Source organism: Cornus florida, unplaced genomic scaffold (assembly GCF_030987335.1).
Source record: "Cornus florida cultivar Cherokee Brave unplaced genomic scaffold, ASM3098733v1 CherokeeBrave_3.0.0_Hap2_Chr06, whole genome shotgun sequence".
Taxonomy (NCBI): domain Eukaryota; kingdom Viridiplantae; phylum Streptophyta; class Magnoliopsida; order Cornales; family Cornaceae; genus Cornus; species Cornus florida.
The window spans coordinates 56,591,985-56,664,073 of NW_026775576.1; the positions used below are offsets into that span (position 1 = coordinate 56,591,985).

Sequence of the window (72,089 nt, forward strand, 5' to 3'; positions counted from 1 at the left end):
TACATAATTATGCTTATACATATGACTAATAAAGTCAGAATCTTATAAGAATTAAATTTTACACACACGTCTTTACTAAATTTTGAACCCCTAATCTCTTAAATTAGGTTATCAAACAAACTTAATCGAATAAATTCATAATTCATCTTATTGTCCTACTTCCTCTTTTTTGAATGTCTCAAAATAATTATCTATTTTCGCTCTAAATGATCCATGCTACAACTTTCCCAAGTTGTCCTTCTAAGTTTTCAAAATTAAAACTGTTGTTCCATAGTTGGGCATTTTGCAGTCTGAAAAACTATATTTTAGTTAAACATATTCTTAAGTATAATTTGGTGTTTCACATCAACAATCGCACCAAATTCATAACGGGTGGGAAAGTGAGACTTGAGTTCAAATGACTGATAATTGCATATATCCAGATTTTGAAGATTATTCTTAGAGTTGAAAGTGAGTTAATTACTTGGCTATTAAAAAAGAAAAAGAAAACAATTGTAAGGAAGGAACTGAAGAAGTATGGACATAGACACGCAACAGCGACATCATACAATACGAATACTATAACTTGTCAAATTCTTAAAAAAGAAAGAAAAGAAAAGTGAAACACGAGCACAACGTGAACACGACAAATATAAATTTGCATGATACTCACATATAACTTTAATTAATTTATATTTCTATACTAAACATATATAATTATAAGATAATGAATTTGAATATAAAAAAGAAAATTTTATATGATATATAATTTCTAAACTATCTTATTATTATAGTTATGTTTTTATTCGGTATATATTATAAGTTTGTAACATGTGCTTAATGACAGTTTTGTCAACAACTTTTGATATATATTCATAATATTGTTTTGAGGATTATATTTGTTTTATATAAGAAGAAGAGTGGAAGAAGTATTCGTCAAGTGTCCGATGTAGTGCGGTATGTATTGCAAAGTGTCTAAAATAATAAAAAATATTTTTAAATTATGAACACGATGTCAAAATGGACCTAAGCACCAATGCATTTTAAGAAGGGATTATTCTTTAGATTGATTCTTGTTACCATTAATAATAATAATAAAAGACTAAACTCAGACCAAGTGTGGTGGTGTCGAGTGGTAAAGAATCAGGCATTAAGTGCCCTACCCTAGGCTCCTAGCTTTGAATCTCTTCTCTTATTCCATTAACTGCGGGCTTGTTTGGCTGGACTTCATGTAGTCTCAAAACGGGCTTTTAAGCACAGAAAGTCCTTTTCCAATATGCTTCCTAATCGACTTCCCGCATGCTACACTTTTTTAAGTAATAAGTGGGTGTTTGGGAGTGCTTCTCTATTACTGAAAAGCACTTCTATTTTAAAAAATTGCGGTGCAAAGTGTTTGGTGAAAAAAAAGCTCTTAAAGATGGTAAAGGTTAGGTCTAAAAAGTGTGTTTAATTAAAGTTAAGAATCGTAGCTTTTAAAACTGCGTTACAGGTAGAGGTACGTATTTTTAGGTAACTAATTTTGTTTTTTTATGCCTTTATATTTTTTATTAATACAATTTTATCCCTTTTAGGCTTCTACAAACAAATAGCATTGCCTTTTAGGCTTCTACAGACAAATAGCAAGTAATGCGTGGGACTCTGTAACAAACAAAGATCCTAGTTTATTTTGGACTCTTCAGCCGCCTTTCAATCTCAATAGTGCCGATCTGCATCACCATAACTTGTATCGTATCAGATATGATCCCTCCCTATGTGTACATATATATATATATATATATGCATGAAATCAACAACTCAAACTATGAAGTTAGTTTGGATGTGTTCTTTACATGACTAGCCTTTTTTTTTTTTTCTTCTGAATTTTACATGACTTTCATTGTTGAGTTGTATATGTAATATAATTTATATAGTGTCATTTTCTTGGCCAGATTACACTACCTTCTTCAGGTAATTCCCATGCCTATTTTTATTTATTTATGTATTTTTTCTTCTTAAACAACGCAGCTGGTATTCTGATTAATCTTTGGAAAGTTATAATTGCATTGAGTTAGGAGTTTTAATTTACAAAGTGCTCTTTTTTTAAGATTTATTTTTTAATTTGGTTAACTTAGGTAAAATAATTACGTCACTCGACCCCTCTACGAAAACAGATAAATTCATAAATATATGTTAGAACTTGTTTCCACACATAGATAAATTCATCAATATAAATTCATCAATTCGATGGGAGAATTCGTCATGTTATTTTAGTTTGGTACGTTTTGTGTAATGGTTATATTGTAGAGGGTGTTTGTGAAATTGTCACTAATAAAATATTATTCTTTATTTGCTTATTGAAACATTGGACAATTAAATGTTCTTAAGCTCTTCATTCACGCGCTACTTTTTGGACTACGTTATCCAATGAACTTGCGTTACACCTCCTTGTTTGTCTCAAACCTAATTTGAGAAGTGACATCGGGCAAGTTATTCAACCAACCCAGGTGTAGATATAAAAAGGAGCTATTACTTGGTGTAATGGTAAAAGATTAGTCTATCAAATGCAAGAATGTGAGTTATAGTCTAAAGGCAGTAGTCTGCAGTAGTAACTTTCCTCACTTAAAAGGATAGTAGGTGGAGTTCTAAGAGAATCTCTCTAAACATTTCCCACATCAAGTTTCAACTTTCACCAAGTACAAAACATGGATATGGCAATGGGATGGTAAGCTGGAGAACTCGTGCAGCCCCACCTCAATTGGGACAGAGATTTCAAAATCCAATTAATTAGTTCATAGCTATACAGTTTCTCTCATTGAGATATTAAAAGTAATTGAACGCAATGGGGATTCTACATGACGTAACATGTCCTGCTCTGCAATTATCAGGCTGGGTATGTGTATCATAAATGAAATCTACTTCAAAGCTTAGAAGTTCTAGTTCCATAAGATCTCGATGATTGAGTCCTATGTATTTACAACTACAAAATTTTGTATACGACGGCCATCTCCCTGTTCCAGTCCAACAACGAACAGTTCTAGGGGGGAAGGTTAAGTACCCTTCATAAACTTATAAAGAAGTTAATAAAAAACTGAAGGTGGAAAAAATTAGTTATAGAAGTCATACAAAAAAACGCGAGATTAATTATTCTTTACAATTTTCATATTTTACATTAAAGTTTGTCAGATTTTTCGCAAGATTTTTCGTAAGATTCATCTAATATTTTGAGATAATAATGTATATATTTTACATTAAAATTTGTCAATGAGATATTTTAAGATAATAATTTTCATATTTTACATTAAAGTTTGTCAATGAGAAATTTTGTGAATGAGATACTTGAAAAGTATGATTATATGACAGTGAGATATTTTGAGATAATAATTTGAAATTTTTGGTCAAGACACGAGGCCGTTGTGATTACAGTTTTATTTTACTATAATTTTATTTATTTATTTATTTTCTACCTTTTCCACTTCCAGAAAAATATATATATATATATAATTACCAACACACACACATAGACAGAGTTATATAAAAGTGCAATTGTATCTTTTGCCTCCGAGGACTTCTTTGCTTCTTTTATGCTATCTCTAGTCTTATTTACTTGGATTTGGTTAATTTGGAAAACTTGCAACGTTTTAGGCTCACTACGTTTTTTATAAGCTTTGGTCTTCTTCAAGCTAATTCACACACCTATTCTTCTAGAACAACACGACTATATTTTCAAGTATTTGATAAATTTTATATGAATGTTAGATGGAGAGTGACGGAAATTCAAACCAAGTTACCTCAAATGGAAAGTTCTCGAAGGCAATTAGGAATTCTATGGCATATGAGGATTTCATAGATATTTGTGTAGAGGAAATTTGAGTTGGTAATAGGCCAAATAAACATTTTAATAAGGTTGGTTGGAAAAATGTGATAGAAAATGTTTCCAAAAAAATTGGAAGAAGATATGACCAAAAACAACTAAAAAATAAGTGGGATGTTATGAGAAAAGAGTGGCAAATTTGGAACAAGTTGATGAGCCATGAAATGACAAGTAATAAGAATATTAATTGTGGTTAAAGTGTTTAGTTTTATTTTATGAAATGTTATCTATATTACAAAATATTATATTATTAAATTTCATTATTAGATAGCATATGAGCAAATTTGTTTATTTTATTACTAAAGGATCCAAAATCAAATACAAAATAATCATCATTAAAATATGTTTAACTCATTTATATTTTAGTATTCAAAACAAATTCGATATCATAAACAAAATATGTGATATTTAAAAAAATATACAAGTTCATCTTTATAAATCATTGAACTCAATGGAATTTTATAATATTTAATATTAGAGAATTATCATATGTTTAATGTAAGGGTAATATAATAAAATTAGTAATAAAAGTGATTTGAGCAATATTATTACCAAACAATTTTTAAAGTGCTTCAAATATAAAAAGTGCTCTATACAATGTGTACCAAACGCTTAACTGCGTTTTACTGATAGCATTTCTATAACAGCTCTACTATTAAAAGCGCTTTTAACATTCTAACAGCAGTCCCAAATTAGCTCTAAATATAAAATTCCTATATTGTCCATTATTTAATCTATTTCCATTTATGAATTTCATTGCAAACTTTTACCTTTCTATTTCTGTATCATTTTCTTCCTTCTCTATACCCAAAAAAATAAAAAAATAATGCTGAGCAAAATTTCACAGAACTTTACTGAAAAAAATATTGTTAGAAAAACAATTCAACAAAGGAAGAATAAAAGGATTGAAGAGTTGCAGGAAAAAAATACTATTGACTCCTATTTGACTTCAAAGTATGAAGAGTTCCAAGATTTATGAACTCTCATTCAAAATTCAATTCTATGTAGAATTCTAAATAATTTTCTTTCTCTCTCAAATATATATATATATATATATACATACACAATATATATGTATATATAATTTTTTTTTCTTTTTTGAAGGCTACCCGTTTGGCTGTTAAAGTGATTTATAGTTATCAATAAGAATAAAAATGGGATAGTTTTGCTGCCATCTTTTTCAACTTCTATCGTGTAGTCAAGGAAAAAAAATTATATCATGTAGATTGGGTTAAATTTGCATACCCGGATCTTCACTATGTCAATTAATCGTTGTTGCATCATTAGCAATTTCACTCCGTCACTTTAATTATGATTTTTTTTCTTCCCTTATTTGTACATTCCAAATCAACTATTTACTATTATTCATCATTATTCATATTTAAATTATGGTAATAGTTAAAAGAGCTTCAAAAAAATTTACCCACCAAATAACTTTTTTGTGTTAAATTCCTTTCACCAAAATGCAATATTGAAAGCCGATTCAGTAGAAGAATTTTGAAAACTGAAAGTTCCTAAAGAGGGCTAAGTATTAATTCTTACTTTCCTTGCCAGATAAAAAATAAATAAATAAAATTGGACTCGGACGGCGGTTTGAATGTGAGCGATCAACACCCTAGAAAAATCTCCAAAGGGAGACGTGCTCGTGCGCTCGTTTGAATCGCTCTTGGTGCAAGCAAAGTCGAATAAAGAGAGCTACAAAGAACATCTTCGCGCCTTCTCTCTCGCACAGTGTTTGAAATCAGGTCAGACCTCTGAATCCAATTTGTTCCCTGTTCATTATTTGAGATCTATTTCAATGTCCAGGCTTCTATGCTTTCATTTTGATCTATATTTCTTATTTTTTCTCTCTCTATATACACACACGTATGGATGCTTTTTTTTTTTTTTTTTTTTTTTTTTTTTTTTTTGTAACATTGTTTGTGCTAGTCAATTATTGTAATATTGTCCATGTATGATTTGTTAATTTTGATATTTTGTTTCTTTTAGGTGTGTTTGGATAGTATTAGTAATGAGAGAAAAGAAAAGAAAAGAAAGGATAGTATTAGTGAGAAAAGAAAAGAAAAGAAAAGAAATGATAGTAATAATTTCTATTTGTGTTTGGATAGATATGAGAGAAAAGAAAAGAAGTGATAGTTATTTTTATTTGGATAAGATAGAGGAGAGAAAAGAAAAGAAAGGATAATAGACAAATTACTTTTTTACCCTTTCATAACCATGGGACTTGAATGGAATAATAAATCTGTCTATTGATTTGTGGAGGCTAATTTTGGTATTATCAAAATACCACTAAAATCACTATCCTTTCTCTCACTATCTCTCCCTATCTTCTCAATTTTGAGGAGAAAGCAAATAAGAGATAGGGAGGGATAGCTATCCCTCCCTATCTCTCCTTATTCCTCCCTATCCCTCCACTTAAGTTACCCAAACACAAAGTTACACTATCCTCTCTTTTCTTTTCTCTCCCTATCCCTCCAAATCAACCTTACCAAACACACCTTTAATCTTGAAAACAGCCTTAGACTTACCCGATGATGTTGGGCGGAGTCGCTATGTGTCGTTTGTCGATTTAGACGTGTTTTTATGTATAAATATGTACACATTAATTTAAATAGTGGTTTTTGATGACCCAATTACATTCTATTGAAGAAGACCTTTGTGTTTTTTCCCAGGTTTTAGGGCAGTCAGTTCGGCGGCGGCCTGTAGCGTCTACGCCTAGTGTTTGCTCAAATGCTGTAGAAGAGGTACGGATTGATTTAGTTTGTTTCTTGGGAGAATATGATGGAGAGCGTTGTAATAATGTGAATGAGAGAGGTGATGAAACATTACACTAATCCGCTTATCTCAAAGTAATCATCTAGAATTGAAAGTTCAGTAGCAAAATTTGAATCTGATTTATATTCAGTTGATGTTCGAATGAGTTTATGATTATAATAAACTACTATTCAATAACTACAAAAAGAAGAAATCTGGATTGGTAAAGTTGGGCATCTAGTTATATGCTTTGATCTCTTCAGTTTTTCGGGTTTATTAAACTGATAAGAAGAGATATTACCCTTGATCTTAGCCCAAAGGCAGAGAAAGATATCTTTTTACTTTTTCCTGTTTAATTGCTGAGAAAACTGAGGAATAAAATTGTAAATGAAATTTTAAGTCATATGCTTTCTGCTATGTTTGTTTCCAACAAATAAGGAAGTTGTTTGGACCAAGCAAATGGTTAAATTATGGAATGCTGAACAGAAAATTATTATTTTATTTTGTCCGGGAAAATGAAAAATTTAAGACCAAATATTACAGTTTGTTGTGATTTCCAACCTCTTATTGCCAAGCAATTAAGGAATTATTGTATATATATATTTCGAATCTATGATTTCGCAAAGTCAGTTATAGTAATCCCTAATTTTAGTTTATAGTTCTGAATTTCTGTACCATCCTTATTGGAAAAATGTTCTTTACCAATCATAGACATATGCTATGGTAAATGGTAACTTCTAATTGGTTATTATCATTTTCAGAGTCCAATTATCCTATTATTATTATTATTATTATTATTTTTTATTATTTATTTTTTATAAGTAAAATTCATTAAAGGTGCTCAAAAGGGGAGCACTCCCAAAGAACAAAAGGCGCCCAAGGCAACACTACAATTTCAAGCTGTCTACAAAATCCAAAAGAATATCCAAAGATATACAATTTTGCCCATTGACCCAAAAAAAGAGAGAAGACAAGGTTTATTGAATTTTTTATTTTTTTTTCATAATTGGTGTTGTATAAACAGAAAACAAAAAGGAATTACAGGCGCATAGAGGGCATACCCTCAGTCAAAAAGAAAAGAAATAAGCAAACAAAGAGAATGCCCATTTCCAATACACACAAATGGAAAGCAGGAGGATGTTACAAAGGTAAATCAGAAAGCTTTAATTTGTGTACATCAAGGACCTCCAAGAATAATCATCTAGCAACTGCATCAGGAGATCTAGCCTCAACCCCATGCAACATTGCATTCCTTTCTTGCCATATGCCCCACAAAGCAGCCATAAAAATGCTGCTACACAGCCTTGAATTGTGAGGGTTCTGCCTACACCAAGTAAACCAATCCCAAAATTGAATATCATCATCTATTGGAGAATCAGTCCACCACAACACCTCCTAAAACCACTTCCATATACCCCTTGCAAATGGACACGCGAGGAATAAATGATCCCTGGTATCCAAGGTATATTGAATTTTAGAGACCAAATAGGGGACTCCTCGCCCTCAAAGGATCTCCTGTTCCTTTCATGCCACAAACCCCACCATAAACAAAGGGGAGTGACCCTCCAAGCGTCTCTGACTTGGTTCTCCACTGCACACCCTTTCCAAGCGTCAAACATATCCACTGTGGACTCTGAAACAACCCAATCCACAAAAAAAATGACCAAGAACATAGACCAAACATCCCTTGCCACCTGGCAGTGCAACAAAAGATGATTCACAGATTCTCCTGACTTCTTGCACATGCAATACCTATTCAACATGACTTGACGTCTTCTTCTGAGGTTATCGAGAGTGAGAATGCTTCCAAGGGCAACGGCCCAAGCGAAGAAAACCATCTTCAATGGGCCTTTAGTCTTCCAAATAGTTTTCCAAGGGAAGGTGGGGCTTGAAGACTGCATGAGGCTTTGGTAAAAGGACCTAACCTTAAACACCCCTCTCGGGATTTCCTTCCACACCATAATGTGCATACCTACTCCCTCCAGCACCTGCCTATAGATCAAACTCAGGAAATTTGAGTCCTCCAAAAGCTCCCAATCATTAAAATCTCTACAAAACTGCACATCCTAGGCCACCCTCCCATTATCAAGCTGATAATGCTCAGTAACTACAACATGCTTATTCATAGAGATCTTGAAAAGACAAGGAAACCTACGAGCCAAAGCAAAGTCCCACACCAATTGTCCTCCCTAAAGCTGACATTTCTTCCACTTCGAACTCTGAACTGTATCCGTTTAGAGAACTCATCCCATCCTTTTCGGATAAATTTCCATGAACCCACACCCGCTGGCGACCTCACCTCCTTAGAAGACCACCCTTCATAATCTTCCCCATACTGGCATGCATAGTGTTATTAAAGGCTCAAGGTGCTAGAGGTCCTTTGGAGCCTAGGCGCGAGGTGCACGACGTGCGCCTAAGTGAAGTGAGGCGCACAATTGAAATTTAAACTACCATAATAACATTCATATCTCACAAGTCATATCAATAGTCTAAAAATTAATATTAAATATAAAAAGTAAATCCATCAACTATATAAGCATTCAAGAACCATAACACACAACACAAATTTGTTTTTCTTGAAAGGCAAAACAGAGTACAAAAAGAAATAAATCTATTAAAAAAAAACTGTTAACAAGAAAAGAAAAAAAAAATAGAGCAAAAAAAAAAGGACGCAGAGACAAAAGAAGTAGATGAGGACAGAGAAGTAGATGAGAGGAGAGAGAAAGTGTTAAAGAAGAAAAAGGAGAAAAAAATAGAGCCAAAAAAAAAAAAGAAAAAGAAAGAGAGAAGAGAACTACACTGAGAGAAAGAAGTAAACAAAGATGAGAAGAGAGGAGTAGAGGAGAAGTAGAGGAGGAGAGAGAAGAAGAAGAAAGAACTGACGTGGTTTCGTCATTCGTCTCTGCCACTAGGGCTTCATCATTCCTCTCACAGTCTTGCTCCTTCTATGTTCGGTCTTAGACTTTCTTATTTTTTTATTCTTTCGAACAAAAGATCCTTCTCTGATATGCTTAGGCTTTCTTATTTGTTTATTAAGTTGCAAAAGTACCCTTTTTTGCTTAAGAGATAGAACAATCATTAAAACAAAAAAACAAAAAATAGCGAGGCACGCCTCAATAAATAGGGCGCGCACAGGTGTGGAGTTAGTTCTTTTCTTATCTCTTTCCTGGGTTTGCCTTTGGGGGTTTCTTCGAGGATTGTAAGTGCTTGGGATCCGGTGGTGGAGAGGGTGGAGAGGAGGCTTGCGGGGTGGAAGAAGTAATATTTATCAAAAGGGGGGAGGGTTACCTTGTTGAAAAGCACTTTGTCGAGCATTCCCAGACTCCAGAGGAACTTTTTATGGGGAGGTTTGGGGTATGAATTTAAGTATCATCTGGTTTCGTTGGGAGCAGGTTTGTAAGCTTGTTAAGTTAGGAGGAATTAGGATTAGGCAACTGTTGTCTTTTAACAGGGCCTTGTTAGATAAGTGGTTGTGGAGGTTTGGTGTGGAGCGAGATAGATTGTGGAGGAGGGTGATATTGCGTTGCTTTGGGGAGGAGGGGGGGTTGGTGTTCGGCTGTGTTGTCTGTGCTTGGAGGTGTCGGTGTTTGGAAAGACATTTGGAAGGGATTGAATGAGTTTTCTAAGCATATCAGATTCAGAGTTCATGATGGTAGGGAGATTCGGTTTTAGGAGGAAGTGTGGTGTGGAGACCGCACGTTAGCATGTTCTTTCCCTAAACTGTTTAGGATTGCTGTGGATAGGTATGCCTTGGTGGCTGACTGATATCGTCTTGATAGCGGGAGACCGGTTTGGGATGTGCTATTTCAGCGATCTTTTCAGGATTGGGAGATGGATGATGTGTTTGGTTTTTTAGAGTTGTTGTATAGCCGGGTGATCCGGGGAGGAGGTAGGGATTCTCTATAGTTTGGATTTCTTCTGTTAGGGGAATGTTTAGAGTGAGACCTTTTTTCGGATGCATTGTGGACTCGGATGGGGTGGTATTCTCGTGGAAGGCTGTGTGGTGCACTAAGGTGCCATTGAAAATGGCCTTTTTTGGCTTGGACGGTTGTGTGGGGTAAAATTTTGGCGTTAGATAATTTGAGAAGGAGAAACCTTATCATGGTGAATTGGTGTTGCATGTGTAAGTGCAATGGCGAGTCGGTTAATCATCTTCTCTTGTATTGTCCAATGGCGGTTGATTGTTGGAATCTTTTGCTAGGTTTATTTGGAGTTTGTTGGGTCATCCCTAAATCTACGAGAGGCCTAATGGACACCTGGAGAGGGGTTGGGTGGGAGCACAGGCTCGAGGGTTCTGGAGAATGGTGCCTTTGTGTCCTTGGTGGTGTTTGTGGAGGTTGCGGAATAGAAAATCCTTTAAAGGAGAGAAATCTTCCATCACTGTTCTGAAATTTTCTGTTATTAGATCTCTTTGTTTTTGTGGTTCGAGTACACTCTGCTCTTCTGCTGAGGAGACTGTTGAGTTTTTTGCTTCCTTGGGGCCTAAGGGTACCCAAGTTTTTGTGGTTTTGTTAGGGACGCGTTCCCCTTTTGAACGCTTTTTTAATGAATTATTTATTTATCAAAAAAAAAAAAAGTACTATTCATACCCTGGGGCATTGAGCACTTAGTAAAGAAGTAAAGAACAACAAAGATTAATTCATCTTTGATAGCATACCAATACCTTTGATAAAACCTATTTTGAAGACTATCAGGTCCTGGAGCTTTATCAGGAGCAGTTGACAACACCATTGCCTTGATTTCCTCCTCAGTCACCATTGCCAATATCTTGGCATCATCCTCAATAGAACCGGAGATCTAGTAGTACACCCAGGAGCAGATGAGACTGTCCAAGAGTAGTATTCCACCACTCTCTGATAATAGTCAGCTTGGTGAACATGCAATACAAATCCTTGTTGAAAAGAATGCAACTACTTGGGGATAAAGTAAAACCTTCCTAAACTAATACAACTCTACCCAACCCTACAAGAAATTAAGACATAATAAAAAATAATCTCCACCTTGGCTCAAATTCTCCACCTCGATGGAACACTCGCTTGATCATCTTTTTCCTTCTTTGTCGTCCTGTTCTTCACCAGCATCGTCTACTAAGCCCATTTTCTTTTCTTTTCTTTTCTTTTTTTTTTTTTTTTTTTTTTTTTTTTTTTTTTTTTTTTTTTTTTTAATTGTGTTTGCTAGATCTCTATCATCTATGTATTGAACTCCATAGGACGAACAAACCGACGACAAACCTTCAGCTTTGATAAACTCTCCACGACGAACTTTTGTCTCTAACAAACTTTGCTGGACAAACCTTCGACTTTGATTCCACTTATTGGGGCAGCGGAAAGCATAACAGCAAAGAATAACAGAACAAACACTATATTAAACGCGGTTCACCTAAAATTTGGGCTACTTCCACGGAGAGAAGAAATTCCACTATCATTAATGAAGAGAATATTACAAGTGTAAAGAATGTCCAGTCACACACTACCTCATGGCATTTTTCGCTTCAATGATCATTAGATATTTTCTTTTTAACTTTTAGCGAGCACTTTTTTTGAACTTCTGAGTGATGTCTAGTTGAATTGATTGACAACAATTTCCCCTTTAAATAATTCATTCTTACCTGATAAATGCCATATACATCAAGTATGTTTGCACTCTAAATAGAAAGAGATTTCGGCTGGAAATGCAAATGGGCTCATATGTTGGTAGTTTCTGATATAAGATGCCAGAAACGAAACCAGACCCATAACTGATTACTTGATCTCTTGCCAACTACATCCACTTTTATGAAATTGAGATGTTTTCAAAGTCAACAAAAGTGAAGGCTCCATAGGTGATGTAGGACACAAACAGCCTCAAATAGTTGAAAACAAATAAGAGTTATGGCTGAAATTTGAAATGAACAGGATTGGGGTTCAAGTTGTGTTAGTAGAAACTAGAAAGAAAGGATTTGAAAATAACAAAGGAGCCTATTGGAATCACACCAATAGGTCTTGGCATCGCACCTGGGGAAGTCCTCACACCCTCCTATCTCGTGAGTAGTGAATCACTCGCAAAGAAAGTTCAAGACAATTTTATTCACTCATGGACTTTGACTTTTGGATTACCCCATTATTGGATTGCCCTACAATTGAGGTAATCTATACTTACCTAATAGCACAATTGGAATAAATAAAAGTTGACCAAAGCTCCGAATCATTTAAAACATGGGGCCCATATTATCTAGCCTATGTCAGCTCAAGTCTTAGAATCTTCCGTTTTGCGATTCTGCCATTGATCTACATCAATTCTCCCAGGCTTAGAAAAACTCGACCCCAACGAGTTAAAGGGATGAAATTGCTCATAAATGTTGGGAGGTAGGTATTAGAAGTCATTATCAACAACCCTAGTACAATAAAAAAGTGGACAGCTATGCTTGGAAAGATGAAGGCCCTTGAGAAAAATCGTACTTGGGATATTGTTTCATTACATAGGGGTAAGAAACTAGTAGGCTGAAAATGGGTCTACACAATAAAGTATTATGTAGACGGAACAATTGAGAGATACAAAGCCCGGTTAGCTGTAAAGTGCTTCACTCCGACCTATGAAATTGGTTATCTGGAAACATTTGCTCCAGTTGCCAAGATGAACTCTATATGTGTCATTTTTTCTTTGGCAGCTAATTTGAATTGGCCTTTACATCAGTTGGATGTAAAGAATGCTTTCCTTCATGGTGACTTGGAGGAAGAGGTGTATATGACTATGCCACCAGGTTTAAGCTTGCCAATGGTTAAAATTTAGTGTGTGAGCTAAATAAAACCTTACATGGATTAAAATAGTCGCCACGTGCTTGGTTTGAGAGGTTCAACACTACTGTGAGAAGAGTAGGGTACAGATAGAGTCAGACAGATCATACTTTATTGTATATGTGGATGATATTGTTATCACTAGAAATGATCTAGAAAAGATTCACCGAATGAAGTCATTCTTGGTGATAGAGTTCGTGGTTAAAAACCTCGGATCATTGAGATACTTTCTTGGCGTTGAGATGTGTAGATCGAAGAAAGGGATGTTCATTTCGCAACGGAAGTATGTGTTAGATTTGTTGGCTGAAACAGATAGGCTTGGAGCTAGACCTATTGATATTCCCATTGAGCAGAACTAGAGGCTTAATGATGTGGGAAGATTTCAGTGATTGGTTAGGAAACTGATTTACCTATCTCTCATACACCCGGATATTGCCTACGCTGTTAGTGTGTTTAGTCAATTTTTGCATGCCCCACATACACCTCACCTTGAGGTAGCTCATCATGTTCTTTGCTACCTCTAGGTTCACCTGGTAAGGGGATATTGTTTGGCCGTCATGGCCACTTACGTGTTGAAGCCTATACTGATGCTGATTGGGCAGGATATGTGACAGATCGACGATCTACTTTAGGATATTGCACATTTGTTGGAGGTAATCTTGTTTCATGGTGAAGCAAGAAACAATCTGTAGTAGCTAGATCTAGTCCAGAGGTTGATTTTAGATCCATGGCATATGGAGTTTGTGAGTTGTTATGGCTACGAACTATGTTGGGTGAGTTGGGTTATCTTGTTCGCGAGTCAGTGAAATTGTATTGTGACAACAAGGCTACTATTAGCATTGCCCACAATCCAGCTCAACATGACAGGACAAAGCACATTGAAGTTGATCGATACTTCATCAAGGAAAATCTTCGCCTTGAGCTGATTTGTACTCCAAACATCAACACATTAGGTTGCTGATGTTTTGAGTAAGGGTGTTAATCACACCAATAGGTTTAGGCATCACACATAGGGAAGGCCTCACACCCTCATATCTTGTGAATCACTCATAAAGAAAGTTAAAGACAATTTTATTCACTCATGGACTTGGTAATCAAAGTTACACACTATCCTTTTTTATAACAACTGATGGCCCTTGGATTATCCCATAATTTAGGTAATCAATATTTGACTCTAAGATTATCCCATAATTAAGGCAATCAATATTTGACTTTCGGATTGCCCTATAATTGAGGCAATAAATACTTATCTAATAGCATAATAAGGGTAAATAAAAATTCACCAAAGCTCCCAATTATTCAAAACTCCTTGAGGACCCATATTTATTTAGCCTATGGCAGCTCGAGTCTTAGAATGCTTAGTTTTGCGCCTTTTATACACCTTTAAAGAATCCTACGATTGATCTCCATCCATAGGTTTACCAATGTTATTTGTTCAACTGCATCCAAAGGATGTTTTATGTGTAGGAAACTTTTAGGTTTCTTTTCTTTCCATGCATCTTAAGAGTAAGATGACTACAAAATGTATGCTCTTCTCGCCTATGTTTCACAATACCTGAAGTTCCACACATCGTTAATACGTGTTGCAAGTTTACATGGTTGTTAGAACTCTCCAAATGTTTTAAGAGATTTATTTGCATTAAGGTGCCAGTTGAGTCAAAGGGCCCTTTGGGTAATGGCTAATGGATTGGGTGGAGCATTCAAAATTCTTGGGCAATGTTGAAGTTTGGTCAAGTCTTAACATTTTTTTTTTTAACTATTTTTATCTAGGTCATTGAACAAATGGATTCTTCATTCTTGTCACTGGGGTCGAATACAATACCAAATTTTCGCCACTGTGATGGCACCAAGCCACCAAGCCAGCCCCCAACCACCCTGAATTGGTCTCAGCCACAATGCCCTTGGTGCCTATGATGCATCACCAAGTCACACTCCAATAGGTTAAGCAAGAATGAAAGAACCCACACACAACAATTTACAGAAGCCTTACAACTTGTAACGTTTACTATATTCTCAAAATGGTACAAGGAACTGGCTTATATCTGCAGCACACTTACAATTCACACACTGCTAAGTCAGCCAACACCCTTGGTGCCTAGGATGCACACCAAGTCTCATTCGAACAGCAACACAGGTGAAACATGAATGAAAGAACCAATACACAACAATTTACAATATCCTTGCAACTTCCAACCTTTACTATATTCTCAAAATAGTACAAGGAAATGGTCTATATCTCCAGCACGCTTACAATACACACACTGCACCCACTCACATCCTCTAATGCAGGTCCTCAACCTTCTAGTGGGTTGACACGAATATCCTCGTCTGTACTAGAACCTTCTCCCTGATATTCTTCCGCGATCATGGCACTAAGCTTTTGGGCCAGTGAGCAAGTGCCTGACCTATTATAGTGGTATCATAGACAGACCCAGTCCAACAATCCTTAATCCGTCAAGCACCTGGTTAGAAGGAGTCTGGGCCCAGGTCAATCAGACCGCAATGAGGGTGTTTCGAGTTCGGGTGGGAAAAAATGTTAGAGGTCCTCAGATCTGGATGGGAAAGTTAACAAGTGTATATAGTTGGTATGCAACCTTACCCACCAACTCAAGGTTTTTGGTTCCAACCCGTTACGAGTACTTAATAGCTTAAGCTTTTTGGTCAGTAGGCTAGCGCCAGCCCCTTACAGTATATTTGTAGCTATTGTAATCTATACTAATGACTCAGGTGTATTGGATCCACACCAGCTATTCCTGCTTGCTTGCATATGCTCAAATGCAATTATGTTAAATTCAGTTGTTCTATTTTTTATTTTGGCAGTGGTCCGATATCCAAGAACTCTCTCCTCAAAGGAGAGGAGTGTAGTTTTAGTTTGAGCCTCACATGGAATAATGTGGTGTGTGTGAGTGTGCATGTGTTGCTTACCTACGAACAAAATAATAGTGATTTTAATACATAATTGGATTGAGCATCTGCTAGCAGACAATATAGCTGGTTCCAATCCAATATAATTGAGTCGCTAGTATAAATTGCAATAGCTACAGGTACATTAATTTTTTTTTTTTTTAATTAATCCTGTGAACCACACACCAAACTTATTGTTTGGGGGCTGATCATGTTTACTGACTTTTGTATTTGCATCTCTTTGTTATCGAAATTGTTACTGTTCCTTGGTGCTATTATTATTGTTTTTGTTATTATGATTATATATTATTTTTATTTTTATTTTTATTTTGTCTTAGATAACGCTAACAATAGAAGTACCATTAGTATTTGCTGAGGACATAGTTGGACTTGCTGGAGCGAATGCTGCTTACATTCATCATACTAGTGGAGCATATTTTGCTGTGTCAGAGAATCCAGACAATGTTGACAAGGTCACGATCGAAATTAGAGGCACCCTTTCACAGGTTAAGAAGGCTGACCAACTTTTATGGGTAAGCTTTCAAATTTTGCATCTCATCCTGCTGCCAGTTGTAGCAATGAAATGGTTTCTGGCACTAGCATCACCTATAATTATTGTTATTATACAGTTCATTAGTATAAAAGGGATTGAGTAACCTGGATCCATTATGATGATTATTTTTTAATTAGACACGGTTACATGTGACAGCTGTCACCATTTGTGACCCTAATCTGTCAACTTCCAGCACCAGGGATTCGTCAATGCATCAGATTAGAGTCCTTTATCCTTTAAAGCACTCCCTAGAAGTAGTGGTTTGTATTGTTAACATAAAATCTAATAGGCAGTAGGGTACAGTTGAGCATCTGTTGGAGACAATTTTATAAATTGAACAGAATTTAGTTTAAGTTTGTCTCTTCAATCCATTAGTGAGGAACTTCCACAACTGGTCGACACCAGAAAAGAAACTTTTGTACTCTCAATTCAACAGACTGTCCTTTCTATTCCTAGTACCTTAATGTATTTCTACTGTATATTTGTGGGACATGATTTGTTTTTGTTGGGAAATAAGAACAATTACCCACTCAGCAAACACATCAATAAGGGGAAACACAACCTGCAATTCACTTAAATAGATCACACGCAAGAGTTATATGTGGTTCACCCAAAAATCAGGGTTACGTCCACGGAGAACAAGATTTCCACTGGATTGTAAAAACTGTACAAAATAATTCAGGATTACATAGATATATCACTCACCACCCTCAACCCTTTTGTACCCCCAATCAGTTACAAGGAAAATCTAAAATCTCTCAACCTCAACCAATCAACCTTCTCCACACAACGTCTGTCCTTTTATATACAATAAAAGTGGTCCTCTTGTATTAAGGTTATAACCCTTTCAAACAAACAATGAAAGTTATCCACCGCCTTGTGCCCATTAGTTATAATGGGTATCACGTGGGTAGATCCCAACAATCGCCCCCTCCACCCACGAGGAAGAGAAATCACTAGCTCCTCCTTCACAAGAGTTCACAAGTCTCAACGCACGAGACTCCTACTTGTAAATCCACAAGCAGTCCATTGGCCTTCTGTAAACCAGCTACACATAACCCGAACCAAGTCCAAACACCTTGATTCAATGGCTAATGCATATGTGCAGCTGAACCAAGTCAACATGATTAAGTGACTCTGAAAGGGTACATCGAAAAGACCCATTCACAAGTAGGAATTTTGAACTCATCATCATTTGTCTGGAAACATGTACATGTTCCCGTTTCTGATCAACAATCGAAGTTCGAGTACCACTGGTACCCCTCACCAAATGATATAAATCACCTCCTTTTTGTCCTTACACCAACACCATGTAGCCCTTTGTAATCTTCATGATTCCCCTTGCAATGGAACACTTGCAATCTATGGAATCAAATTGGCTCAAGGATATCAAATTACACAACAATTTTGGTAGGTAGGCAACGTTCTCTAAAGTGCGTTCCACTCCATCAAACATCTTGATTCTTACTGTTGTACAGTATTGTATGAGTAATCACACGTGTACAGTTAGATTACATTGTATATTAGAGTTTTCTATATTCTGTACCCGCCTTCACCTACCCCACATTACCATATATAGAATTACCTATATATATGGTAATGTATATATATGGGGGTGGGGGGCAGCTTTGTTGAATGGGATGTCATTGATGCAAAAGGGACTTTAGGGGGTATTGCAGTGCTTTGGGACAAGAGATGGGTCTCGAAGATTGATGTGTGGAAAGGGAGATTTTCTATCTCTTTGTTATTTTCTTTGGAGGAGGATGGAACTAACAGGGCCTTTCCAATGGTTTATGGTCTAGTTGGGGATATGGAGAGGAAAGAGTTGTGGGGGGTGTTGGAGGTTTGGAGGAAGATGGTCGGTGCCGTGGTGTGTGTAGTGACTTTAATGTGGTTAAGGGGCCTTTAGAGAGATCCACGGGCGGGAGGGGGGGGGGGGGGAGGAGAACACCAGCAATGATGGAATTCTTTGATTTCATTGAAGCTCAACCATTACATCATCTTCCGATGGAGGGAGCAAGGTTCACATGGTCAAGAGTCACCTACTTTTTCCTGATTGGATAGGTTTTTTATTTCTGGGAAATTGAAGGAGAAGTTTCCGGACGTGGCACAGGTAGCCTTGGCTTGAGTGACTTTAGATCATACTCCCATACTTCTTGATTGTGGGGGTTTGAGGAGAGGGAGAGCCCATTTCGGTTTGAAAATATGTGGCTTAAATCAAATGATTTTAAGGAAAGGGACCAAAGGGTTCAATGTTGGTGGAATGGTTATGTGACTAGGGGAAATCCAAGCTTTCAAATGGCAAGCAAGCTTAGATTATTGAAGGGGGATATTAAGAAATGGAATAAGGAAGTTTTCGGCAATGTGGAATGGCAAAAGAAAAGAATCTGTACGGAATTAAAGGAGCTGGATAGAATTGAGGGGGAAAGGGGTCTCACTGATATGGAAGCTTGCAGGAGGGAGGAATGTAAGGAAGAGTTTGGGGAAATAATTAAACTAAAGGAAATTTCATGGAGATAGAAATCTAAAGCTCTTTGGCTAAAAGAAGGGGATCAAAACACGAAATTCTTTCATCAGACAATGAACTTTAATAGGCGAAACAATCACATTGGCAGGATTTGCATTGATGGGTGTTTGTTGATTAGAGATGAGAAAATTCAAACGGGGATTGTTTCTTATTATCCGCGGTTATTCTCTAAAAATGCTAACTGGAGCCCACTGCTAGGTGGTTGGAGTTTATGGGTATTACAGAGGAGGATAGGGACTGGTTAGAGAGGCCCTTTGGGGAGGAAGAGATACTTGAGGCATTAAAGAGTTGTGGTGGTGACAACTCTCCAGGACCGGAGATTTACGATGGCTTTTTTTCAACAGAACTGGGAAATTGTTAAGGAAGAGGTTATGGAGACTTTTAGAAGGTTTTTTTTCCAAGGCACATTTTGAGAAAAGTTTAAATGCTACATTCATTGGTCTTATACCAAAAAAAGGGGGAGTGATTGAGGCAACGGACTTCAGACCAATTAGCCTGATAAGCGGCATTTATAAGATTATTGCCAAAGTCCTAGCCATTCGGTTGAGGAGAGTTATGGATGCAATAATCTTGGATTCACAAAATGCTTTCGTTGGAGGGCGGCAAATCCTAGACCCTGTACAGGTTGCTAGTGAGTGTATTGAGTCCAGAATTAGGAGCGAAGTGCCAGGGATTGTTTGTTAGTTAGACATTGAGAAGGTTTATGATCATGTCTATTGGAACTTCTTATTGTACATGCTTGAAAGAATGGGGTTTAGGGGTGGAGGAACTAGATTCAACAATGTATATCGACTGTTCGGTTTTCAATTCTTTTGAATGGTTCCCCAGCTGGTTTTTTTTCTAGCACTTGTAGTCTGCATCAGGGAGATCATTTGTCTTTTTTCTTGCTTCTCATTGTTATGGAGGCTTATAGTATAATGATGAAGAGGGCGGAATAGCTGGGAATGATTAGAGGTTTTGCTGTGGGCAGAATTCCAAATGAATTGTTGATCTCACATTTGCTTTTTGCAAATGATACCATTGTTTTATGTGATTCGGGGGAGGGGTGAATTGGTCTAAGTAAATTCTCTTTTCAATCCTTGGGTAGATATATGGTACACAGAAGATTTCAACAATGTGGTCAACCAATTCATAACCATTCCACAAGAACACAAGCTATGCAAGGAAAACCCTCTCAATAGGGAAAAACCTTGTTTCTTGACCTCAACCAATAAATGCCTCCACTGTATGCAAGTAGTTACACGCTCAACTATCTCACACTCTGCACACACCCGTGCACAAGTTGAAACACTAGTTTTCATAGCCTCTACACACACACTAGCTCCACTAAGTGCGCTCTGCACTCCCCCTGTCCACAACACCATTGCTTGGACCTCAAGAGCTCTCACAACTCACCAAATACAAGAAAGTATATGTATCAGCATAGTACAATAGCTGTTACAAAAGATAAGATTCAGAACACAGCTCAATGTACACAAAACTAGAAACCCTAGTTTACAAAGTTCTGCAAATGGTGGGATATAATTGTCAATCTTTACTGCAGCTTCAATGGTAGCTCGCACTAGGTTTCCTCAGCCTTATGTCAACAAGATATGCTTGCTTAAAACAATAGAAGTCAATGTATAACCAACACAATACAGATCACAGCTCACACAAGCTTCAAACTAAATACCATGAACACACCAAGATATGAAAGTATTAGTGCACACGACCTTGATTTCTGCAGTAAAACCCTAGTTGGTTAGGTTTGGTATACTTGTCTACAATGCAGCATCAACTCAGACCTGCAGTAGACTTCTACAGCCTTTCTCCATCGAAACACACTTGCTTAACTGATAAAGACACTTTACACAACGAGGTAAAACAATATTCTCTCTCTGTAGGCTTATTTTCAGCCTTAAACCTTAACTGTTAGGGTCTTGAGTGGTAACTCTTCAATGTTACTTCAAGCTGACCCAAACCAATTCTTCACAGCTCTAAATCATCACTGTGCACTTGCTCAGGTGTATAATTAAGTTGTACAAGCAAGATGAAACATTGCAATCTCAGAAACAGTGGTCAAACACACACAACAAACTGTTTTATGCTGAAACTTAAATATCACTGATCTGAAGGGCAGAATAGGTATTTCACCTCAAAACACCTCGAAGTTTAGGTCCACATCTTTGTTTCAATATATTAGACTTGCTTAGATCAACAACCAACAATGTCAGCAAGCCAATTTCAGATAACAGTTCAAAACAGCCTTCAGTTAAACTTCTGCAGAAATGCTGAACTCAGGGACAAATATGGGATTTCACAACAACATAGTCCTGATCTCAGCACTCCCAATCATATTTCAGCTGTATATTTATGCTTAGATGATTATCACAGCAGTAATAGCATAATATAACAATATTGGTTCACATAACAGACTTGTATCAGTTGAAAACCCTAACTAGTGAGGTTTGTAAGACCAAGAACTGACAGTCACTTTTCTGGTCAAGTTTCACTTTGATTAGCCTCAAATCAGTAAATCAAACATGCTCAGATGGTATACCAGATGCTCATAGCATGACATTAGCAATACAAGCTCAGATCAGAAACTTAAACCAGAAAATTTGAACTAGCATGAAGTCTGAAATACAAAAATCTACTGCAGTGAATGTAGTACTCTTGTAATAGCCTAACATGCTAAGGTAATGACTGCAACCCCATTAAAAGTGGAAACCAAACTTCAATAGGGATCAACAAGGTGGCTTTCTTCGCTTTGATTGCTACTCTTGGAAGGGTTTTAACAATGGACAATCTCAGAAGACGGGGCCAGATTGCAATAATACTTAAGGTGGATGATGGTGACCTAGTCAATGATCCAAAGATGTATGGGAGACTTGTAGGTAAACTTATTTACATCACAATCCTCGTCCAGACATCTCCTATGCAGTCAGTGTTGTGAGTCAGTTCATCACCAGTCTCGCGTACCTCACATGGAGGCAGTTGTACACATCTTGAAGTATCTCAAGGGTGCTCTGGGACGTGGTCTGCTTTATCGATCTATTGGACATTTTCGGATTGAGGGATACACAGATGCAGATTGGACCGGTTCTCCTTCTGATCGACTGTCCGCCACGGGTTACTGCACCTTCATAGGAGGAAATCTAGTAACTTGGAGTAAGAAACAGTCAGTTGTGGCTCGTTCTAGTGCTGAAGCAGAGTATCATGCGATGGTGCACACTGCCTGTGAACTTACTTGTTAGATCCCTGGGTATTTTGCCTTCCCCTACTCTGACTATGAGCAACCATGGCTGAGTCGTGGCTCCTATCACCAGTGTCCCTCCCCTTATCATTAGACAAGAGAGTAGACTCAACATCCCCCATCTTCAATGATTCTTTTCCATATTAGATGGTAGTCAAAATATGCTCATACGAATTAGGAAGTGAGGTAAGAAGTAATAGGGCATTGTCTTCTTCCTCAATTTTCATGTAAACTTTTACAAGTTGATTAATGATACCATGAAATACATTCATGTGTTCCAAAATATTTCCACCTTCCTCCATCTTTAGCTTATACAGATCACGCTTCAGATTGAGTTTTGTGGTGAGACTCTTCGCTAAATACAGCTTCTCAAGCTTTTGTCACAATTTCGGTGCCGAATCCTCTCCATTAACATTTCTAATGATATTATCTCCGATACAGAGCCGAATCGTGCTAAGACATTGCAACTCTACATCTTCTCACTCATGATCTGCCATCTTTTCCGGCTTTCCATCATTACCCTTCAAAGCTCGATGTAATCCTTGTTGAACTAGGATGTCCTTCACTCTACTTTGCCAAAGAGCGAAGCTACCCTTGCCATCAAATCTCTCCACCTTAAATTGTGAAACAATATTATCGGCCATGATTGTCACAAGTGCCCAAAACAAGCAACACTAGGGTTATGATAAAAAATCTAGATCAAGAATTTTTTATCAAACAACGTGTGTGTAAGCGTATGGCTCTGATACCAATTTGTTGGGAAATAAAAACAATTACCTACGCAGCAAACACATTAATAAGGGAAACCATAGTTGTTAAAGGCTCAAGGTGCACAAAAGCGCAAATGCCTCCTGGAGCCTGAGGCGCAAGGCGCAAGGCGAGGCGTGCGCCCGACTGAAGCAAGGCGCACGTTGGAAAAAAAAGAAAAACAAAACCCACCCAATAAAGTATTAAGATGCAAATCATGCAATAGTATATAGAAAGATGTAAAAGTCAACTAAATGAATTACGTAAGTTAAATATTCAACATAAAGATGCCAAAACCAAGTAAATCAAGTACTTGAGTTCAAAACAGTGAATAATCAAACATATTAACATAAAGATGCAAAAGTCAACTAAGGAGAAGTATAAGACAAAACTAAAACAAACATAAACATCATTCTTCCTAAGAAGACAACACCAATGAATCTAAATATCATCCTCGTCATCAATAAGCATAACATCATTTTGATCGTCACTAAATGATTCATAATTATCAGGATCCTCTTCTATCTCATCTGAATCATCCTCATCCTCATCCACAAGTCGAACTGAAGAACTTCCTTTTCCCTTTGTTGGTAACCGTGAACTAGAACTAGATTTTGATCTAGTAGACCGTTGCGGCCTACTTGCCTCTCCAATACCAGCAAAATTAGCAACATCACCCTATGTCAAGGAATCATCTTCATAGACTAGATCATGTTCTGCATCAGAATCATCCATCCTCCCCGTCAACCACTCGTTGCTATCATCAATGTCATCAAGTAAAATGGGATCAAGAGTGTCACGCATATTATATCGACGCCTCAATGGTTTATTATATTTGATGAACACTAAATCATTCAAAGTTGTTTGAGCGAGCCTATTTCTTTTCTTGTTATGAAGCTGCAATAAATTCAACTTTAACTAGTAAGTATAAAAAATTAAAATTTTAACTTTCAACAATTAAATATAAACCTAGTTAGTAGATAGTATATACTTACATGCTCAAACACGCTCCAATTTCGTTCACAACCAGAAGAACTGCAAGTAAGGCTTAAAACCTTTATAGCAAACTTTTGGAGAAGTTTTGTTGACTTGCCATAAGCTTCCCACCAATTAGCTATTAAAAAAAAATTAATAATGATGTTTAGCAACTTTAGCTTGATCTTTCTATCGACTCTATTGTCAAAATATATTTTAACACTTAGCTATACTAACTTAATATACTTTAACACTTTACCTGGTCCTCGTGTACTTCTCTGTCTAATAGTAAAGGGATTACCAAAGAGGCCCTCAGCTTTAGAATATAAGGACAGCTCCTCAGTAATTTTGTCTTGGTCTTTGACATCCGGGACTAACCTTGCAATGCATGCATACAAACCCTTTGCAATCTCTTCATCTTCTTCAATTTTCGGATTTAAATAAAAGTATTCTGGGTTCAAATAATAACCTGCTGCATGCAAAGGGCGATGAAGTTGAACATTCCACCTCTTATCAATTATTTCAAAAATATCTGAGTATTTATCTTCTACTCCCCCAAATGATTTTGCAATGGCTTCTTTAGCCCTATCCATAGCCGCATAAATGTATCCCATGGGAGGCTTTCTCTCGCCATCAACTAATCTCAAAACCGGAATAAGAGGACCGGAAACCTTAAGGCTAAAGACAATGTTGTTCCAAAAGGAAGGCATCAAAACATAAGAAGCAACTCTTTTACTGGCTTCCTCTTTCGCCCATTTACTACGATTCCATTCTTCTGAAGTAAACATATTCTTTTGTTTGTGAATACTTGATAATGTGATGAAACATGTAGCAAATCGAGTCTTAGCAGGCCTAAGCAACTCCTTTTTGTGAGTGAAGTTCCTCATAATGTTCAACAACTTTGGTCGCATATAAATATAACTATTCAACTCCACTGCCCTCTGCATTGTTCTAGAGATGGACGGTATTTTCCCAATGTCTTCCAACATCAAGTCTAAGCAATGAGCAGCACATGGGGTCCAATACAAATGTGGGTGTTCTTTCTCTAACATCCTCCCTATTTGAAACCAAACGGAAAAAAGAAAAAATGATATAAAGAGAATGAGTAAATCAAAATTGATTTAAATTATATATTTGTAAAGAATGTAAACTCTAAAAGTTATAAACATTGAACATTCTTACCGGCATACTTATTGCTTGATTCACTATCTGTGACGACTTGGACGACATTTGCTATTCCAATGCGGTTCACAAATTTATTAAGTAAGTCAAACATCTTGTCACCATCCTTTGAAAAAGAAGAAGTATCTATCGACTCAATAAACATGGTTCCCCTTGGACTATTTACTAGGAAATTAAGCAATGTTCTCCCTCTCTTGTCTGTCCACCCATCTGCCATTAATGAGCATCCAAATTTTGACCACTCCTCTCTATGGTCATTCATCAAAGTATTGGTATTATCCAATTCCTTCCTAAGCAAAGGAACTCTCACCTCATGATAACTAGGTGGTTTCATGCCAGGACCATATTGTCCAATTGCTTCAACAACCTCGGCAAAGCTATCATACTTAACAGCATTGAATGCAATTCCTGCATCATACATCCACCTTGCAAAAGCAGCACACGCTCTTCCTCTCAACTCTTTCTTGCATGCATCATTAATGGCTATTTGTTTTCCCCCCTCCTTTCTTTTTTGTACCACAATTTCCGGTCTGGGAGAGAAATATAAACCAATCGGTCCCTTTTGCTTTTGCATCTTTGAGGAATTGACACTAGCACTGCCACTACCTGCACTGGCTACCCTTTTTCCTCGATTGTTAACTTCCATAATGTCATCCTCATCCTCTCCATCAATGAAATTAATTTCATCACTAGGTAACAAATTCATTTGATCTTTTTCTTCCTTTTTCTTACTCATGTACTCTTTGATTTCTTCTCTAACACTAGATGGGCATCTTGGGCATGCACTCACATTTCTATACCCTCCAGCTAAGTGTTGTTTAGCCCGATAAATACCTCCTTTTGTAACTTTTGCACAAAAGTTACAAGTGACGGCATTTGTATCTTTCGGATTCTCCAAATGTGAGTAATTCCATGCCGGATCCTTTCTTGAACCATCACTAGGCATCTTTTAAAGTACAAACTACAATCAAATTCAAGATAACAAAATAATAGCATCATGTAATCAGTGTCTGCAACAACTCTGGCAAATAAATAAATAAATACAGAGCTTCAAAGCAATTAGCAATATTAACATTTCAATTTAAAAAAATAAATACAAAGCTTTGGCAGAATGCAAAAAACAGAATATTATTCTTTAAGGTCTCATTAGAATTTGGTCACTAGCTCAAATTGGATGCATGCTATGATTTTATTATTATTATTAAATGGTAACCTCTGAATGTGCAAATCCGGATATTGAATAATTTATTGACTTTTCATTTATTTTTTTGGGTGGGTAAGGTAATGTATTAAGTATTGACAATATGACAGATTCATTGGCAAGAGCAATCACTTTTGCTTGGGTGCCTTCTTTCCTTTCATTCTCTCTTTGTTCCAAACTTCCATGTTGAGATTGATTGTGCTTGTTGATTCCACAGTTAATCAACACATCTTATGAGTTATGATCACTTTGCATGTATACATTTAAAATTTTTTTAATGAGAATATGATTCCGTATACACCATAATTTACATGTTTCCATTTTCACCGAGCAGCCGAGCTTAAGTATAATTTAGTGAAGAGCAAAAGAATTTGGAGAAAAAGCAGTCCGTGACACATGATTACTGGCCTCACCAAAAATATTAGTTACTTTCTATTCAGCAATTTCAGCTCTTCATGGATTTAACTCAATCATTACCTTAAGAAAGTGGTATATATGCAAAGCACTTTTTTATCTTCGATTCTTCTTTGTACATAATGGTCCTTAATACTTGCCAAAAATTTCGATCCAACAATGTATACCAAGATTTTACAAAATTAGAGTACACTTAACTAATTATTTCATTTTAACAAAATTAGATAAAAATGCATTTCCTCAAACCAACAACATGTTAGAATGGAACAAATACAACTGTTCACACAAATAAATCAGGTTAATATAAAGTACCTCACACAAATAAATAAAAAAATAAAAAGAAGAAGAAAAAAAAAAAAACTAGAGTAAGAAAAAATAATAATAATAATAAAAAGAAGAAAAAAAAAAAAAATCTGCCAGGAGAGAGCCGAGACTCAAGAGAAGAAAAAAAAAAAAAAAAAAAAACAAATCTGCTAGGAGAGAGCCGAGACTCAAGAAAAGAAGAAGAAAAGAAGAATAAAAGAAAAAGAAGAATAAAACTGGAGGAAAAAAAATAAATAATAAAAAAATAAAAAGAAGAAGAAAAATAGAAATAAATGACACAAATATCTAGCAAGAAAGAGCTGAGAGGCCTCAGGGCCCAGACTCGAGAGAAGAAAAGAAGAAGAAGAAAAAAAGAAAAAAAAAAAAATCTGACCGAATCACCGATCTGGCAGATCCGAGAAGAGAAGGAGGAGAGAAGAAGAAGAGAAGGAGAGAAGAAGAAGAACTAACCTGGAGAGAGCCGACACAGATCCGAGAGTCCTGAGTGAGTACTTCGCTGCCTCTGTCAGTCTGTGTTCTTTCCTTTGCTTCTCTTTTTTTTTCGTTTTTTATGTTGCAAACTTGCAATAGGCTTTGGCTTTGAGCTTTCAAGTTTAAAATAATACAATACAAAATACAAATAATATAACAATACAGACTTCAGAGTCACAAACAAAACAAAAAAAAATAAGGAAAAGAAGTTAAAAACAAAAGTTTCATGCGGGCGCGCCTTTCTAGCGCCTGTAGCCTGGCGCCTTGATCCTAAAGGCGCACGCCTTATATAACCCAACTGCCTTGAGTACACTCAAGGCGCTAACCTAGCGCCTGGAGGCGCCTTGCGCCTCAGGCGCGCGCCTCCGGCGCCTTTGACAACTATGGGGGAAACACAACGTGCATTTCACAGAAACAGATTACACGCAGGAGTTATACGTGGTTCACCCAAAAATTAAGGTTACGTCCACAGAGAACAAGATTTTCACTAGATTGTAAAAACCATACAAAATAATTTAGGATTACACAGAGATATCACTCACCACCCTCAACCCTTTTGTACCCCCAATCACTCACAAGGAAAATCTAAAATCTCTCAACCTCAACTTTCTCCACACAACGCGTGTCCTTTTCTATACAATAAAAGTAGTTCTCTTGTATAAGGGGTATAACCCTTTCAAACTAACAATGAAAGTTATCCACGCCTTGGCCAATCAGTTATAATGGGTATAATGTGGGTGGACCCCAACAATCTCCCCCTCCCCCCACGAGGAAGAGAGAAATTACTGGCTCCCCCTTCACAAGTTTCGACGCATGAGACTCCTTCTTGCAAATCCACAAGCAGTCCACTAGCCTTCTGTATACCAGGTACTCATAACCCAAACCAAATTCAAACACCTTGATTCAATAGCCAATGCATACATGTAGTTGAACCAAGTCAACATAATCAAGTGACTTTGAAAGGGTACATTGGAGGGACCCCTTCATAAGCAGGATTTTTCAACTCATTATAGTTTGTCTGGAAACATGTCACATGTTCCCGTTTCTGATCAACAATCAAAGTTCGAGTACCATTGGTACCCCTCACCAAATGATATAAACCACCTTTTTTTTCCTCGCATCAACACAATGCAGCTCTTTGTAATCTTCATGATTCTCCCTGGAACATTTGTAGTTTATGGAATCTAACTAGGTCAAGGATATCAAATTACATCGCAATTTTGGTATTAGGCAACATTCCCCAAACTGCGTTCCACTCCATCAAACATCTTGATTCTTACCATTCCCACAACATTCATAGTACACGTATCACCATCGGGCATAGTCAAAGAACTATTCTCAAGTACTTCTCTTTCACTGAGCAAATATGGTTCGTAATATCCAGTCATGTCGAGTAAGAGCGTTACTTTCCGAAATTTTGAGTACATCTCTAAAGTTTGAAGCATATGTGATAGATGCATCATTTTTGCCGTCATCTACCTTTCCCTTTCCAAGTGAACAATTCTTTATGATGTGGCCACATTCACGGCATCTATGGCACTGCTTGCCCTTTCCTCCCGTTTATATAGACCTGCTGTTGTTAGATCCGTGAGTATTCTATTCTGCCTTACCCTATTCTGACTATGAGCAACCATGGCTGGGTCGTGGCTCCTATCACCAGTGTCCCTCCCTCCTCTTATCATTAGACAAGAAAGTAGACTCAACATCCTTCATCTTCAATGTTTCTTTTCCATATAAGATTGTAGTTAAAATATTCTCATACGAATCCGGAAGTGAGGTAAGAAGTAATAGCAGCTCGTCTTCTTCCTCAATTTTCACGTCAACTTTCGCCAGTTGATCAATGAAACCATGAAATACATTCATGTGTTCCAAAGATATCCACCTTCCTCCATCTTTAGCTTATACAAATCACGCTTCAGATTGAGTTTTGTGGTGAGACTCTTCCCTAAATACAGCTTCTCAAGCTTCTCCCACAATTTCGGTGCCAAATCCTCTCCATTAACATTGTTAATGATATTATCTCCGATACAGAGCCGAATCATGCTAAGACATCGCAACTCTACATCTTCCCACTCATGATCTGCTATCTTTTCTGGATTTCCGTCCTTTCTCTTCAAAGCTTGATGTAAGCCTTGTTGAACTAAGACGTCTTTCACTCTACTTTGCCAAAGAGTGAAGCTACCCTTGCCATCAAATCTCTCCACCTTAAATTGTGAAACAATATTGCCGGCTATGATTGTCACAGTGCCCAAAACACATGACACCGGGGTTATGATAAAAAATCTAGATCAAGAATTTTTTATCAAATAACATGTGTGTAAGCTTTGGTTCTGATACCAATTTGTTAAGAAATAAAAACAATTACCCATGCAGCAAACACATCAATAAGGGGAAACACAATGTGCAATTCACAGAAATAGATCACGCGCAGGAGTTATATGTGGTTCACCCAAAAATTAGGGTTACGTCCACAAAGAACAAGATTTTCACTAGATTGTAAAAACCGTACAAAATAATTCATGATTACATAGAGATATCTCTCACCCCCTCAACCCTTTTGTACCCCAAATCACTCACAAGGAAATTCTAAAAACCTCAACCTTCTCCACACAACGTGTGTCCTTTTATATAGAATAAAAATAGTTCTCTTGTATTAGGGTTATAACCCTTTCAAACAAATAATGAAAGTTATCCACCGCCTTGGGCCCATAAGTTAAAATGGGCATAACGTGGGTGGACCCCAACAGTTTTCTACTCCACCATCCCCTTGGTTTACTTATTTATTTTGCTTATTCTCAATTTGCCGTGTCAAACAATGTGGGGAATATTTTAAAATTATTCTTATTTGGGTAACTATTAATGATTTAGTTATTTCGTTTTCGTTTTTCTTTCAACTAAAGTTGTTTTTATTGTTAATGCCTTAAAAAAAAAAAATTTGATATGTTAATGCCTTCAATTTTGAGAGATTGATGTAGCTGGGAACTAGTTTAATTATGTCTAAGAACTGTTAAAGAATTCTAATTTAGACTTTTGGGAACTCTTGCTATGTCATCTTCATAGTATGGTTGCATAGTTTCAAGTATTTATATATGTACGCATCTATTACCATAATAATTGATAAATTTAATTAGATGTTTTAAACAATTTAAAAGGATAATGCATTCAAAATTATCAATTATCCACAATCAGATCAACATGATTCCTTAATAAATCAAATAGAATGAGAAAATATTGTTTATAGCATAGTATTAGATGGGAAGTTATATTAGTCATAGTAGTTTTTATTCTTCAATGAAGAAATTTATTGTACAAGGTTTCCTTTTTACCTGAAACACTTACAAAAAGGAACAGGGAAACAATAGAAGTATAGGTCTGAAGGTATGTTTAGACGTTCTCAGTTTTATTATTATTATTATTAGTGTTGTTGTTATTTATATCTTTGGATACTGAGCCTCAGGTCAAGTGGTATCACCACCTTCTGGAAGGACGGAGGTTGAGGGTTCAAGTTATGAACAGTGATTGTATGAGTACCTTACCAGCTTCCCAACCCCATCACTACCAACCAAAAAAAAATAAGGAAAAAAAAAAAAGAAAACCAAAATTTGATTTGGCTATTTATTGTTTGCAGGAGTCAATAGAAATAACTCGAAGCTTCTGGGGGGAATTTCGCACCAGATCGAGTTCCTACTCACATTTGGCTGGAAGCTACCCTTCATCTTCATTTGCATCTGGGCCATCAAGAAGGGTAAAAACCTAATTTTGGAGGCTACGGCGGTGAGAGATTTTGGGAGAACTAATTATATTTCCCTTCTTGGACTCCCTAAAACAACATCTCGTGGTGGTCTATATTGTAAGAGAACAAAGAAAAATATTTTGTGTGCTGAAAGTGATTAGCTCCTCTATGTTCTTGTGTATGTTTCCTTTTTGAAGTTTTTGCTTGCATTTACTAAATTTTCTCTCCGATCTGGGGACAGATACCCTTGAATTTGAACTTGTCATAAATCAATACACCACAATAGCTATTTTTTGTTTACCAAGCGACCCAAACATATTCATGATTGTCCATGCATTTTTCAAACTCTTTACTTCCGTTATATTGGCAGAGTTTCTTTTGGCCGGCCTTTTACAATTTTACCCCATACAAGTATTTGTGTTCTACTACTTTCTGTACTTTGTTCTTTTCTTTCTTTATATTAGGATCTTATTATGTTTTGTTTGCTCATGAACCTGACTATACACACTTGCTAGTGCCATTCTTAGGTTAAATTCAGCTCTCTTGACTAATTAAAACCCTCAGAAAATGAACTTTATTTGGTTTCTTGAGAGTTCTTCATTATGCTTCACTTTTCAGCCCTTGAGATTTTTCATAGAGGCAGTTTTCAAGCAGGCTATAACAACCTCTTTATAGTCCTCAATGAAAACCCTAGTGTGGATAAGACCCTATCACCATTAGCCAATGAAGTGTGAATATAGCTCTCTCCGCAGGACCACAGTACACATGGCAATGGTATATTCATGCAGCACATTTGTACATCTGTAGAGTATCTCACATTGTCTCAGCAATATGGATTGACCAAGATACCCTCGAGAATATTGACAGAATTACTGAAATGCCCTTGTAGTGGACATATGTTACTCAGACTAGAAAGCTTACTACAGTGGAGTATATATAGGTAATTCAGCTCTGAAAATAAAACCTATGGTGCAATGTAGTATCTTCAACAGGTGTACATAGTTTACTACACCCTAGTAAAATACTAGAATGCCCCTGTAACTGTGTGGAACAAAACCATGGATAATGAACCTGTGAAATGACCTTGACAGCACAGTGAATCTTCTTGATTGATAATATCTCACGTTATATTTAACATTGAAATAGCAAACTAGATATCAATGACAATTGATATCAACAATCTCCCCTTCTTGCTTTCAATGTTAAAAACCAATCTCATTCACTTCTCCCCCTTTTTGACATTGGAAGTCAAAAGGTAGATTGAACGCGAGCAACTTTTCAATTGGAAAGTATCAGAGCAAGATAAGGTACAAACTTTGAAGTGAGAGAAGGAGCTGCCAAAATGATCATCATACCTGAAGGATTAATTTGCAGATCTTTGTCTCTGAGTGGAGGAGGTCTAAGATTATCAACCCTTGAGTTTGGTGAATATAGAGAGAGATGTTTGAAAGCTTTGACTGACACAGGCGTTGGTTGTCTGCAGCTCCAACTGAGTATATTTTTTGAAGAGACACAATGGATTGATTGTGCTTCCACATTGATCACCATACCTGCAGTATTAGTTTGCAAGTTCTTGTTTCTTAGTGGAGGAGGTCTTGAAGTTATTTGCCCATTTTCAGAGATAATGAATACATTTCTTGAAGGACCTGTAGATGTGAGGAAAATCTTTTCTGAAGCTTGATCAATGACATCATCTTGAATGTAGTCAACTTTCTCTAGTAAACTTCTTGCTTTAGCTAGAAGACCCTTTGCTTTGAAGTAGTAAACAGATTTTGATTTAGTCTCTGAGGTTAACTCCTTTGGTTTACTGAAGAGGTTAGTGAAAGAGGGACTGTGAACCTCTATGTATTCAATATCTGGAGGTTTTCTACCTTCTTCAATGTGAACCTGTTTTGACACTTTCATATCCCCTTTCAGAGATCTGTGTGTTCTCCTTAGAGGCTTATCAACTGACTTGATGAGTTTGACGACATTTGGAGGATCTTTATGAACAATGATAGCATCTTCTTGATTGGCAATTGAATGAGTCTGTTTTAAACATCTTGTGACAGAACTAGTGTGAAAACTATCAGTTTCCAGAGTCAATTTAGGAACACTCTTCCAACTTTCTTCAGATGAATAAGAAGTGGGACACCACAGATTTATAATTCACTATTAACCCATCTTAACCCATCATTGACCCTTGAATTGTATGGGTACTCACTTTTTACCCACTATTGACCCACTCACTTAAATTTGGGTGTCCAAATAATTTAATTTTAGTGGCGGGTTTGGGCGGTTTAATAGGTTTGGACATAAATTGCCACCCCCAATATATTTATAGGAGACTTTTGATAAAACTCTAAGGTACTTTGCTTGTTTCGTGTAACTAAATAATGCCAAGTTGCTAACACTCCATATCTATTTCTATGTATATATATTTATATATGAGGATACCAAAACGACCCGGGTTTGGAGTGATCCACATTGCATAGGATGGGTCGGGTGTGGACGAACGGGATGAAGCCAGTTAGCGCCGTATGGGCCCAGGTCCATAAAGCCATTTCAGAAGCCCATGATGAAATGAGAGAAATCGAGTCCAGCCAAAGGAGAATAAGATAAGATCAGCTCAGTGGAGGTTGTAACCGTCTATAAATAGAAGGGATTGGGAGGGAAAAGCAGTTGAAAACATCATTGGGAGTGTAAAGTTTCTCTCTCTACAATTAGGGAAAAATTCTTTGTATTTTCAATTGGCGCCGTCTGTGGGAATAACAGGAAGGATTGATTGATATCACTCTAGATCGGATAGATTCAACGCATTCTGCGAGGAAGACGACTACTCTGCGAAAGTTGAATCAACATTGATGATAGTACGATTTGTCTTGACAAGTCCAAATCCGGTTGATTTCGGAAAATTGGCGTCTGATCCAAGCAGATCAGATCCGTGCTTGATCCGGCGAACTACGCGGTTGTGATCTGTTGTGGTTACTGAATCCAGCCAGTAGTGGACTGAATTCGGCAAACATAAGTTCAGATCTGGTGTGCGCGCGTTAGCGGAACTCCGATCTGGTCAAGAAGCCTGCAGTTGATGACTTTGCTCCGATCTGGAATGATGATCCGAGAGGCAAACTCTAATTCTTTGGAGAACGGCCAGCAGACAAAGCTTGATGAGTTAATGAACATGATCGATGCTTTGAGGAAGGAAAATGCAGAGCTACGAGCTGGAATGGAGCATCGTGAGGCTCTTGCAATTCCGAGGCCGCCTCCTGAAGGAGAGGGAGCTTTACCGTCCGAAGCTGATCTTCAAGGTGATCCAGAAGATGTCAATCATGATGGTCCACATCGTGATGAAGGTATAACCGGTAATCTGCCTCCGAATGCCGGACGAGTAGAGGATCGAGAAGGATCTGTTCGCCTGGAACCGCATCACAAACGGATTATGAGGGAGGAAGCACCGGTATATGAACATAGGATTGCGTCACCATAGCGGAGTGAATTTACGGAGGATAGGTCGTTCGATCCGCCATACCGACCTTCATTAGCGACAGTTGATTACCGTAGCTTAGAAAGGAGATCTACCGATCGAGGATTTTTGTCACGGTTTTCAAGAGAAAACAGAGCATTGCGTGCCTCAGCAAGGACGGTCGCATCACCGTTCACTGATGAAATTATGAACGCGCCAAATCCGAAGAAGTTTTCCATGCCGATCTTCATTCTGTTTAACGGGACAACGGATCCGGTCGATCACATATACCATATTCAGTTGAAAATGGCTTTGAATACTAATAATGATCCTTTGATGTGCAAGTGTTTCCCTACGAGCCTGGCTGGACCAGCTCTCAATTGGTTCAAGAATCTGGCTCAAGGCTCAATCGCCAGTTTCCAGGACTTATGTGATAAGTTCATAAGCCAGTATTACGGGAATAAGCGTCCGGCTAAGGATGTATCGAGCCTTTTTACAATGAAGCAGCATAAGGATGAGCGGCTCCAAGCTTTTCTCACCCGGTTCAACCTCGTTAAAAGCATGGTAATGGAGTGTCACCCGTCAACAGCAGTCCAAGCATTTAAACTCGCAATGAACCGGGGGACGCCGTTCCACACCAGCTTGGTGGTTAATACGCCAAAGACAATGGACGAGCTGAATGAGAGAGCTGACGGTTTTGTTCGCCTTGAGGAGGAAGAAGCAGCTAATTCAAGGAAGACGTCAATTATTTCGACGGAGGAGAAGTCCAAAGCCAAGATCCGGCAAAAACAAGCTCAACCGCAATGTCACCCCTCATGGAAGGCGGAGAAGAGGCCTAGGGAGGAGGAATCAGTCACTCCACTCAGAGTCACCTTAGCAAGGCTATACCAGGAGAACAAAGATAAGTTTCGTCCTCCTCTGCCAATCAGCCAACCTCTTGAACAGAGGGATCAGACTAAACATTGTGCTTTCCATAGTAATTTTGGGCATCAGACTAACGAATGCAGGAACCTGAGGAGGCAGGTAGAGATGCTGATCGCAAAGGGGGAGTTTGCAAGCTATGTTCAGGGTCCGGCGCAAGAGTATAACCGCCCGCCTGAACAAATTAAGCAAAACCAGAGGCCGAACCAACACAACTCCCAGCCCGTCCGGATTATAAATGCAATTCATGGCCGGCCTGAACAAACGACGGAGTCAGAGGAGTTGCTCAGGACGAGGTTATGCCAGGCCCAGCTGAAAAGAAGGATTGGTAGTGTGCGCGCTTTGCACCAGCAGAACACGTCCACGTCGATAAAGTTTGATAAAATGGACCTGCTACGCGTTCAGATTCCTCATAAAGATCCATTAGTCGTCAGTCTGACGATTGCAGAATGCCTGGTTCGGAGAGTCCTGATTGATCCAGGAAGTAGTGCGAATATCATGCCCAGGGTGACGTTCGACCGACTGGAGATCGAACCCGAAAAACTCAAACCCACAGGGAATCCGTTGCTCGGATTTGATGGGAAGCGAGTGGAACCCATTGGAATGGTGGAATTGACAGTACAAGCCGTTGAGCGGGTTTTGACTGAAAGTTTCGTGGTAGTGGAAATTTATCCATCATACAACCTCTTGATGGGCAGAGGATGGATTCACAGAATTCAGGGCGTTCCGTCAACCTTACATCAAGTGATGCGATGTTTGGGTCCGGATGGGACCAAGGTGATAGATATACACGGGGATCGAGTTGCGGCTAAAGAATGTTATTCAGTAACTTTGAAATCTGCTGGAAAAGGGAAAAATCCCATCTGTTCTGCCATTCCAAAATAGCAATTACAGAACCCTTCTCCCAGCAAGGATGGGGGGGAGGAGCCACCAGTTCTGACCACAGAACCCCTTAATGAAATAAAGATTGATCATGAGAAACCAGACCGAACAACAAGGGTAGGCACCAAGCTCACTGAAGAAGAGAGATTAGAGTTGACTAATTTCCTGATTCAGAATGCGGATGTATTTGCATGGAGCCATTCAAATATGCCAGGGATAAATCCTGCTGTATCCTGCCATTCCCTCAATGTGGATCCGAATGCAAAGCCAGTAAAGCAGAAGCAGAGAAGATTTGCTCCAGAACGAAACCAGATTATAGCTGAGGAGGTTGACCGGCTGCTTGAAGCTGGGTTCATCAGAGAAGTTCAGTACCCGGCCTGGCTCTCTAACGTTGTTGTAGTGCAGAAGAAGAATTGAAAATGGAGAGTGTGCATCGACTTCACCAACCTAAACAAAGCCTGCCCAAAGGATAGTTTCCCATTGCCCAGGATTGATCAAATGGTAGATGCCACCACAGGATATGAGCGGTTAACTCTCCTGGATGCTTATTCCGGTTATAACTAAATTCCTATGGATCCAATTGATGAAGAGAAGACTTCATTTGTTACTGAACGAGGGACTTATTGTTATAAGGTCATGCCATTCGGATTAAAAAACGCTGGAGCTACTTATCAGAGGCTGATCAGCAAGATTTTTAAGGGCTAGATGGGCAGCACTGTCGAGGCTTACATTGATGATATGGTGGTCAAGAGTAAGAAGAAGAGCGATCATTTAGTGCACCTGCAAGATGTGTTCGATGTGTTGCGCCAGTATGGGATGAAGCTTAATCCGGCCAAGTGCTCATTCGATGTAAGCTCCGGTCAATTCCTGGGACATGTGGTCAATCATAGAGGAATTGAGGTCAGCCCAGCACAGGCAGAAGCCTTGATCAGGAATACAGAGCCAAAGACAATTAAAGAGGTGCAGACACTCACAGGCAGGATAGCCGTACTGAGCCGATTCATTTCTAAGCTTTCGTACCGCTGTAAACCTTTCTTTGATACAATACGAGGGCATGGAAGGCAAACCTGGGGGGATGAGCAACGGCAGGCACTAACCAGCCTGAAGGAGTACATGCGTAATCCCCCAGTTCTGTCTGCTCCAGAACCGAATGAGAGACTTTTTCTATATCTCGGGGTGTCCAGTATAGCAACCAGTGCCGTTCTAATCCGTTGCAGAGAGGGCAAGCAGTTCCCGGTGTTTTATGTTAGCAAGACGATGTCTGAACCGGAGAGAAGGTACTCTAGGGCCGAACGAATGATCTTGTCACTGGTCAACGCAAAAAGGAAGCTTAGACACTATTTTGAATCTCATCCAATCATCGTTTTAACAACTTTCCCTTTGAGAATGATCCTGCACAAACCGGACCTGTCGGGGAGAATGACCAAGGGGGCCATTGAATTAAGTTCATTCGATATCTCGTACGAGCCCAAGACGGCAATCAAGGGTCAAGCGGTGGCGAATTTCCTACTTGACTGTGATGCTGAAGATACGGTGGAGGATTGTAATTGTTCCTGGTGGAAGCTTTCGTGGATGGCTCCACGAATCAAATGGGGGCCGGGATTGGAATTCAATTGCAAACACCAGAAGGAACCACGCTGAGCCAAGCGATAAGACTTGAGTTCAGCGCGACCAACAACGAGGCAGAATACGAGGCGTTGATAGCTGGGCTGAAGTTAGCTAAAGAATTGAAGATCAAGAATCTGATGGCTTATAGCGATTCACAACTAGTCATTCGACAAGTCAATGGGGACTATGGGGCCAAGGATGAGACTATGGAAGCATACCGAACTGCGGTTCTGCGTGAGGCGAAAGCCTTTGATCAGATCAGGTTTATCCAATTGCCGAGAGAGTATAACGAAGATGTCGACCGTTTAGCTTGTAGTGCATCCAGTTCTGGAGATACTTTAGCTAGGGTCATCCCGGTTTACATACTGATCCAACCCTCCATTTTTGAAGAACTGCCTAATCCGAGCACTCAACAAGTTAATGTTATACCATATGAGCCGAGCTGGATTGATCCAATCATGGCTTACATACGTAGTGGTACACTCCCCGAGCGTAAGGACGAGGCAAGAAGAATTAGGTCCAGCGCAGCAAAATATGCCATTGTGCACGATCAGTTATATAGACGCTCTTTCTCAGGTCCATATTTGAAGTGTGCTCCCCTACAGAAGCTAGACAGATTATGCGAACCATTCATGAAGGAGTATGCGAAAATCACTCCAAAGGAAGATCTTTAGCACATAAAGCAATGACACAGGGGTACTTCTAGCCAAACATGGCACGAGATGCAGAAGAATTCTCTAGAAGATGCGATAAATGCCAGAGGTTCGGGTCATTCATACATCAACCACCTGAAGACCTGCACGTAATGGCCACCCCATGGCCTTTCGCGCAGTGGGGAATGGACGTGGTTGGCCCTTTGCCTACTGCAAGATCACAAAATAAGTACGTTCTGCTAGCTACTAATTACTTCACCAAATGGGTAGAAGCGGAGCCGTACCCTAATGTCACCCAAACTCACGTAAGACGCTTCATCTGGAATAATATTATCTGTCGTTTTGGCATACCAAGGTCAATCGTGATGGACAATGGAACCAACCTCGATAGCAAGCAAGTGAGAGAGTTGCTAGAGGAATATGGAATCAATCAGAAGTTAGCAGTAGTCAGTCATCCTCAGGCTAATGGTCAAGCCGAAATCACAAACAGGACAATATTTGCTTGTATCAAGAAAAAGCTGGAGAATGAAAAAGGCAAATGGTTGGATGAGCTACCGAACGTCTTGTGGGCTTACAGAACAACCCCAAGATGGCTAACTGGAGAGAACCCATTCGCTATGGCCTATGGCACCGAGGCAGTGATACCAGTTGAGCATTTGGTTCCAACTGTAAAGAGCTTGGCGTGGGATCAAGAGCAGAATGATAGGATGCTAAGGTTCAATCTTGATTTGTTGGAAGAAAAAAGGGATACGGCTGTAGTGAGGCTCGCCTCTTATCAACAGACGCTCGTGAATAGCCATAACAAGAAGGTGAGGCACAGGGGTTTCGCTCCTGGCGATCTGGTTCTGAAAAGGAAGGTGGGAACAGTCAAAAAGATGTTCTCCCCATGGGAAGGTCCGTACGGAATAGCAGAAGTCATTGGGAAGGGGCATACGTCTTAGAAACTATGACAGGAAGGGTAGTCAATAAGCCATGGAATGCTATGTCTCTGAAAAGGTACTACCAGTAAAAGTAGAGTTTAATGTCAAGCATATTATACGTTCTGAATTGCATGCTTGCAAGTGTACGAAATTTTCATGCTTTATAAAAAGCCTCTTCTTTGTTAAAAATCTACACTCTTCCCATTCAGCAAGTTAGTAGCAGCTGACACTTAAAGCCGAACGCCAAACACTTGCTCAAAAAATGAAAAAGCCAAGTGGCAAGAGGCGTTCAGGCCGAGCGCCAGGCATTCAGCAAGTTAGTGGCAGCTGGCACTTAAAGCCGAACGCCAAACACTTGCTCGAAAAATGAAAAAGCCAAGTGGCAAGAGGCGTTCAGGCCGATCGCCAGGCATTCAGCAAGTTAGTGGCAGCTGGCACTTAAAGCCGAACGCCAAACACTTGCTCAAAAAATGGAAAAGCCAAGTGGCAAGAGGCGTTCAGGCCGAGCGCCAGGCATTCAGCAAGTTAGTGGCAGCTGGCACTTAAAGCCGAACACCAAACACTTGCTCGAAAAATGAAAAAGCCAAGTGGCAAGAGGTGTTCAGGCCGAGCGCTAGGCATTCAGCAAGTTAGTGGCAGCTGGCGCTTAAAACCGAATGCCAAACACTTGTAAAAGAAAAAAAAAAAAAAAACAAAAACACTACAAAACTGAAAATAGAAAACTCAATGGAGGAAAGTGATGCTGAGCAAAAATATTATCATTCATAGCCAAAAAGGCTCCAAGGTACATAGTACCATACATGCAGATTAAAAAAAAAAAAAAAATGCTATTGGGTCTCAATTCTGATCTTCTCCAGACTGTGGCTTGTCGTTCTCGCCACCATCTCCCTCTGGACCATTGAGATCTCCGTCTGCCCTATCATCCTTAGAAGGGGAGTCGAGATGAATCACCTCCTCAGCAGGCATAGGTCTTTCGGCAGCGACGGAGGAAGAGGGCACGATGGTAGAAAGGGGAAGAATGTTCAGAGGATGAAAGGGTGGGACAATTCCTGAAGATGTGACCTCTATGCATTCAATAAAAATGTTCTCGGCTGGGTTGCATGGTGGATTTTGATAGTTGTTTGGGGGTGGATGTCCAGAGAAGCGTCCAGTTCATCAGGACCAGCACAAGAGCTTGATTCACCTTCGGGGGGAGAACGGTCAACAAAACCGTCTCTGTACCCTTCAGCATACCGGATGGCACTGGTCCTGGTAAAGCGAGCAAGGAGAGCCCTCATCCCCCCTTCAAATCTGCTGATCATGTTCATCAGGGAGGACCATTCGTTCAGAAGTTTTTCTTTAGAATTCCCATACGATAACCGTTCAGCAATGAATGAGCGCTGAAGGTCTCTCTTTTCGGCTTTGAGAGAGTCCCTTTCTGTCAGAGCTACACTCTTCTCAGTTTTTAAGACATCAACCTCATCATGAAGAGAGTCCCGTTCGGTCTTCAGGGAATCTCGTTCGGCTCTGAGGGAATCCCTCTCGTTTGCCAGACCGTCTTTTTCTGCCTTTAGGTCAGCAACTTCCTTCTCTGAGTCCCTAAGCTTTGACTCCAGCTCAGCAACTCTGGCCTCAAGAAGAGTCTCTGCTTCAACAGACCTTTTAAGGCCCGCAGAGAGAGACTTAAGTTTTTTATTCAGAGTCTCAATTGTTTTCTGAAAGGTAAACATCCCGAACAGAGTCTGCATGAAGAAAAAGAAATTCAGGTCAGACTAAGTACAAAGGAATCATAACTGAAAAGGAACACAGTTCAGTGGAAGAAGGGTCACCTCTATAGCAGCGGCCGAGAACCGTTGGAACATCTCACCAAAGGACAGTTTGTTCTGGATTTTAAGGTCTTTGGGGGTCCAGAAGCCCTTATAGAAAGCAAACGAGGTTAGGGGGTCTTTGTATATTGAGTCAGTGGGACCAATGGTTGATCCATCTTCACGGCTGAGCAAAGGTCACCATGGAAGAATGGATGGAATTGGACCAGAGGTTCTGGCCGACTCGCCTTCAGGAATGAAGAACCGGGCAGGGGGCGATGGTTCAGTAACCCTGAAGGAGGCCATCCTTATCCTTCGGGTTGGTGGGATGTCATTCTGATCGTGACAGCCCTCAGGCATTGGCCTTTTTCCCAAACTCTTTTCCAACAGAGCAGCATTAGCTGGCCCCCCATTGTCCTCAGAATTTCCAACATTCTGAGTGCTTTCTGAAGAAGTGTCAGACGAAATGTTTGATGGCATAATGACGGGGGCAGCAAGACGGACTTCAGCAGCATGGCCTGCAACAGGGTTCTCAACATGGGTGAGCTCTAAGGGTGCATCAGAAGAATGGGTTGAGACTTGAGTTGCAGCTGGGGTAACCACAACTTGCTCTGGGGCTGAGACAGCGGGAAGAGATGATGTGGAAGTAGGTGTAGGTGATGGAATAACGGCAGGAGCGTTAGAAGGGGTGGGAGCAAGACGCCTCCTCTTGCTGAATGATGGGATCTGATTGTTCTCCATTATAGACCCTAAAAGAGAGATGTCAGAAAGATTGTCAGATGTAAGCAAATCAGTAGCTGAAGGAACATCATTCAGCACGTTTTCTTGCAAGGTATCTAGCCTAGCCCTGCAGACGCTATAAACTAGCTCATCATGGGGAATTTCAAGGCATCTACAAAGAAAAGTGCAAAAGCGGGGAAGACAACTTTCACAGTGGCATTCAGAAGGATGTTTTTTCAGCTTTTTGTAGCCAGAGACAGAACAGGTTCCAAAGGAAGAGGGGATAGGGAAGGAACGGCCGAGCGGAGTTCGCCAATTCCCACCAACCACAATTAAATTCCGCCTCCAACCCTTTTCAAATAAGCTTTTATCAGTGCAGATTGACCGTTTGTCAATAGGAAAGAAATGATAGTACAAGTCGTTTTGTGAAATTTTGTTAATCCGATAGCAGAGGAGAAGGTTAATAATGTCAAGATTGAGACCCCTGTCACGATTCAAGAGCAGGAGGACTGAAATTACCTTAAGAAAGTTTGGGTTAACTTGCAGGGGGCAGAGCCCCAATTTGTTGAAAGCGTAGCAAAAGAATGGGTGTACGGGGAACCTAATAACGTTCAGGTGAACGGCAGAGAACAAAACTTCCCCAGGAAGAAGACCCTCACCGGATCTCTCGTCTAAGTTTTTTGGGTAGACTCTGAGAGAAACGTCGCGAGGGATACAATACTTGGATCGAATGGCGTTCAGGTTAGGGGAAGCCATGAAAAAGGGGAAGAGTTCTAGGTAGTAAAGGCGTCTCTTAAGGAGAGGTTTTTTTTAAAAAAAGAAGAAGAAACTAACCTTGAAAGTTTGTGATGGACTCAGCAACGGCACAGTAGTTAAAAATCGAAAAGGAAGGACTTGCAGGAAGAACTTGCCGGAGAAATTAAAAAGGATCGCCGGAATGTGCAGGAAAGTAACAGGGAGTAGAAGCAAGAGGTAAGAAAGAGGGTGAAGGAGATAAAGATCATAATTTATAAAGAGGAGAAGTAAAAGCGACATGGAACTCCAAAGATCAAGGCAAAAAGTGGCGCTACAGATCTCGAAACCTGGGTTCTTGTACCAGCCGTTCGATTCCTCGAGCTATTGCTCCAAGCCGTCAGACCAAGATCGTGTCCTTTTAATAATCTTACCCTCATTAATGAGGAAAGAGATTATTGGGGGCAGATGAGGATACCAAAACGACCCGGGTTTGGAGTGATCCACATTGCATAGGATGGGTCGGGTGTGGACGAACGGGATGAAGCCAGTTAGCGCCGTATGGGCCCAGGTCCATAAAGCCATTTCAGAAGCCCATGATGAAATGAGAGAAATCGAGTCCAGCCAAAGGAGAACAAGATAAGATCAGCTCAGTGGAGGTTGTAACCGTCTATAAATAGAAGGGATTGGGAGGGAAAAGCAGTTGAAAACATCATTGGGAGTGTAAAGTTTCTCTCTCTACAATTAGGGAAAAATTCTTTGTACTTTCAAAATATATATATATATATATATATAGCACGCTTTTGATAAAGCTTTCATATATCTATATATGTATATATATATAGGAGGCTTTTGAATTTTTTATAATGCTCTTAGATACTTTGCTTGCTTCATGTAACTGATTAATGCTAAGTTGCTAATAGTACTCCATGTCTCCCACTCTCCATATATAGCAGGCTTTTGATAAAGTGATATTTTGCTTGCTTCAAACCAACTGCATAATTCTAACACTCCATCTCTCTCTATATATAGCAGTTTGGAGAGGGAGAGACTCCACATTCCAGCTCTAGTACCCTCCGAATATTGGTGTCAATTGATTAGAGCAAAACACGGTGTGAGAGATCCTCTAAAACGTTCACACGCACATCTTATAAATATATTCCCTATCGTTGCCTTCCAATATTAATGTATTACTCAAACTCTATATTTTCATATGTAAGATACCCATATCCAAAAGATGTTAACGTGAGGGACTTTGTTCATATCATGCTCTCTGAACAAAACTACTTTGTGTGGAGAGAGCTAATGCTTCGTCTTATTGAGAGTCGAGGCTTGGTTGGTTTTATAGATGTTGATGATGTTCTTGTCTTCATCACCCCTAGAAGGCAGGTGAAGGAGCAAGAAATTGCTCTCTCTATTAGAAAAGTAATTTTTTACGCTTCAATCATAAATCCCCTTACATTCTCTCTCTAACTTCAAATTATAGAAATGTCTTTTTGCTCTAGCCATCCCTTGGTTGTTTCAAAACCTAGAGACAATATGGGCTCGACCTCTCCTAAACGGGCTTGATCTCTTCTTGGGCTGATCTCTCCTTCAGAACAGGCCTTGAATATAGTGAGTGGGCTGGGAGATCGCTGGGCCTCCTTCTTAATTGGTGGGCCGGGATGAATTTTGCCCGGTGGGATTTTACGCCACTTCAACACGTGAAAAAAATCTAATAAGACAAGGAAATATATAATTTATTACTGTAAAATTTTAGTAAATTGTTATATTATCAATTAATCTTGTAATATGTTTATCTTAATTAATATATCAATGTAATTATTTTAAAAAATTAATTTTAATTATCGGTGAGAAAATAATTATTTAATTACTTTGTTGAATATTAATTTTAAATTAGGTTTTACTCACGTGCATTTAATTTGAGGCCTTAGGTGAAGAATATAAAAGTAGTCTTTTAATATCTAATATATATATATATATATATAGTCAATCCAATTAATTTTTTTTGTCACATAATTGATCTTAGAGTTATATAATCTATACTTAATGAAAAATGAGGAAAAATATGTCAAAAAAAAAAAAAAAAAAAAAAAACAACGTGAATGTGGACGAGCTATGAGAGAGAAAAAAATAGGTAAGATATAGATAGAAGTTCATTTTTCATTTTGGTTGAATTAAGTAAAATAATTACATATGCATCAATAACTATTATTTAGGTCCAAAATGCCCTCCAAACACTTATTCCAAAATACTAAAAATTATTCCCCTTAAATCAAGTACTTTTTAAAAATAATTTCTTTACTAAAAAATTTAGGAAAACAAACATCTTTCTTTTAACTTTGAACTATATTGCTACAACTTTCATATATTATACACACACAAGAACTTATACAAATAATAAAAAATAAAAAATAAAAAAAGATTTAATATTGTAAAAAATGGGGCAATTAAAGGTTAACCAAGAATTCACTTTCTTCATCATCAATCGAATCACTGTTTGCGACCTAGGATTCTATTTTATCATCCCGTATCGAATAGAACATGCTGAGCCAAATCTTCTTCATATAAAACCTGCTTGATTTAGATTGGGAAAATCATGCGGTTTTATGAAACCATGTGCTATGGCTCGAATTCGTAGTCAATCCTATTTCCGATGCCCGAGAAACCCCATTTTTTACTAAGAATTCCCGTTAGGTCGGATCCTAACGAATATTTTGGTAATTTGTAACCAAAAAGAAAAATATGATTAAACTGAATTGTTAATATTTGTATCATTTAGTGAATCAACCATTTAGTTTTTTCATGATATCCCCCTCCCATACGTGTCTACTGTATGTACGTGTATACATGTGTATATATACACACACAGTAGTGTTCAACTACTCCCTAGTGAGCAGAGAGTAGCATACTCACTTTTAATCCTAATGGTAAGATCTAATCCAACGGACATTCCTAATTGAAGGATTTAATCCGACAAACATTATTTAATTAACTTTCTTTTAATTATTTTAGGAAAGTTACATTTTTTTTTTCTAGAAAAAATTACACTTAAATAAATTTAGGAGCCTTAAATAACAAATGAGTCTATTTTTAAAGTAATTTTTCAATTTGGTCGAGTTAGGTAAATTAATTATATATGCATTAAAAACTATTATTTAGCTTCAAAATACCTCCAAACTCTTATTTTCAAAATTCTAAAATATCCTTCCTAAATCAAATAATTATTTTATTCATGAAAAAAAAAAAAAAGGAAAAAAGAAGAAGAAGATTTTTGGGTTGACTTTCAACTTGGCATTTTTGGATAAGGTGTATATATTATCAAAATAAATAAAATAAAAACAGCAAACACACACACATATATATTATATAAATTTTGTGCAAAAACCTTTACCGGTGTAGGTGGTTCTCAATCTAATTTTTGCCAAGTTAATTTTAGGCATAAATAGCTAACTTATTGCCTTATATAATTATATTACACCCAAATAGTAAGGACAAGACTGGGCTACTCATCACTTAATGTGTCCAATCACAAATGCACAAATAGTTTGTAATTAAAAATTTGGAAAGTGATAAATAAAAAAATCAAAAAAGTGATTAAATTAATTTTTTTTAAAAATTTATTATTCTTATTTATCACTTTCCTAATTTTGTAATTAACAAATATTTGTACATTTGTGATTAGACCACATAACAGTAAGTAAAGATGACTTATTCACTGGTAGGTTGACAAGTCTTATCCTTTTTCTTATTTTCATTTATTTTTTAGATGAACGATGTATGATTTAGAGTCCTTTCAAATCCATCTAAGTAGTGATACTTACACCGATGACTTGTAATGAAGTGCCTATCAAAAACTATGAAGGAGACTCATAAAACTACCACAACACCATCTTTCATCCAAATAACTAAACAATAGTTCAAGTTTTTGACATAATCAAGATTAAACATGAAAATCCAACCATCCGTTACTACACAAAAGTTGGAGGGTTGAATCAATCCAAGCAGGTACCCAAAAGTTGAGCTGAGGACAACACATACATACACGGATAGAAGAAGTAAACCAACTTAATTTATATAACTAAGCAAGCACAAACACACTGACAATATCACCCACACGTCCATCAAGTTGCTTAATCTTGTAAGATGATGAAACACTGCATTCTATAGCATTGCATGCAGGATCAATTTTGAGCAGGAATACCGATACGTAATGGTCAGGCAAGGGCTCAGTGGAAAGGTCCCCCATAGTACCGTCAGACCACGACCGCACTAAGCAAAACTGCAAATTGCCCAGATAGAGAAGATCATCCTGAGTGCTATACTTAGGGCCATGATCATGTTTTAAATACAATGGGATCATTTTCCAAATTTCCAACTGATTCAAGCTGGTGTCCAAACAAGAACCTAACAGGAACCCTACAGAACTATCGACAAAGGAAAACCACTTGGCTACGTCATAAGCAAACACAGAAGGTCCTACTAGGAACAAGAAACTGGCTCAACCGGCCGTAATGACCCTCCAGAACCCCTTAGGGATGTTATAGTAAAAGACGGCACTGCTTAGGTTGGTTGCGATAATAAAACCATCGAAAACAGTTGCATGAGATCGAACATATGAATAATCTTGGAAACACACGTAGGAAGAAGCACTAATATATGTCCAAGCATCATGCTCTGGGTAGAATACCTCTAAATCATCGCCGCCATTATCTCCACTGAGAACAAAAACCCTGTCATCATAGGGCTTCAAAGGCTTGATCGCGATAGGTTGACACTTGTAAGTATGCATAATTTGCTTTTCTAGGAAATCAGAAGTCACAGTATCATACACCCAAACCTCCCTAGTTAGTTTCCTATGTCTTGCTCCAGAACCAAGCATATAAATTCTGGATCCAAAAGAGAAAAAACCCATACCATCCGGGAATTCTTTTCCCAAACAAAGCAGCGGCTCATCCAGATCCAGCATAATGGGTGCGGAATTCGAAATTATTTCCGGACGATAAACTCCTCTCCAACAGGAAGTAGATAGGGATACGTCATCCAAACTAATGCGGTACAAAGCATAATTATAGTCCTTCGAACTAGCATAAAAAACGATGTAAAGACAATTCTTCTCGGTGGACCATCCCAATGTCTTCATTCTTCCTACGGGCTAGGCGTGAGAAAGGAGGAGAAAATCAATTTATCGAGAGAGGGAGTCAAAGTGAGAACATCAGCGCAAAGACAAAATACATATATGTATTTATCGAGAGAGTGAGTCAAAGTGAGAGAACCTTACACGATGGGAATCAGAAAACCTTGTTGAGATGAACTGGAAACCCTCGAGACGGCTGGAGAGAGATGGAGAACGCGGAAACCCTGGAGACAATTTATACCCTCGTTATTATTTTTAGGGATAATTACGTATAAATGGGGTTAGGACTCCGTATTTACTCAGAGGCGGAGTCAAAGTTCCATATTTCCCTAAAATGGATTGCTGACGTGGCACATGGATTATTACTGTTCAAGAAATGTTTTGCCAAAAATGCCCTTATCACTATTTCAGCACATTTACCTTATTACCCCTATTTAATTTAGTCACCCAAATTGTTGCCCTAAAATACACACACAGTCGTGCATCACATATCCATCTCACATCAGCGCCGCCTCTCTCTTAAACCAACGAAGCAAGACCAGGCAACCCATCTCGGCACACACCATCACCGAACATGGAGCCCTAACCCTCCCTCATCTCATTTGTGAAGAGCCCTCAAAAGCCCCCTCTCTTTCTTTCTCCCCCCCTCCTCTGTGTAACAGGATTAAAGCATCCTTGGTTGAGCCCTAACCCTCATTCAAGCCCTCTCTCTTTCCCCCTCTGTAACAACGAAGCACTTCTCCACGTCTAACCGTCATTGGTGCGCCCTCTGTCTCTGCCCCTCTCTATAACCCAGCGAAGCATTTCTCCACTTCTGCCATTCATTTATTGTTGTTCTTGAACTGAAGTAAGTACTCTCTCTCTCTCTCTCTCTCATACACACACACGTTTATTTTTTAGATGATTATGGCCCTGATTTAGTGGTATAATTTTTTTTTTTTTCCAATTGGATGTCTGATTTTCATCTAGGTTATGTTTATATGTATTCTCCTCTTATAATTTCTATTATGCAATCATATATATATATAATTTCTATTCTGCAATCAAGATTGTTGTTGCTCTGTTTGTTGTATATGTTTGAAATGTGCGTAACAAAATGTTGCACAAATTTGGGCTAATTATAAGGGCTCATTTAAAAAATTATAACGTAGTTCCTCCCCTGCACATGAATTATAATTTTTACATCTAACATTTTAAAATCCATTCTAATTACGTCAGTTTTAGCCTGCCTCTTTGTCTACTACCAAAAGGACATGAAAAAACAGTATATAATTGGAGAAGAAGAATTCAATAATCTCAAATTTTCAATCAGTTTTTTAGTCAACTAATATAAATGAACACCAAAATCTATGTCACAGGTATATATTGACGGGTATAACAGACAATACAGTTTAGGTATAACAAGAAAGATGTCTGTAACAAGAAGACATGGAGAAGAAAACAATGAGAGAAAAAACAATGAAGAAGATAACAAGAGGAAAAAAACCTGGTAGATTAATAAATAATCTCCTATTGTGTACAGAATCACAACACTTACTCCAAAAACATATTATATATATATATATATATATATATATATATATATATATAATATTGTGAGTTGAGTTGAGAATTTCACTTAACAGAGCTTTGATGTCAGATAAATAAAGAAAGACAGGTTTCATAAATGAGGAGTGAAGAGGTTAAGGGAACACTGACAATATTTCTTTGTATTTTGCTCTGTTTTGAAAAGGCCACATGAGAGAGCTCTCTCTCTCTCTCTCTCTCTCTCTTTGAGGTGGATCTGTTTTTTTTGGTCCAAAACTCTGGCACTACAATCAAACCAAAGACACCACCTTTATGTGAAGGTGAATACGGATACTACTTCTCTTTGCACGAGGGAAGGAATCAGAATCAAAATCAAAATAAAATTAAAAACAGCTAATGGGTGATATAAAGTTTTCAATTCCTAGCAGATAAGTGCAGTACTACTAAAGTCTCTTTTAAGAGATAACCATTAAAACATGGTAGAGTTTATAGATTTTTGTGGGGATTGCTTTATTAAATCTGCCTATGCTCTTTTAGCTGCATTATATATTTTGATGAATATCAAGATATACAGGGTTTTACCCAACTAATTCTCGTAGCTCTGAAAGAATCATTTGTACTCATGAAAGCGTACTCTCAAAGATATATTTATACTTATGAGGAATCCAATTTTAAATCTGGTGCTTCATGTACTTTTAATATTGTCCCTACATGTAATGTAACTTGAAAAGTGTACATGCAAAGTGAGGTTACAGAACTGCTCTGCATACATAACTGATCAAATTAAGGGTATGAATTATATACAAATTAAATAGAATTAAATATGGTAGTGTGTATATATATATATATATATATATATATATTGAAAATGGAATTTAGTTTAGGTAATTCATCTAATTTAACATACCTGTTAAAGTAGTTGGGACAATCTCATACTCCTGTCCAATCTTCACTTGAGATAATGGTAATGGTTCATCTTCTAAGTAGTCATCGGTGGGTGAATTAAGGTAGTACTCTTGCAGTGGTATGAACTCGAAGTAAGAAAATGTGGGTACAACTACGAAAGTAACATTCTCCGATGGAGAAGGATTCACATTCACCCCAATCCAACTCCCTGTGGATCCATATTTTTTGAAGTATGGTTGCATTGATCTAGTCATTATAGAGTACACATACTTCACATTTGGCCATAGTTTAGGAATTAGACCAAACCAGTCTAGATCCTTCAACTCCTCACAACAATCTTGGATCCTCGAAGCTAAACATGGGTTTGGTGTGACGATGTCCAGGACAGCTTTGCTTATCTTTGGCAAGGTGAATTTTGGAGTAAGAGTGCATTCTTTAATGTCATTGCATATGTCTTTCCATAGCTCGTCGAATGATCGAAATGCCTGGATTGTGCTGTAAGCGAATGTTAACGTTATGAACTCTACTTGATCAGAGAAGAAGAGGCCATGGAGGAGGTAACAGTATGTGGATTGTTTATAGTCACCACTTGAAATGACCTCCTCGGGGCTGCAAGTGAATAACTTAGGTTTTTCCTGTTTGATCTTGAACTCTTCACTTGCAAAATAGTGGGTTGTGGCTGTTCCGGGCCTTCCGGCTATTAAACCTTCCTTCGTTTTTAACTGTTTGCTGCTGTATATGAACTCTAGGATCCTTCCCCCTTCCCTTATTCGGTAAACCCTACGACCATCAACATCCAAGGAAAAGAACTTTAGAACAATTTCGGTAAAAGAAATAAAAATAAAAATAAACTTTACCTACAAGAAATAAGATAAAAACAATTTTAAAAAAGTCTTGACATAAGATATTTTTGATTATTGAGAAGAGCAATGTTATTCAATCTGAAAGTTTAGGTCAACTAAACAATGCAACTAGTAAATGACAAATATATATGATCTTCACGTGAGGTTTCTCTCACTTCTTAATGTTTCTGTAGCTATATAATTACCTACATGTTTTATTCTTCCTTTTATGTATTCCATTGGGTTAAGTGATGCTTTATATATGCTTCGTATAAGTGTGTTTTACCTATCATTAACGTGCTTATTCGGATTAATTCCGAATAATGTGTATTGAATTAATGAATTAGGAATATATGAGTACTTCCAAGTGCCCGTGTAAGCTAGCAGATTTCAGACTGAATATTTTCAACATGTAATGTGTAGAAGTGCAAATTGATAAATTTAAGTTACACTCTTTTGTGATGGATTAACTTAATTGATTTTGAAAACTTTCATAATGGAAGGTAGGTGTCAATATGATAGCAAGACACGTACTCTTAAGTTATTATATTTTATTTTGTGTTGCTAAATGTTTACATGCTTAGGTCTCTAAATTACATTATTTAATTATGATCTTTATTTGTTTTATATTTCATTAGTTTTTTGAACTTTATATATATATATATATTTTACTAATGAGTCGATTTTCGAAGCAGTTGGAGAAATGGATGAGAGACAAATTGTATGCTATTGTCGATTTGACGGAAAAATTGACAAAAATGAGAATGGGTAAATTACATACATCGGTGGTGTCACAGACCCTTTTATGATAACAACAACAACAACATATGAATCATTTCTAAATGAGTTACGAGAACGTTCATCTTCAAACGTGAGTGGTAAAGTCATATATTATACCACCGAATCTAACAAGAATGAACTTTTGAGGATGACGGGAGAATCTGGATTTAGAGTGATGCTTGTAGTGAGTGGTCCCATGGTAGATATATATATGGAAGATGCAACGCCTGTAATTGCATCATGCACAATTCCAACTGATCATAGTGAGAGGTAAGACACATATATGTAAAGTAATACATTGATGTATGCGTTGCATAGGTTATACAATTTTTAATATACTTTTTTGTCCACTTGTAGACAATTTCTTGAAGCCACTAGCTATAATGTATCCCCAATTGGTCTTCCGCGAAGTGTTTCGTCAACGTCTTCATTTCCTCCAAGAAATGAACATCGGGATTCTTTCCAACAAATTGATGACATTCTTTGCGAGGATCAGCTTTTTGACAGCCTAAATGATTTCAAAGATGCACTCGTTTTGTTTGGTCTTCGTAATCATTTTCGGTTCAAGTACTTGGACAATAGTAGAAAATATTATAGAGTTGTGTGTGAGGTTAATAATTGTCCATGGAAATTGTCAGCTGGTTGTGAAGGAAGTGGTGGTATAGTGAGAATCAAGCAATTTAATAATGTTCACACTCACACTGCTCAAGACATTTCAGATTATAAACCCATTTTTTGGTCGAAGGAAATAGGTCGAGCTATTGTGAACAAGGTTAGGGACAATCCTAAATGCACCCCTAAGACTATTTCCAAAGACATAGACGGTGAATTTTCTGCTAAAATGACTTACATGCAATCGTGGAGAGCTAAGGAGTGTGCACGTCATATGATTGAGGAAAATCCTGAGGATAGCTATATTTTAGTCCCGTGGTTGTGTGAACGAATAACAGAATATATTCCAGGGACAATTACATCGTGGGAGTGCACGGATGATAGGAGATTTAAGCGAGTGTTTGTAGCTTATGGGTGCTCCATACAAGGTTTCATCAATTATTGTAGGCCCATGTTAGCAATCGATGCTTGCCACTTAAGTGGCAATTATAAAGGAACAATGCTTGGTGCAACGAGGTTCGATGCGAATGATGGCTTGTGGCCTTTGGCATATGCTGTTGTTTCTTCTAAGAATGATGATGATTGACATTGGTTCTTGAGCAAGGTGAAAGAGATTCTAGACGGTCGCATTGTGACAATCTTAACCGACAGGCATCCGAGCCTAATAAGCTGTATTAGAGATATTTTTGGCTCCCAGTACCACTCATGGTGTCTTCGTCACCTAACGGCAAATTTTTCTACATCCATTCTTGGGAGACAAAGTTTAGGATTGAGGGCTTCGGGTAAAGAGCATGCGAAAAATTTGTAATTTTTTACTTTTTTGTAATTTTTTTTTAATGGAGAATTGTTGCAGATATATTTTTTCCCAAAATTTGTACCAAAGCTGATCTTCTTATTATCCTAAATTGATATATTCAGGGTGAACATATATTCATAGCAAATATGAGTGATTTTGTGCTGTAATGGCTGCCACTTCAGATGATGGCAGCTTGGTGCCTGTTCAGCTTACTATTTATTTCAACCACAATGTACCTCGTGAGTCTCTCTCTTCGTCAATGTCTCTGTCTCTCAAAAATTATATGAACATTCTGTTTACATTATTAATATTGTTTGACAGATGAGGCTGAACGGATACATCAGTACAAAGGGAGAGTGTTCAGTTTAAACAATGAGCCTGGGGTGCACAGAATCTGGCTACCAAATGAGGAATGGCCCGGACTGGCAATGTGTACAGCCTTTGGGGACTATCATATTAAGGATTTTGGACTTATTTCTGTCCCTGAAGTGAGTGAAAGACACATAACCAGCAGACACCAATTTGTTGTGTTGCCAACCGATGGGGTATGTATGGTACTTTTGGTATTTATCACTTGTTCTTTTTTATACAATGACAAAGAAAAACACATGTTTGTTTCTCTATATTAAATGTCGAAAACTTGTAAAACATCAGCTGAACGAATAAGTTTCAAACTCATGAGCATAATTGACATTCATCACTTCAAAATATGTAATATCAGTTATTATTAATCAATTTACAGGCTTTTTTTGGCCCAAATTGATTGAATTTTTAAATTGCTATGGATTTTCGAAGTTGATGTGAACATGCTGTCAAAACTGTTTTCTGAGCAGAAGTTTTCCTATCTTTTCTTTCAAACCTGATTTAATCGATAAGAAAATTTATTGATTTAAATTCATAGCAGAAAAATATAGTGTTTAAGCTTCCAATCGACTTTGGTTTCATGCAAATTGTTTGAGAAATTTTAATTTTTTTATTTTTAAAGGGAAGTACGTTTTCCTGGGAAAAATTGTTTCAAACAGATTTTTGGGCTTCCTTCTGATTTTTCGTGCTCCAAATAGTCCAATCAATTAAAAAAGTTAAAAAAAATAGATATTATAGAGAGCAATAATCTTGGTTTACTAGTGTTATCCCTTTTGTTTTTTTTTTTTTTTGTTTGAATCTTGCTTTTGGTTGTAGTGTTATCCCAATTTTTTTTTTTTTTTCACTTGTGTTATCCAATTTCAGCTGATAACAAGATAGATCGATGTTATCCCACTGCCTAATAAAAAAGTGGTCTGCTCATATAGTGGTCGTCTCTTCATATATTTATAACCAAATATACAAAAGTGGTCTGCTTATATAGTGATCCATGGATTCTCTGTGGACTTCTCACATGATCATGCAAAGATGTTTTAATGATGTTTTGTGATATTGATTTTATGTGTATTTGTTTATAATGTCTCTTATTTTTGAGTTTTTTCATTTAACTATCTCTAACTATGGTGTATTTTGGTGTTATATTTTCTTTAATTGATTTGCATGTAGTTGAAATGTAGTCTTCCAAAGGGGTTGGGAAAAGACAACAACGGGAGCGTCGATTGCATGGCCTATCAAGTACATCAAAATTTGTAAGTTATATGGTCTTTATGTTCGATAAAATTCTTTTATGATTGCACATTTGTAATGGTTTTTATACTCATACTAAGGGGGGTCACATGCCTTTAAGTGACCATTTTTGTGGTGTATCTTGAACTTTATGATTTGTTTTGGTACATCGGCCCGTGTGGAGGTCAATTTTATTTCTTGTTTTAAAATGTTGAAAGCATGGGAGTATGGGATCATCGTATGTGGAGGTTTTGATTGATTGTTGTGGCGGAGAAGTTGATATGTTGTTTAAGGAGTTAATGCAATTTGGTAACTTAATTTTTTTTTTTATGTATTAGTTGTTATTCATATTATATGCATATTATTGATGTAATAAAAAATAGGGTGCATTAATTACCTTGAAAAAAAAGTGCTATAGTCACATCTGTATTCTCTAGTACCACATGTTTTAGAATGGGTTTTCCAGTCACATTGAACCGCACATCTCTTTCAACACTTCTCACAATTGTACTTCTTCTCACCATGCTTTCTTGAGTAGTGCTTCTTGATTGTGTCCACTTCCCACAGATACACCTTCCTCTTCATTTTTTTTTGTAGTTTTCTGTTTTAGCTTCCAAGGTAGGTTGTGTCCTCTTCTGTGGAGGTGGAGGTTTTGCTCCCTTTGGAACCTTTTGTTGCATACCTCACAAATGAACCTGTTTGTTGCCATTAGGGTCTTAGGAGATAGTGCAATTACCTCCGCATCTGTATTGTCGAAGTTGTCTGCTCCTTTTCTTTTCCTGAACAAAATTGTAATCACGTCATATTCATTTCTAAAAAGAATTAATTAATATTCATCACTCCCTTAATAAATCTCAAATATTCTGCAATTGTAGTCAAACTTTCAAATTATAAATACTTAGATTAAATTTCACCCAATGGATTGGAGCTAAACTATAGTTATATTAATTCATATGAGACTACAATTGAAGCAATAATTAATAGTAATAGTAAATTTTCCTTTTTTATCTCTTTCTTCCTCATTCCCTCTCCAGCCACTACCTCCCAGTGACTTTCATCTTTTGATTATTTTTATGGGTTCAATCCACTGGCTACACAGAGCTAACTTGCATAAACATGTGAACTATTATGACAGACTACCATTTTGTGGCCAGAGAGATGTGTAAGTCTCTTTTGTCAAATCATCAAATGGGTAAAATTCATTCACATGTTTGTGAATTGGGTTTTGTAAATAGATATATGACACATGCACAAAACAACAACATTACATAATCAAAATGCAGGTACAAATCTATTTGAAACAAAAAATAAAAAAGTTTAATTAAATAGAATCAAAATAAAGACATTGGATAATCTAAGTGCACTTAGCCATCGGGATTTGGAAAATAGATTTTTGAATAGCTTTGATCAAATACCATTTTAAAAATAATGATACTACATAATAAAAGTGCACTTAGAAATCTATTTAAAAAATAAATTAACATTATAATAGTTTTGTTAAAATGAAAACATTAGATAAGTAAATTACACTTATAAATAGGGATGCCAATACTCTGCCTCATGACAACAATTACATATTTACAACAACTTTCAAACACAAAGGCTTTTTCTTGATGATGTGACCATACCTTTTTATCTGCCATGGTGTAAGTAAGGCTGTTTTACACAATTTGGCTTTTTCTTCAATAACATTGCTAGTCACAGAATATGAATCTCTATAAAAAGATCAGTTCTAGTACATACACAAAACCATCCCACTTTCTCATCTTATCTCTATAGACAAAATTATATGGCCAATTCACAAACCAAATCCTATGTTGAAGCAGTAGTCATTCATTGGTTCTCTCTTGTTGATGTATTTTGCGAAATTATTTGGCTTCCATTCATTATAGCATTATAAGCTATTTCATTTTTAACTCCTCATATTTGAAGCTATTCCATTTTTAACTCCTCACGACACTTCGTGAGGCCATCATCCCACTTTATCATCTTATCTCTATAGACAAAATTTGCAGTCGTTGAGAGCTCTGTTCCGGGTGAAAAACCTTGAAGAACTAAGGGCACTTATCAGAACTTTTTCCAAGGTACTACTTTTTTAAGGAACTGGCTTAAAAGCAGCTTCTTTACCTATCAAGTAGAGAATTATTGTGTTTAGGATATATTGTACAATTAAAAAAAAATTAAGATGCATAATAAAGAAACAATGTTCCTAGTGATGTTGGAGTATATTTTGTACTATTCATTTCCTCAAGTTAGCTAGATTGGGAATAAAGTTTGTACTCTTTATGGCACTAATGGATTTATTTGTGGATGTAATGTGCAACTTAATTAGTGGTGTGGGGTGTAATACCATTTTCAATTGCAAAAATAAGTACCTTGCGCGAAGGTACTACTTTTTATCCAAAGGTACTACGTTTTTGAACTGAAGGTACTACTTTTTTCTCCAAAGGTACTACGTTTTGAAAACGCTACTACCATATTTTGTAAACACCCGCTTATTATTTGGTTGAGAATATTTTGTGTTGCTGCTGTTATGAGATTGGAGTGGAATTAGGTAGAGGGGAAAAAAAAAAGTTCTTTTTTTAGGCAATATAAAAACAGACCTGCTCCAGATGACTTGAATAGCAAATAGGAGTAAGTGATTCTAATTTGACTATGGTATGGACATGATTAGACAGACCTCTATCATGAGGTCATTATCAAAGACAATGCAACAACAATAAGGCAATTTACTTCCAGTATGTGAACTAACCCCTCGGTCAGATTTATTCATGAACCATATGTACTAAGATCAGGAAGATACTTCGTCTAACCAACACTCGCACAACTTGCACACCAAATATAAATGAGTAGGATGCATAAAACTAATAACGGATAGTATCTTCAATGTTTATTCATGGTTCTCGAAGAAAAATAACATTAAAACACGCTAAACATATGGTGATACTTAAACTAAAACTTGTTTAAGTATGAGAGAACATTGAAAGTTAAACAGACGGTGTGAGAGGGATTGACAAGGGTTAGGGCCGGGCTTGAACTTGTAATCTTCATTATTATTATTTTTTTTTTGGCGTAATAAAATCTGTTTGCCAATTTTTTCGTTGAACATAAGTTATATGTCAAACCACGAAACTGGAAAATTGTGTGATACATAATTAAAGAAGACCGATTAACTTTCGGAAGGAAAAAAAAAATAACAAATGAACATTATTAATTTTTTTTTATCTTATTGAACATTGATTGTTCATTTTTTTTTTATACTGACTTATTAAACAAATACTTAGGTCTTCCTTCTAGGATCATGTATTTCTTTCAAATATGTATATGGTTAATTTTTGTATAAAACAATGATGACATAAAGATATATGTGAAGTGTTGTCAAATCATCACATGACTAAAGTTAGCAAAAGTGGTACTAGGTGCATAAGGTACTACTAGGTGTTGTCAAATATTCCCTCTAGTGTTGCGCGAAGGTACTACTTTTTCTCCAAAGGTACTACATTTTTGAACTGAAGGTACTACTTTTTTCTCCAAAGGTACTATATTTTTTAACTGAAGGTACCATGGTTTCTAAACACCTGCTTAGTTAGGTTGGAGAATATTTTGTGTTTTTCATGGCTTCCAAAGGACCTATTTATTGATGTAATGTGCAATTTAATTAGCGGTGTGGGGTGTAACACCATTTTCAATTGCAAAAATAAGTACCTTGCGCGAAGGTACTACTTTTTCTCCAAAGGTACTACATTTTTGAACTGAAGGTACTACTTTTTTCTCCAAAGGTACTAAATTTTTGAACTGAACGTTTTGTGCTTTTCATGGCTTCCAAAGGACCTATTTATTGATGTAATGTGCAATTTAATTAGCGGTGTGGGGTGTAATACCATTTTTAATTGCAAAAATAAGTACTTTGTCCGAAGGTACTACTTTTTCTCCAAAGGTACTACATTTTTGAACTGAAGGTACTACTTTTTTCTCCAAAGGTACTACGTTTTTGGAAAATATTTTGTGCTTTTCATGGCTTCCAAAGGACCTATTTATTGATGTAATGTGCAATTTAATTAGCGGTGTGGGGTGTAACACCATTTTCAATTGCAAAAATAAGTACCTTACGCGAAGGTACTACTTTTTCTCCAAAGGTACTACATTTTTGAACTGAAGGTACTACTTTTTTCTCCAAAGGTACTACATTTTTGAACTGAAGGTTTTGTGCTTTTCATGGCTTCCAAAGGACCTATTTATTGATGTAATGTGCAATTTAATTAGCAGTGTGGGGTGTAACACCATTTTCAATTGCAAAAATAAGTACCTACACGAAGGTACTACTTTTTCTCCAAAGGTACTACATTTTTGAATTGAAGGTTTTGTGCTTTTCATGGCTTCCAAAGGACCTATTTATTGATGTAATGTGCAATTTAATTAGCGGTGTGGGGTGTAATACCATTTTCAATTGCAAAAATAAGTACCTACGCGAAGGTACTACTTTTTCTCCAAAGGTACTACATTTTTGAACTGAAGGTACTACTTTTTTCTCCAAAGGTACTATATTTTTAAACTGAAGGTTTTGTGCTTTTCATGGCTTCCAAAGGACCTATTTATTGATGTAATGTGCAATTTAATTAGCGGTGTGGGGTGTAATACCATTTTCAATTGCAAAAATAAGTACCTACGCGAAGGTACTACTTTTTCTCCAAAGGTACTACGTTTTTGAACTGAAGGTACCATGTTTTCTAAACACCCACTTAGCTAGGTTGGAGAATATTTTGTGTTTTTCATGGCTTCCAAAGGACCTATTTATTGATGTGAGTGTTGTATGTTCTCACTCTAATAACTCAAACCCCCCTTGCTTATTATCTGGCTGTGGATGTTGGCTCTTTCAAAGAGTTTTAATACTTCCATATAAGTTGTTGGACAAATATAAAAACGAAAGAAAATATTATCAATGACAAACTTGAGTGTGTGAGTGCTGTATGTTCTCACTATTATAACTCAAAGCCCCCTTGCTTATTATTTGGCTGTGGATGTTGGCTCTTTCAAAGAGTTTTAATACTTCCATATAAGTTGCGGCTTAAAAGAAATGGCCTAGCCACAGCAGCTAAGAGTGACCAAAGTGGTCCAAGGTGAAGACCATGTGCATATGCTTCGGGTCTTAGTTTGCTTCAACCGCGAGCACTAAAATTAACGTGACCTCTATGCCAGACACTAGCACATTTTCAGCATGTGATTATTCTATAATACCTCCAGATCTTGTAGAATAGCCATTGCAAACCAGCCATTGTGTAGAAAATCCACACTGTGCAAAACAAAGGCCCACCCTTCTATGTCCTACTGTTCTTTCTGTATTCAACACACCAGAAATTGCACATCAAACCAAACCATAACAGACGGCAAAATAACATAATATTTTTGGCAGAAACAGCCTCCTATACTAGAATTGTAAAAATCTGAGATCTGTATATAAGGCTAAATTTAACTTATTTTGTGTCAACCAATCATTTGTAATGCTGAATGATTTACAAGTTACAGTATTTACAATCAAAGAAATATATGATATAATCATAAAACTGATTGATGCCTTTTCCAATACAATGCCTTTGCGGATAATGAGTGTCATTGTTAAAATCTGAACCATCATTGATGGCATTTTACTATCTAGTAAAAATACCTACAAGGATCTGGGTTGACAGGCTTGTCTCCATTAAAATAGCTCCATCAACAAGAAAATAATATAGACTTCCCACCAGTGATATCCCTCAAAACAACCACTACCCAAAACATCAAACAGCAAATAATATAAAGTGTAATGATTTCAAAAAAATACTAACTAGTACTTAATCAACCTCTTCAATCTTAGGGCCAGCACCACTTCCACCGGTCAAGGGTCCATCTTCAGCCATGCCACCGGCCATGTCGGGTCTGCCACCCGCCTAGTACATCTTGGCAATGATGGGGTTGCAGATGCTCTCAATCTCCTTCATCTTGTCGTCAAACTCATCTGCCTCTCCAAGCTGGTTTCCTTCCAACCACTGAATGGCCTCGTCAATCAAATCCTCAATTTTCTTCTTGTCTTCCGGTGAGAGATTAGAACTGATCTTTTGATCCTTCACAGTGTTCCTGATGTTATGGGCGTAATTCTCCAAAGCGTTCTTGGCCTCCACCTTTTTCTTGTGCTCCTCATTTTCAGACTTGTACTTCTCAGCCTCCTGAACCATCTTCTGAATATCTTCGTTCGACAACCTCCCCTTCTCATTGGTGATAGTGATCTTGTTCTTTTGACCAATTGTTTTGTCCTCAGCTGAGACATTCAAGATACCATTGGCATCAATGTCAAAGCAGATGGTGATTTGCGGAACACCTCTAGGGGGCAGGAGGAATGCCAGAGAGCTCGAATTTGCCCAACAAGCAGCCGTCTCTTGTTCTTGCTCTCTCTCCCTCATACACTTGGATCAGCACACCGGGCTGGTTATCAGAGTAGGTAGAGAACACCTGCTCCTTCTTGGTAAGAATTGTAGTGTTTCTTGGAATCAAAACAGTCATGACTCCTCCAGCAGTTTCCAAACCTTAGGACAGAGGGGTTACATCCAACAGCGATAGGTCCTGGACCTTGTCAAAAATTATATTAGAAGTCGAGGAAATTACATCTTATAAGCCTTGCTGGATTAAGAATCAAAATGAGGTTCCTTGAGGTGAATGGTAGCTTGTTGGCTGATGGAGGTGATGTTAGAATCATCAAAATAAAAAAAACTACTTATTAACCACAAGTAAGCTGATTAAGTGCAGACACTTGAAATTAACGTGCTTAACTACAAATCACGTAATAAGTCGTGCTTCGCGCTGTACAAAATTCTTCAAAATGTTATTGGCATCTAAAAGTAATGTTGAAGCAATAATTGCACGTAACTTATCCATGTCCACCTGTACATTAAACCAGGTAATTTATTTTCAGGTAACACAATCCTTGGGAAATATATTAGCAATTTGGTCAGATCAGCACAGAGACAGAACATAAACAAAACCACAATAAATGTAATAATAGGAAAGAACTCCCTGTCCCAAAATAGTTGTCCCTTTTTACTGATTCCAAGCTTTTAAAGGGCACGCAACTTTTTCCTGACATTCCAAAAGTAATCTTAAAGTCATTTATTATTTTGAAAGTAGATATTATTTTGGGATATTGCATAAAGGAAAGAGAGACAACTAGTTTGGGACAGTGTGTGGATTTTTATATATGATTTGTATGTGCATGAATATTGTAACAGCCAATTAAATGGCCCCCATATTGTCAACATATGATTAGCCATAAGGATCTTTATTGTCCTTCGCAAATTCAAAATCAAAAATAGATATTCATGCACATAGATTTTTCCATTTAAAAAAATAAATAAGACCCACGTAAAAAATAGATTTTTCCACTTCACCTCCTTTTTTGGGTGACTGAGTGAACCATCCCATTTCTCCATGAAGTCCAACATGAAAGCACCACAACTATCACTGAATAGAAGATTGTTAGGTATAATTCAATTAGAATTGTGAACATAATCAGACATAGCATAAGTACGTAGTTTCTTCTATACATACCAATATTTTTTAGTCATAAATTAAATTAGGAGATAATTATTATTATTAATTTTTTTTTGGATGGTAAAGCAACTACTTGACTGCCTAACCCTTTATACATGGATTTGTGCTCTATGGTAGATTGAGTTTATAAATTTGTAGATAACCTCTCATCACATGGTACTAGTGACAGTTGTGTAGTCCTTGGAGAGAGTTCGGGCTTATGGGTTTTTGGTGAAGTAGCTCTGATTGTCTTTTTGGGTTAATATAATTTATAACGATTTCGATTATATATCCTAAAGAGTATGACAGTGTGCAGGGGTATTTTTCAGAGGATTATACATTCTTAAGAGGATTATAGAAACTAACCTTCTGAAGTTCACAAGAACAGGAATGACATCAGTTTAAAAAATCTTAATAACAACTTCCACTTTATCTTCACTAGATGAGAACTTATCCTGTCATTATTTACAAAAAATTGAAGTCAGTGAAGGTTTCCTGTCTCGAAACAACAGAAATTTGAGATATATCATTTTTGATATATTGGTCAAGTCAAATGCTCAAAGAATATTCTTTCAAAAGAACAAAGAGGCTCAAGAAAGATGCTGATTGCGAGTGTTAATCATCGAACACAGACAATTATGTTATGTGAAAACCATTGTAGCAGAAAGTACATAACCAATCCAATTATTTTAGTGCATAATAGGATATAGCTTATTTTAACAAATCAACCATTTAGTGGGTACATTCAATTTAAAGCCACTGTCTAGAAAGCACTAAGTTTAAAAAGTATGGAACACATATTGGTAAGTATTTAAAGAGTATGATACGAGCACGATAAGAGTAATTCCTTGCTTCTTAAGTGACTACTCCTCAAATTTGAACTCTTGTTTTTCAATTGCAATGTAAAACATTTTATAAGTGCCAGCGATCCAACCCGTAAAATCACGCTCTCTACATTTTTCCTATTAAATTGAGTGAAAAAAAAAGGAGTTGCAGCCGGCTCCTTTTGTGTAGTCCCCTTATATCTAATAGTTTCTATCTTTATTTTTAAAAAACCCAATAGCCTACAATAGCAAGATATTGACAAGATATTTAAATATTCTATACTCAAAAAATAGATAACACATTAACAAGATATATAAAGACTACCAAAAAACTTTTAGGCCAATGATTAAATTGCAACGACCGTTCAAGACTCTATTTTATAAAGCCAAACTGAATATATATATATAATATTACAAGCAATAGATAATAATCAAGTTTCTATTTTGTTTTCACTTATTAGATGCATGAAATGGATCAAAAAGTTAAGACAAACACTAACTTATGCAATTAGTGTTACATTTCTGCATTTCCAAATAAACCTTTTAAATTAATAGTAAAGCTATCCAAAGATCTCCAGTTGACAAGAGCCATGAATTCTCTTTATGGACAGGACTGATATAAGATTCTCAGACTGTGTTTTTACATTCACAAATTACGATATTTTTCTCAATCCAATAGCCAGTGAAGAGAGCGTATGACTCTTTTCAAGAGAGGGTGACTTCTCCCTTAAATTGATGTCTATTTCCAGCTGAAAGTAACTTTCTTTGATAAATTATCCACCACCAACAAAAGTTACTGATCATAATGTGTGAACAAAAAATGAATTCTGAAGTTTGAATGTCCATAGTGTAACATTAATGCCAGACACCCAATATGTTAATTATTATAAATATCATACTTTATCATCATATAAATAAGCCTAAATACTACAAGAAATTTCTTGAGACACCATGTATGTTCTCACCGGGACTAAAATGTTCTCATTTCATGACATCAACTACTTTGTACTCATATTTGAGATCTGTGTTGAAAGAGGCGATAACTAATGGTCAATAATTAACAAAAAAATTTTTTTTTAACTAAAATCAAATAAAAAATCAGGGTTTTAGAAAGTGAAACCGGCAGAAGAAATTGACTGATCAAAATTTAGAGAGGGAAAGTAGTAGAGTGAGAGAGACCTTTGAAGTTGAGAGCGATACGAACACGGCAAGAGCAAGAGCTCCCCCAGGAAGAATATAGCTTTAGCTTCATTGGCTCCTCACCATTACTCGCCTATTCACAAACAACCAATAGCTCGTTGAGTCTGTAGTGATTGATGTGATGGTGCTCTGTGCAATTGATTGATGATGAAGTAAGAAAATTTTAGTGAGAATTTCTTTTAAAAAAAAATTAAAATTAAAATAAATTGGAAACAGAGCAACTGATTCACAACGAATTTGAGAGACACCAACCATAGTGCACGATAAGAGTAATTCCTTGCTTCTTAAGTGACAACTCCTCAAATTTGAACTCTTGTTTTTCAATTGCAATGTAAAACATTTTATAAGTGCCAGCGATCCATGATGTAAAATCACGCTCTCTACATTTTTCCTATTAAATTGAGTGAAAAAAAAAGGAGTTGCAGCCGGCTCCTGTTATGTAGTTTCTATCTTTCTTTTTAGAAAACCCAATAGCCTACAATAGGAAGAAAACCCTAATTTTACAAAACCCAATAGCCTACAATAGGAAGAAAACCCTAATTTTAGAAAACCTAATAGCCTACAATAAGAAGAAAACACAAAAACAAGAACCATTACAACAAAAAAGCTTAAGAAACACCAAATCATCATAACTCAATCCAAATTTACAGCCAAAAAAAGAAAACAAGAAAAATTCAACTGAAACAATGAAAATGCACTGACAAATGTATGGTTTGAAGCTCACCGAGAACCCTTGATCCCTCTTCTGAGCCCATTGTAGCTGGACTGAAAATTGAGCTAGGTTTCTCAATTCCTACAGTGATAAAGCTAGAGAGAGAGGGTGGAGGGACCGGCTTAGAAAGAGTCGTGGAGAAAGAGAGAGAGCAGCGATGAGACAGAACAGTGAATGAGAGAATTTTATTTTTAGGGCCAAAGAGGATCGTATTTACCGAACGAATTAGGGCAATATATTAAATTATGGAGAAATGGCATTTTAGGCAACACAGAAAAAAATGAGAAGGGCATTTTTGGCAAAACATTTCTTGAATAGTAATAATCCATGTGCCACGTCAACAATCCATTTTAGGGAAATATAAAACTTTGACTCCGCCTCTGAGTAAATACAGAGCCCTAACCCCATTTATACGTAATTATCCCTTATTTTTATGCCCTCGTTATTATTTTTATTTTATTTTCCAGATTGTATTTATGAATTAATTACATAAAACACCCGTATAAGAATAGTTCATATAACACCTCCTTCTGGTTTATAAACGCCTCTCTTTCATCGTTCTTATTCAAAGATAAATTTATATAACGGAAAGGGTAATTTTGGTATTTAAGAAAAATTTAGGATATAATGTTGTGTTTGGTATGCAGGAATCGAATGAAGTACAAGTGAAAATGGAATGAGAATGGAAATGTGAATGAAATGGTTATTTTCATTCTATTGTTTGGTTGTAAATATGAAATGTGTAGGATGGAATAATAATAATCATTCTAGTATTTTGGTTAGACCAATTTACAATTTAAAATGGAATAAATTTCAAATTGCATTCTCTAAAATATCCCTCTTAGTAACAAATAAATTAAATTAACAAAATGACATTCTCTAATAATTTTTTAAAAATAAATGGTGGCAGTGGATGCTGATGACGATAGTGGTAGAGGTGGAAAGCGATTGTGATGTAGAAGGTGGTGTTGGAAGGCGGCGGCGGCGGCAATGGTGAAAGGCAATGGCAGTGGCAATGGTGGAACGTGGTGGTGGAAGAAGGTGGTAGTAGTATGTTGATGGTGGAAAGAGATTGTGATGTAGGTGGCGGTGGTGGAAGCCAATGGAGGTGACTGTGGTGGTGGTGGAAGACGGTGGCGGTGGCGGTGGCGATGGTGGTAATGGAAGGTGGCGGAAGGCGATTGCGATGGTGGTGGTGAAAGGCGGTGGTGGTGGCGGAAGGCGGTGGTGATGGTGGGCGGCGGCGGCGGCGGTGGTGTAAGGCAGTGACGGTGGAAGGCAATGGCAATTGAAGGCGATAGCGGTGGTAAAAAGTGGTGGTGGAAGGTGGTAGTGGTGTGAAAGGCAGTGATGGTGGAAGGCGGTAGCGGTGGTGAAAGGCTGCGGCGGTGGAAGGTGGCGGTGGTCCATGTATAATTTGAGACTAAGCCCTAATTCCAATCCTAGCCGGCCCATGAAACTATCTAAGTTGTAACATACTGCGGCTTACTATACGAACCTTCTTAGAGAACCCTATTATTTAATTAAACCCCTGCTAACAAGTAGTTTAATACAATAAACATTGTTACTAATTTAATCTAATTACATAAATAAATCTCTTAACATAATTAGTTAAACTAATTTATACACCCAAAATTAATACTCATTAACGTAAATCAATTAATGCAATTTAACACGTATGTAAACCATTAAAACAAATAAATGAAATTTAAACACCCAATTAAACAATTAAATCAAATAATTAATTAAAACAATGAAACAATTACCAAATAAGCAAAAAGTCACACAAAAATATAATGAAACAAAAAGTAAAATGTCGAGACTATCCTTTTTAAAATTAGGGGTATTACATTCTTCCCCACTAACAAAAAGAATTATGTCATAGGAATTTGCTCTTACTTTCTTCCACTATTTCAGGAAACTACGAGCGAATAACATCCTCTCGTTCCCAAGTAGACTCAGCCTCATTGTAATGACTCCACTGAACACGCACCAAAGGGATAACCTTATTACAAAAAATTTGATCCTGACGGTCGACAATACGACACAGTGGCTCCAAATAAGTCGCATCTGGCTGCAACTCAATCTCCCCAACATCGATATGCTGATAGCGATCCTCATCTCACAGAAATTTCCGCAACATGGAAACATGGAACACATTGTGGACGCGATCTAAATTATCCGGAAGTGCCAACCGATAAGCGACAGCTCCAGCTCGATCCGTAATCATAAATGGACTGACAAATCGCGGAGATAACTTCCTTTTCTTCCCAAAGCGCATAACACCCTTCATAGGAGACACTTTGAGGAAAACCTGATCCCCATCCTGAAACTCCAAAGCACGAGTGCAACGATCCGCATAACTCTTCTGCCTACTCTGGGCAGTGCGCATGCGATAAGAACAATCTTCTCATATTTATCCTTGATGAATTCAGGACCCAAGAATCTGATCTCGCCAACCTCCAACTAACAAACAGGTGATCGACATGGTCGGCTGTATAACGCCTCAAATGGTGCCATCCCAATAGTCTTCTAGAAACTATTATTATATGCAAACTCCACAAGTGGCAAATAATCCTCCCAGTGGCCCTTAAAATCAAGAACACACGATCGAAGCATATCTTCCATGATCTGATTAACCCTCTCAGTCTGTCCATCAGTCTGAGGATGATAAGCAGTACTAAGGTGTAATTCTATACCTAAAGCTTGCTAAAAACTCTTCCAAAATCCTAACACAAAGCTCGAATCCCTGTCTGATATAATAGACAATAAAATGCCATGTAACTTCACAATCTCGGTAATATAAAGTCTCGCCAACTACTCCGAAGTGAAGTCAGTGCGAATAGGCAAGAAATGAGCTGATTTCGTCAATCTGTCCATGATGACCCAAATGGAATTATGATCCTTGAAGGAATTTGGCAACCCTTCCACAAAATCTATAGAAATGCTCTCCCATTTCCACTCCGGTATCAGCAGTGGCTGTAAAGCTCCTGGCGGCCTCTGATGATCAATCTTGACCATCTGACAAGTACTACATCGGGAGACAAAAAGAGCAATGTCTTTCTTCATACCTACCTACCAAAACTGTTGCTTCATATCCTGATACATCTTGTCTCCTCCTGGATGAACAGAAAACTCAGAGTGGTGAGTCTCAGTCATCACATCCTTCCTCAACTCATCAGCAGAAGGTACCACTAACCGTCCCTTGTACCACAACCCTCCATCAGTCCTAACATAGTAAAATGAAACCTCACCGGAAGCTATCTCTACAACTTTATCAATGCATTGTTCATCCATGAGTTGCGCCTTCAAAACTTTATGAATGATAGAATGTGTAAATACCATACAAGCCATGAAAGAATCCGACAATTCATTCACCTTCTTTAATGCATTCCACATAGTAATGAATAGAGCGGAAAGGCTACCAACAGGTCGGTGACTGAGTGCATCCGCCACCACATTCGCTTTCCCTGGATGGTACTGTATAGAAAAGTGATAAGCTTTTACAAACTCCAACCACCTGCACTGTCTCATATTCAGCTCCCGCTGAGTGAACAAATACTGCAGACTCTTGTGATAGCTGAATAATTTGAAGGACTCACCCAACAGATAATGCCTCCAAATACGTAAGGTAAAGACCACAGCTGCCAACTCCAAATCATGTGTTGGATAATTAAGCTCATGCGGCTTAAGCTTCCGAGATCTATACGAAATATGCCGCTCCTTCTGCATCAAAACACATCCAAGACCGAAGCATCCGTGTGGACCAAATACTCTATTCCGCTCTGTGGGGTAGATAAAACTAGTGCAGAAGTTAACTTAGTCTTCAGCTCATCAAAAGCTTTCTGAAAATGTTCATCCCACACGAACCGTACACCCTTCTTAGTCAGATGAGTGAGTAGTCCCGCTATCTTTGAGAAAACTCCGAATCTCGGTAGGTGATGTAGGCTGTCCCCACTGAACCACCACTTAAACTTTGGTCGGATCCACTGCTATTCCCATTTTTGACACCACGTGACCCACAAATTTCACCTCCCGCTGCCAAAATTCACATTTCTCGAACTTGGCATACAACTGGTGCTCACGAAGCGTCTGCAAGACTATCCGAAGATGTCTAGCATGATCATCCTCTGACCGCGAGTAAATCAAAATGTCGTCTATAAAGACAATGACAAATTGATCCAAGTAAGCCCTGAAGACTTTGTTCATTAAATCTATGAAAACCGCTAGTGCATTAGTCAACCCAAACGGTATCACTCGAAACTCATAAGATCCGTATCTTGTGAGAAACGCTGTCCTTAGAACATTATGCTCCTGAACCCGAAGTTGATGATATCCAGACCGCAGATCAATCTTAGAAAAATAGGTAGCTCCCCTCAACTAATCAAAAAGATCATCAATCCTGGGCAAAGGGTACTTGTTACGAATGGTAACCTTGTTCAACTCCCTGTAATCTATACACAGCCGAAGTGAACCATCATTCTTCTTCACAAATAGAACTAGTGCTCCCCAGGGTGAAGTACTTCTACGAATAAAACCCTAGCTGAGTAATTGCTGAATCTGATCCCTCAGCTCTCGCATCTCCACTGGTGCCATCCTATATGGTGCCCTAGCAATAGACGTAGTGCCTAGGGCTAAGTCTATCGCAAAGTCGATCTCGTGACTAGGCGGTAATCCTGGAATCTCCTGAAATACATCCGGGAAATTATGTACAATTGGTATGTTATCCAATGATACAGTAGTACCCTCCTCCGTTTCTTCCTTCATATGAAACAAATAGGTGCCAGTGACCTCGCTAGAACGCGGCATAGCGACGACGTACATGTCCTGACTAGGTATGGTAAAAACAACTGACCTATTATAACAATCAACTTGGGCATGGTAATGCAATAACCAATCCATCCCAAGTATCACATCATAAGTGTGCATGTCCAGGACCAAAAGATTGGCTAGAAATCTGAGTTTACTAATATCTAGTGTCACAGGCCCATCACTCTCATGAAGAATGGCTGTATTGCCTAACGGTGTAGAAATACCATGAGGTCTACTGTATACCCGAGTTGTCATTCCAGATAAAACAACAAAAGATCTAGCTTCAAATGAGTGAGTAGCTCCCGTATCAAACAAAACACGTCCATGTAAACCATGAATAGGAAACTTACCCTCAACAGCCTGAGATGCCTGTATATCCTGTGGCATGGGGTTGTACACCCTGCCATAATATAGTTGTTACGGTGCCTGTCCCTGAGGCTACGGTGGTGCCGGTAAAGCCGGATATGTCTGTCCCTGAATCCGTAGAACCTGTGGAGCTGGTAAAGGCACTAGCGCCCTTTGCCCCTACTGCAGATGTTTTCCCTGTCCCTATCCCTGTCTTACTCTAGGACACTGCCTGGAAGTATGATCATACTCTCCACAAGTGTAAAACTACCCTGAAAAGGATTAGCCTATAGCTGACCCTGTCCTGCCTGTGGTCCCCCATTCGGTTGTCACTGAATAGGTGCCACATCCCTGGGAGCATCTAAACCACCCTTGTGCTTCTTCCAAGGCTGTTGTCCCTGAAATTTGCCCTTGTCATTCTGTCGGTATCCGTTCCCATTTCCTTTCTCAGCTGACTGATTAGCAGAGTCTCTGTCACCCCGTTTCTCACCTTGGCCTGTCTGAAGTCCACAGTCAACTAATACTGCTGTAAAGTGGCGTCTACCACCTGAGCAGGTAGTATAGGTTGGATTACCTGTAATAGCTCTCTTGATAGACCACATCAGTCCCTTAACGAAACTGTTACGCTTCTTCTCCTATGTATCCACCTCCTCTAGTGCAAAAAGAGATAAACGCGTGAACTGCTACTCATACTCCGCCACTGTCATGTTCCCCTGCTGCAGATTAAGAAACTCAGTCTTTATAGCTGCCCTGATTGCATAAGGGAAGTACTTCCCATCAAAGCGTGCACTGAACTGATCGTAAGTCAATGCCATCCTCTCCTCTGTGGTGGTAATTGACTCCCACTACTGTAGTGCATCCTCAACTAGCTTGAAGGTACTAAGCATCTGCTTCTGAACCTCCATGCAATGAACCAAACGAAGATGTCGCCTTATGTCCTGTTTTCACTAGTGAGCTGCTTTCGCATCGGTGGAGCTTGTTAACTCAGGTGGGCTCCCCTTTATGAAAAAACTTCTGGCCTTCTCCCAAGTCTCAGTCTGAACAACCAGTGCTGGTAACGGTGCCGGCTGTACCTGAAGCTGATTACGAAGTGCAGCTGTTACCCCAACTTCTTTAGCTCGAGCAATAAGGTCGTTGATGTGAGGAGGATACTCTGGATCTCCTCCCT

General features: G+C 37.8%; 3 protein-coding genes, 2 long non-coding RNA genes and 2 pseudogenes across 6 annotated transcripts; 2 read left to right on the forward strand and 5 right to left on the reverse strand.

Annotated features, from left to right (window-relative positions):
• Nucleotides 1-5,485: 5,485 nt before the first annotated feature.
• On the forward strand, nucleotides 5,486-32,074 carry LOC132311577 (uncharacterized). 2 transcript variants are annotated; one of them, XR_009483063.1, is made up of 3 exons: nucleotides 5,486-5,574; nucleotides 16,599-16,793; nucleotides 31,518-32,074. It is a non-coding gene; the product is annotated as an uncharacterized LOC132311577 (long non-coding RNA). The 2 variants fall into 2 exon arrangements; XR_009483064.1 differs by lacking the exon at nucleotides 5,486-5,574 and adding an exon at nucleotides 6,518-6,573 and having other exon boundaries at nucleotides 31,518-32,010.
• Nucleotides 6,736-6,917, reverse strand: LOC132315122 (U2 spliceosomal RNA; annotated as a pseudogene).
• LOC132314871 (uncharacterized) lies at nucleotides 24,151-24,724 on the reverse strand. The gene is made up of 3 exons (XR_009483533.1): nucleotides 24,557-24,724; nucleotides 24,318-24,436; nucleotides 24,151-24,219 (listed from the first exon to the last, which is right to left on the reverse strand). It is a non-coding gene; the product is annotated as an uncharacterized LOC132314871 (long non-coding RNA).
• LOC132313788 (uncharacterized) lies at nucleotides 24,755-26,425 on the reverse strand. Its single transcript, XM_059812736.1, has 3 exons — nucleotides 25,480-26,425; nucleotides 24,849-25,354; nucleotides 24,755-24,766 (listed from the first exon to the last, which is right to left on the reverse strand). Exons 1-3 carry the CDS (start codon nucleotides 26,423-26,425, stop codon nucleotides 24,755-24,757), a joined length of 1,464 nt encoding a protein of 487 aa, XP_059668719.1.
• Nucleotides 32,075-47,365: 15,291 nt separating the features above from the next.
• Nucleotides 47,366-52,584, reverse strand: LOC132314150 (indole-3-acetic acid-amido synthetase GH3.10-like). Its single transcript, XM_059813046.1, has 5 exons — nucleotides 52,478-52,584; nucleotides 50,856-51,634; nucleotides 47,975-48,087; nucleotides 47,637-47,711; nucleotides 47,366-47,566 (listed from the first exon to the last, which is right to left on the reverse strand). Exons 1-5 carry the CDS (start codon nucleotides 52,582-52,584, stop codon nucleotides 47,366-47,368), a joined length of 1,275 nt encoding a protein of 424 aa, XP_059669029.1.
• A 40-nt stretch (nucleotides 52,585-52,624) lies between these two features.
• Nucleotides 52,625-53,674, forward strand: LOC132314151 (uncharacterized). Its single transcript, XM_059813047.1, has 2 exons — nucleotides 52,625-52,746; nucleotides 52,834-53,674. Exons 1-2 carry the CDS (start codon nucleotides 52,625-52,627, stop codon nucleotides 53,672-53,674), a joined length of 963 nt encoding a protein of 320 aa, XP_059669030.1.
• A 7,625-nt stretch (nucleotides 53,675-61,299) lies between these two features.
• LOC132314872 (heat shock 70 kDa protein 4-like) lies at nucleotides 61,300-62,048 on the reverse strand (annotated as a pseudogene).
• Nucleotides 62,049-72,089: the final 10,041 nt, after the last annotated feature.

What these genes read in the sequence shown, in the direction of transcription:
- LOC132314151 (XM_059813047.1), top strand. Translation starts at nt 52,625, where the DNA reads ATGACGGGAGAATCTGGATTTAGAGTGATGCTTGTAGTGAGTGGTCCC. An exon ending in CCAACTGATCATAGTGAGAG is followed by an intron (nt 52,747 to 52,833) that starts GTAAGACACATA and finishes GTCCACTTGTAG; the next exon opens with ACAATTTCTTGAAGCCACTA.
- LOC132313788 (XM_059812736.1), bottom strand. Translation starts at nt 26,425, where the DNA reads ATGCCTAGTGATGGTTCAAGAAAGGATCCGGCATGGAATTACTCACAT. An exon ending in ATCAAGCAATAAGTATGCCG is followed by an intron (nt 25,355 to 25,479) that starts GTAAGAATGTTC and finishes GGTTTCAAATAG; the next exon opens with GGAGGATGTTAGAGAAAGAA.
- LOC132314150 (XM_059813046.1), bottom strand. Translation starts at nt 52,584, where the DNA reads ATGACTTTACCACTCACGTTTGAAGATGAACGTTCTCGTAACTCATTT. An exon ending in GGGTCTGTGACACCACCGAT is followed by an intron (nt 51,635 to 52,477) that starts GTATGTAATTTA and finishes TGATGGTCGTAG; the next exon opens with GGTTTACCGAATAAGGGAAG. An exon ending in ATTTGGAAAATGATCCCATT is followed by an intron (nt 47,567 to 47,636) that starts GTATTTAAAACA and finishes GGCAATTTGCAG; the next exon opens with TTTTGCTTAGTGCGGTCGTG.